At 32.1% G+C, this 72,089-nt stretch overlaps 1 protein-coding gene across 1 annotated transcript; it reads right to left on the reverse strand.

The window, feature by feature from the left end:
- Positions 1–6,310: 6,310 nt before the first annotated feature.
- Positions 6,311–37,386, reverse strand: LOC123656147. Its single transcript, XM_045591854.1, has 4 exons — positions 32,976–37,386; positions 6,998–7,371; positions 6,598–6,805; positions 6,311–6,477 (listed from the first exon to the last, which is right to left on the reverse strand). Exons 1-4 carry the CDS (start codon positions 37,384–37,386, stop codon positions 6,311–6,313), a joined length of 5,160 nt encoding a protein of 1,719 aa, XP_045447810.1.
- Positions 37,387–72,089: the final 34,703 nt, after the last annotated feature.

The raw sequence follows: 72,089 nt of genomic DNA on the forward strand, positions 1-72,089 counted from the left end.
AGAAGAAGAGATTTTCAAGTCAACTGTATGGTTTATTATGTTTTGCCTCATAAATTTTATATTATATTAGTTTCTGTGTTTTATTTGTACTTTATTCAGACTGTTTGGTTACGGCAGCAAAGAATATAGTTACCCCCTCTCGTCCCGTGGGTGTCGCAAAAGGCGATTACGGGATAACACAGTTCCACTACCACCTTGGAACTTAAAAAGCCGACCGATGGCCGGATAACCATCCAACTGCTGGCTATATACATACCAAAGACGGGCAGCAGCGTTTTCGGTGCAACAAAGCCAGCCCCAGGTCACCAACACGCCTGCCCAGCGTGGTGACTATGAGCAAAACACATGAGTTCGCGCCTTTTTTGGTGCGAACTTGTGGAGGCCTATACGTTCAGCAGTGGACTGCGATGTGTATGTGAGTCAGTGTCTGTATTTTTTTTTATGTATCACATCATCATTTAAATAATCAAATCGCATGTTATAAAAGTTTGAATTTGCAACATTTATATTTTATAATCAAAGTTTTTGTTTTTATCTTTTTTTCTTCTTCTTTAAAACCTTCAGGATATTTAAAATGTTCAATATGGAATGATTATTCAATTAGTGAACTGCAGTTGGTCTTTAAAAACAAAAACAAAAAAAAAAATGCTAAAAATGACATGTTAATTACGTTTACTGCAGCCGATGGATCGAAAAAAAACCAAAATGACTTAAAAAATACTTTAATTAATTAAAATAAAATTACAATTAAGAGAGGTGAAACCTATTCGATGCGAGAATTAGGAATGACAATTTTTTTTATAAAAATTAATAATGAAATTAAATTTAAAATATGACGAAATCGCTGCGTCGGCGGCTCGTGGCTGGACGGACGTTGCGACATGGGCTGCATCGGTTTTCCGTTGTTTATTGAATATGGATATTAAATGCATGCTCGGCATTTTCATGGATGAGCTTAGGGTACTGTATGATAGATAGTACGGTTCCGTACTTAACACCTCCACCCGCAGAACAGCAACTATTTTGTCAGCTTCAGAGAAAATGTTGCTGGAAGTTCATCTCGTCTCTTGATGCCTTTATCCACATCTTCATATACTGGTGTCTTAGGCGTTTGCTGCTTCTCTTCATTTTCTGATTTTAAGGGCCAACATCTATATTTTCGGCTTACTAATACAACGATAACTACTGATACACATAAAATTAAGATATAAAATGGTATCGTTGTATGGTATAAAACAATTGATTGTGTCTTGTCAATCTGTATAGGGGTTTCTAGTAACAATTTATCTTGGATGCTGTGAAGATCATCTAGACTAATCATCTTGGAACCGGTATGGGTATAGGTAGTCGTTTGGTTAATTTGGTTGTATGGGATCCTTGATAGCTTCAGCGGCTGGCCTTTTATCTCATCATTTTCGTTGATAACGGTGAATTCTTTAGTTCGCAACAGGCAGTTCATGGGAATAGTGGCCAAATAGCTTCCTTGTAGTATATTGAATTCTTTTCTCTCACAGGCTAACTGTACTTTCTCCGGCTTAGGTAATGAAATAACATAGTGTTGATCATCCAGTTTATCTATTGCTACAGCAGACAACATAACCTTCGTGAAGTGGCAGGTTTCCTTAAGATTTTGGTTGGTAATAAGCTCTTGAATGCAGTCTGGTTCTGTACGAATTTGATGACTTATTTTTTGGTCACAGAGATATAATATCCTGCTATACTTCGGGCATTCAGCCTCTATGTACACGAATGCTTTTTCGTTTGTTGCTATATAAGGAAAGGGAGGAATAAGGGCTAGTTGTTTTTCATTTGGAACGATGGATAGTTTGTACAAGTTATACCTGTCTATGTATATTATAGGAAAGTAAACTATAACTATTGTTCTATCATGATAGTATGAACCTGGTTTGATTAAGTCATAATATTCCCGTAATTCTAAATCAGGAATTTGCTCCTTACTGTATATAGTTATTAACTTATCTAGCATCGTTTTTAATACTCCTATATCTATCATAGAATGATGAGTGCTGGAGGCACGAATAAAAGCCATTATATTTTCTAATCTAATTATTTCTAGCACTAAATCCTCTACATTATTACTTATAATTCCTAATAATTGGGCAAACTGAGCAGACTGGACTAAACTGTTGTCTCTACGAGTATTTACTTCTATAAGAAATTCTAATGTGTTATTAATTTTTTCTTGATTTATAGTTAACTGATCTAAAATACCTTTATGTTGTAACATCCATTCTTTACTAAGACTAATATGACTATTGAATTCGGAAATAATTTTATTCTGGTTGTTTTGCAATATTTGAATAGCCTCATTATACTTTTGAGCATCAAGATAGTCTAAATTACCAGTAACACTTTTTATTAATGATCCAAGACTATCTACAAGACCTCTTTTAACTCTAATGGGTTCTAAAGATTTAACTTGACTTAGTACCTTGTTTAGCTTGTCTGTAAGATAATTAATCTGGTACTCGTAAAGAATGTAAGTTTCATTGTTCAGTCTGGTCTTAAAAGTGTTAAGTTGTGTCTGTACAGAATTTATCTTATCTTCAATATCAGTCAATTTTACATACTGTATAAAGGAGTGGTAATGTGATATTAGTCTGGTCGGTCCTAATTTGTAGGGCAAAAGTCCAGGTCCATCGGCTAAGCTCTCAAGTCTTATGGTTTGAGGATGCGTCACGTGTATTGTCAGCAGTAGCAGAATCCTGCAACAATCGGTTATTTTTAGGGGCGCGTTTTAGACGTGACTTAGCTACGGGGCCTCGCTTTTTTGACGTGTATATATGAATTGGTAAATCAGCTAAGACTGTGTCTTGTGTGTAGCGAGGTGCAGTTTTCTGACGAGAAGCAAAGGGATTTTTAATAAAAACTTGTTGTCCTGGAACATATTCTACTTCTGGTTCGCGAGATTTATTTCTATTTTCAATTAAGGCTGTTCTATTGCTCAGTGAGGACTCATTAATTATGTCATAAACCTGTTTCATTAGTTGTTTATGATTCTGAGCGTATTGTTGCAAAAGATGTTCGGTAAAATCTATGTCAACGGGATCTCTAGGATCGAAATGTCCGTTCAATAAATCAAAAGGTCTACACTTTGTAAAACTGTGAATAGTACTGTTGTATGCTATAATAGCGTATGGCATTAATCTAACTACTGGTTCATCTTTGTGTTGTAACTTAAGAATTCTTATGTGTTCTAATAGGGTCGAATGAAATCGTTCAATGTTACCGTTATCATTAGGGCTATGAGGTAAAGTTTTATGATGGATTATCTTATGGAGACGAATAAACTCTGAAAAAAGCTGATTAGTAAATTCCGTACCGTTATCGGTTATTATAGTGAAAGGTATTCCGTGGTGAGTACTGAAAAGTAATAATGCTTGTAAGATGCTAACAGCGGTTCCATCTCGTAAATGATACGCTTGACCGTATTTAGTAAAGACATCAATGAAGGTGACATATTTTTCGTTTTGAACTGTAAAGAGGTCCATGTGGATAATTTCAAATGGCTTGGTAGCAGGGGGTACTATATTAAATTGAGGTTTAATGGGATTTCTGTCGTATTTACTTTGACCACAAATAGTACATTCATTAATGTATTTAGTGATCTGCTCTCTCATTTTCGGCCAATAATATTTCCTAGACAGAGCGAGGTAACATTCGTTAATACCACGGTGGTTCGTTTTACCGTTATGATAATTCTGAATGATGTCTTGTTGTTGAAGATAATCTTTAACATTTTCGAGCTCAGTTTTACTTAATACGAGGTTAAGAGAGGAGCTTTTAAACTTTTCTTGTAAAATTGGTATTATCGAATACATTTCTAAGGGAGGATCTATCAATATAGCTGTTTTAACTTTCGGGTTAACGTATTCATTAATAGAATTGATAACATCGTTTTCTAAACTAGATTTCGACAACTGAATAGCTATCCGCGTATGGTTTTCAAATGGCTTAGTTATAATCGGTCGTCGTTTTACATCACTAACTACAGTAAAGTAAATTTGTCTGTGAAACTTGTTAAGGGGAACGTCAGTGATCGGGACTTCTAATATAGGTTGTTCATTACTAGTGTGTACGGTGTCAGTTGAAGAGTTTCTATGTTGAGATGGGGGTGTTTCTGATGGGTTATTAATCATTGACTCAAGCTCTCTAATACTATCCATTACCGATTTAATTTCGTCAGTTTCACTGATGTGAATTTGAACACGAGATAGAGCGTCTGCGTTGGTATTAAATTTACCTTTCTTATATATGACCGTAAAGTCGTATTCGCTCAGTCGAAGTCGCCATCTTGTTAGTCGTGAGTTAGGTTCTTTTAGATTCATCATCCACTGTAATGGTCTGTGATCAGTAACTATTTTAAATGTTCGGCCAAATAAATAAGGTCTAAAGTATTTCGTTGCCCATACTATTGCTAATAATTCTTTCTCTATTGTACTATAGTTGAGTTCGCTATCATTTAATGTACGAGACGCGTAACAAACAGGCTTGTCAGAACCTATGGGTCCCTGAGATAATACAGCTCCGATGGCTACATTTGAAGCGTCTGTGGTGAGATTGAACTCTTTGTTAAAGTCTGGATACTGAAGGATGGGGTCGTTAATTAAAAGAGTCTTACACTTATTAAAAGCTTCTATAAATTCTTGACTGTGGACTACCTTACTACCTTTTTTTAAACATAACGTGAGGGGCTTAGTAATACAGGCAAAGTCAGGGATGAATTTTCTGTAATAACCAAGAAGACCTAAGAATTGTTTTATTTCCTTGGGTGTACTAGGTATAGGGTATTTTTCAATAGCTAAGATTTTGTCAGGATTAGGTTTAACACCTTCTCCGCTAATAATATGACCAAGATAGGCGGTCTCAAGTTTTAAAAACTCGGACTTGTCCATCTGTATTTTAAAGTTGGATTCTTTAAGACGTTGAAAAACTTTTTCTAGGTTTTCCATATGTTCCTGAAGGGATGTACTGTAAACTATTATATCGTCCAAATAAACTAGACATATGTTATTTTGAAGACCTTTAAGGACATTGTCCATGACTCTTTGAAATGTAGATGGTGAATTTTTTAAACCCATTGGCATTCGAAGAAACTCGAAATGGCCATGTTCCACATTAAATGCGGTTTTAGAAATATCCTGAGGGTCCATTTCGACCTGATAGAATCCACTAGCAAGATCAAGGGTTGTAAAATATTGACACTTGCCTAACTTGTCAAGGACATCGCTAATATTCGGTATAGGATACTTGTCGTCTATTGTTTTTTCATTAAGTTTTCGAAAATCGACTACAAGACGCCATTTCTGTTTACCGGATGCATCTATTTTTTTAGGGACTACCCATATGGGTGAACTCCATGCAGAGTCTGATGGTCTAATTATACCTTGTTGTAACATTTTTGAGATTTGGTCTCTAACCTCTTGTCGGTGAATAAAAGGATATCGATAGCTTTTAGTATATACAGGAACTTCGTCCTTCGTTCGTATGCGATGTTTAATTTTGTTAGTAAAAGTTAATGGCTCCCCATCTATATAAAACACATCTGCATAACGAGCACAAAGTGTTAACAAGTTAGCCTTTTCTTCTTCATTAAGATGATCGGTACGTAATCGCGACAATACTTCATTTACTCGGTTTGATTTTCCTAATGGTTTGCTATTAAAATTGAATATCTCAGCGTAAGCGGGTTGATCTAATGAAAATATGATGTCGTTAGGTGAAGGATTTTCTATTTCTACAAATCCGCGACTACCGGTAACAGTTGTAAGACATTCGTGAATAATGCAATTACATAGAACTTGTTCGTTAATAAAAACTTCGCCATCCGGGGCGTTAATGGGTATTTTTACTAATTTTGAACTTCTACCTGGGATAATATCTTCGTATAAATTAACGTTACGGGAATTGTAAACCTTAATAAAGTTTGTTGCATTTCGTGTAATTAATTTGAAATCTTTTAAATCTATTTTAGCTTGCCACTCAGATAATAAATCTAACCCTATTAAACCATCGAAATAATCATGAAAACGATAAACGAATAACTTTATATTATTATCTTCATTGAATTCGTTAAAACAGGGCAGTGTTACGGAATAATCATTTCTACTAATACCATGTACGTTTGTAACTTCGAAGGGGTCATAATTTAAAGGATAATTAGGATAAAAATTTTGTACGGCCTCGGGGCTAATAAACGATTGGTTAGCACCTGTATCTATCAAGAACTTTAAAGGTGGCTGTGAGATTTCAATATAGGGCAACTGTCGTTGAGTCTGTAAATTAACGTCTATCCTTGCTCTTTTGATTTTTTGTCTACTTGAAAATCCTGAGGTTGGGATTCACCGCTAGGGCCTGGCTGAGATTCTAACTCATTTACTATTTCATTGTCATAACTATCGTTACAGTAAGTCGGGTTGGCAGCATAATCATAGGGGTTGAAGTAGTCATTCGGGTCTGTATAATAGTCATAGTCCGGATAGTCAGTATAGTATGAACAGTCGGGTGAATAAAATTCATTTAGATTGACCTCGCGTGTTTTAAAATAATTAGTTGGTGGTGGGTTCCCAGATTTACGCCAATCATGACCTGATATCATAGGCTTAGGAGTATAATGTTGAACTCCACTCATTGGTTTCGCATTAAAATTTTGTGGTGGATTTAATCGGGGTGGTAAGCGAAACACATTACTTTGGGGGTTGTAATTCGGTGGTGGTGCGCGAAACATTTGTTGGGTTCGACTAGGGAAACGATTTTGTTGACTATTGAACTTAAAAGCTTGGGGCTGTGCGATAGGAGAGTTAAATCTAAAACCTTGGGGTTCCGGCTGGTAATAACGCGGTCCTACTGGAACGGGCCAGTTAGGTACGGGTCGCATAGCGCTGGGCGTATTTAATACTATGTTATGTGACGTAGCTTTAGACGTATTCTGAGTATTATGCTTAGGAAGATCATTACGCTGCTGTAAATAAATTACATTTAGTTCTTCTTGAACGAATTCTAAAGCCTTTTCAATAGTTTCCGGGCGCATGCAACGGATACGTGAACCTAGGGGTTCTTTTAAACCTCGTACGAAGGCCTGCATTGTAACCTTTTTATAAAGTGTCCGCTTAGCTTCAATTGTCGTCTGTAAGCTCTCATGTAACGTTACGTATGTCATTATAGTGCTGAACAAGGTTTGACATTGATCATAAAATTCCTGAGGGGATTTATTACCCTGCGTAGCTAAAGAGAGGTCATTGTACAAAGCCGTTTCATCTCTTTGATCCGAAAAATTATTAATTAATGCTGATCTTATACCAGTCCAAGTGTCAGGGATGCCGTTGGAATTAATAGTTGACGCGGCGGACCCTGTTATTTTATTTAGTATACCGTTTAAGAGACATAAATTACTTAATTCACTACCTGGCTCGGCACTCGCATATTGCAAAACTATTTGATCACATATATTTATGAACCTAGTTAATATATTCGGGTTACCATCGAACTCTGGCACCAGGCGTAAGGCCTTAAAAATAACGTCGGGATCGTATGACATGTTTGAATTATATGAAATATTTAAATTAAAATCTAATTTACTGTCTATATTTCTATAACTATCTACTATATAACGGCGAGCCTGACGGGATGCAGGTTCCCGGGGACAAGGCTTTTCGTGATGAAAAATCTTGAGGATAAAATGACTTAGGATAGAAGGAAGCAACACGAGAAAGATTCAAGTGTACTTACATATGTTTCATCTCTGGCTCTTTTTCGTGAATCGATGCTTGGATTCTCCACTCAGCTTGGCAGCTCCGTAGATTCTGGATACTCGTAGCGTGACTTGACAGCCTCCCGGGCGACTCGCGAACGCGAATATCGATATGAGAAAATTCTAATGCTCGCGAACCGGCCCGCGAGTATCCTACCGACTGCGCCAATTACGTTTACTGCAGCCGATGGATCGAAAAAAAACCAAAATGACTTAAAAAATACTTTAATTAATTAAAATAAAATTACAATTAAGAGAGGTGAAACCTATTCGATGCGAGAATTAGGAATGACAATTTTTTTTATAAAAATTAATAATGAAATTAAATTTAAAATATGACGAAATCGCTGCGTCGGCGGCTCGTGGCTGGACGGACGTTGCGACATGGGCTGCATCGGTTTTCCGTTGTTTATTGAATATGGATATTAAATGCATGCTCGGCATTTTCATGGATGAGCTTAGGGTACTGTATGATAGATAGTACGGTTCCGTACTTAACATGTTAAAGTAACAGATTATGTCATCACAAGTAATTGTTTACATATTCGAAATTCACGTTAACGAGATACAAAGCGAAAAATATGGCAGGAATATTAATTATTTACCTCAAAATTAAAAAAAAATTGTGACGAAAAAAAGAAGAATTCCTCCTTTTTTTTCAAGTTTTACCACACGTAGGGAAAATGGTAATTTTTATTGTCAAACGTTCTTTTTACCGTTCGTGTATTCCAGGAATTTTCGCTTTTAATATTTTTTATGAATAAACGCTAAATAAATTAAAGCATATTTTTACGACAGTTAAGTAACCAAGCATTTGTTAATAACAGTAGCTACAGACGATTATAAGAATTACAGTTGAATACTGTCGGAATACAAGAAATAATTTAAAACAAAATAACAAACATCACAATGATCCAATTTAAAATTTTGAAACCATAATGTTAATATATCTTTAAACCGGGCTACACCGCTGAATTTTCAAGTGCAAAATTTGCTTAAGAGAATGGCGCTCAAAGAAAACATTGTGTGAAAACCTTCATGCTTGAAAAAATTTTATGTCGGGTATTGACCAATACACACCAGTGTATATTGGTCAATACCCGACAGTGGGAAAAATGAGGTGAAAATAATAACTTTAATTTCTTAACTAACTTCAAAAAAGGAAGATGTTACTCAATTCGACCGTATATTTTTTTTTATATGTATGTTCAGAGATAACTCCGTCGTTTATGAACCAATTTTAAAATTTCTTTTTTTTTTTTTTTTTTTTTGTCAGGACAAAGATCTGATTACAAATTTTAGAGTAATCTTTGATAATACGTATTAATTTGACTATTTTTTCGTCTACCTACGTTGTATTAATTGTTAATTTAATCAAAAGCCGATGTTTATCATGTGGTCATTTAAATTTTATCGAGATCTGATTACAACTTTTAGAGTAATCTTTGATAATGCATATTTACTTGACTATTTTTTCGTCTACCTACGTTATATTACTTGTCGATATAATTGAAGTCGGTTGTTCTTCGTTTGCCTGAAAACACAATTATATCACGAACGTTCAACATTTATACATAACAGTAAATTTTATAATGTCTTTGGGATGTACCTACCTGTACCTTCAAGCTGAAGCGTGATAAAAATGTTGTGTAATTTACTTTATTTTTAATAAATAAAATAAAAAAAGAAACATAACAACAAAACATATTTAGCGTCATCGTGTGAAGTGTTTTTTTTTATACGAGAATTTTTAAATACGTTAAAAAAATTTTAGAAAATATGCAACATTGTAATGGTAGCTTAATTTTTAAATTATTATTTTTTCATAGTACAGTACCTACAGTACTACTTGTTGTGTAAATAAATATAAAATACGAAATATATACTACAAATTTCACACACCCATAATTACATTTTTTCGTTCATTTTATTAGTATGCGAAAAATAAGAAACGCTCAACGTACATTTTTAAGTTTGAAAGCCCTTTAAAAAAGTTATCTAGTCTAATTCCTTCGAATTGCTATTTCATTAAGAAATATTATCAAAATTTTAAATTATCTTCTATATTAAGTAAATGAAAAAAATGATTATAGACTATCTATTATTGCCAATTTATTGAAGAGACGACCAATTGACTACCTCTATTAAAACAATTTTTCTGATTCAGTAGTTCAAGTAATCACCTAAAACACCGGCGCTTTACGGGTTCGAATTCCGCTCGGAATGGATATTTGTATTTGTACAAATATTCCTTTCCGGTTTGGATGTCTGTCCTTGTGGGTCACCTCATCATACCTCGGAGAACACGTTAAGCGATCGGTCCCAGTTGTTATCACAAATACCTGGTAGCGATCAGTACTCATAATAGGGAACATATCTGCCAACCCGCAAGAAGCACAGTCTAGTCGATTAAGCTCGTGGAGGAAGAGGCCTATCCCCAGCAGTGGGATAATACAGACTAAATTCATTAAAACAAATACCAGAATATAAGTTCAATTTATTATTTCAACGTATTTTTGTGTAGTTTGTTTTGAATTATTAATTATATATTTTTTGAAATGAATACTATAGACTGAAATTTTTATTATTTTTCAAAGATTGAAGATCATTTTTAATAAAAAGAATACACCGCTTGAACTAAACCCAAAATAATATTAAATAGAAATCTTTTCAAAACACATCCTATACATATAATAAAGCAAAACAGAAGCAACGTGCGTCGCAGTAATTTGTCATCCGTTTTACCGACAGCTGGCGATCTCGTAGCTAAATACCTTCAAACTAGATTTATGTAGATTTGCTAGATTTGGCTAGTCTTGCGTCAGTTTAATTGTTTGCATATTTTACTCAGAATATCAGAAGTACATTAGATTATATAACCTAGATATATCTTTAGAATATCATTTTAAAACAAATAATTTGAGTTAAACTATCTTTTCGAACAAATTAAACTTGTCTTGAATTGTTCGCGAACAAACTAGTTCGTTCGTTCCCAGGGATGAACTGGACAAACTAGTTCTCTTATTCGACGCTCCTTATTCTTCAGATTATTCTTTAGACAGAAGACCCAACTTCAACGCGCCTCTATATCACTCTTACTGTCACGTAAGGAGATTAAGTTTGAGCGTAGCTCTACCATACACATGGTATTATCATGGTAATATTTTTTTGTTTTAGTTTACGCTTCAGCCTGTAATATCCCACTACTGGGCATATAGACCCCTAGCCCCATGTAGGAGAAGGATCAGAGCTTAATCCACCACGCTGCTTCAATGCGGGTTGGCGGATATATTCCCTACTATGAGTAACGATCGCTATCAGGTGTACATGATAACAACCGAGACCGACGGCTTAACGTGCTCTCCGAGGCACTTTGGAGAAACCCACAAGGACTGCACAAACACTCAGACCACGGCAAACACCTGTATGGCCAATACAAATGTTTGACATGTGCGGGGATCGAACCCGCAACCGCCAGCGCAACAGGTACAACCCATGACTGTAACAGTTGCGCCAACGCGGCGTTGTTTTAGTTTAGTGATGTCATAATTCAAAGTCACGAAGAAGATGGTGCAAGACGAAGCAGATATTTATATATTTGTAAAGATAATTGTTCCGAATTTATGCCCTCTTATTTATTTATTCCATATATTTTTACGAATACTACGGAAAATTACGACAAAAAAGGTAAATGTTTTTTAGAAAAAGATAAGATCAGAGTTTAATTTTAAACACAAACGCATGTACTTCTGTGACCTTATATATGGAAGCCATTACAATTTTGTGATTGTTGTAATATTCTCTGACATTAACAAATCATTTGTCAAAATACGTTGATCCATTTAGATAACTTATACACAAATACGTACATTCTATTCACGCTCACAAAGTCTCTTTGATTTTGTAGTGTTTCATAACGAAAAGCCAAAAGACTTATACAAAAGCATAACTAATCAGCCATACAAACAGAAATAAGACAGTTTCCATTAGAGAAAGGCTCTGAATCAACAAACAAAGCGTTTTGCATTATAGCGTCGGATTTGAATCACGATTAAGTCTGAAAACCAATTACTGTTAGAAATTCTGGAACATTCTATGATTATACTAAAGTAGTGTGATAATTGGCGACCGATATTGGAATAGATGAACAGTAAATCTAGCGAATACTAAGCATGCAATACTGTTTTCTTTACTATGAATAAAAAGTTAACTCCATATGTCCTATAAATGACCTGCCATTGAACGATGACCTCATTGGCAACAAATAATCAGAAAGATAAAGAGCTGGAGAAATGGATAATGCCACTTTGACTTTGTAAATAAGTATCTAATCCAATAATATAAAAGATAATTTTGTCGCAAGAACACTTACACTTTAAAAGTTAACAAAGGCTTAATTTAAAATTAGGGCAAAATATTACTAAAATGTAGGAATGCTGAACGTAATTTCAAACTTACTAAATTATCCGCATTACCTCCTAATCTGTGGATCGATGGGAGTGTGACGCGGAATATTAAGCGGGGTTTAGATGGCGTCAGATTATATGAGCCCAAAACTTTGAGAAAGGAACAACTTTGATTAAGATGTGATCGTCGTTATTATAATTATGCTCCACACTTTGTCTCCAGATTGTTCTAAATTGACATTGAAATAAATCTTTTAGATTTAAATTATTTGTATGTTCTGTCTGGAAGTATTTTGTCCAATTATGTTTGTGAAATTCAAAATGATGTAATTTGAAAACATAATCAATTATCATTTAAGTTACAAGCTCCATTTTAATATAATGTACTTCATGCTATTTGAGTCCATATCCTGGATAGAATGCCTCTTCCAGACATTTTTTTGTACGATGTATTTATTTCTGATACTCATACTTAATCAACTGTCTGTGGCTTATATTTTTATAACTGCATATTTTTTTCAAAATACTTGTAGCAATTACCAGACTAGTTTTGCTGTCACTCACCTGTGTCAAATTATGTGAAGCTCATTAGAATTATGAACCATACAGTATGAAATCAATATGTCATCTCTTTGACAACCAATATTGTGACCGAATGTGGTCTAATGTTAAAGCAAAACCAACTTCTCTAAATGAGAGTTTAATTTTCTATCAATAATTAATGATCATAATGTATACTTGATACAAAATATTCAGAGTATACCTACTACAGAAATCTGTATACATATATAAACATATTAAGAGTGTAGAACTTGTTCAAGTGTACAATACACTTAAATCAAACAATGAAAATACTTAATGAATTGTTGTTAGAAATTAATTTACACGAAGCGAAAATTTGAATTGTAAATTATATTTGTGTAACTTACAAATCACTGTAAAGTTTACTTATTCGCAAATTATAACAACGCTATATGGCTTGAAGATCGATATAACTATCTGTGTATACATATATGAGTAGTTAGCGATATTTTCTTAAAGAAAGCGTTACGACGTGATAATTAAAAAATATATTTGATCAGACATCACCGCATTTGATAGATACGTATTCATATGAATGCCTCTATAAAAATTGTCATTTTTTAAAAATAAAGTTTAATAATAAATTTTACATAGTTGTTTTATTAACAAAGATTCTTCTTTGTAACACTATAGGTATACTCTACTATTTATGTGCACGCGACGCCGCGTTGACGCAACGGTCACAACCATGGATTATGTATACCTGTTGCGCTGGCGGTTGCTGGTTCGATCCCCGCACATGACTAACATTTGTATTGGCCATACAGGTGTTTGCCGTGGTCTGGGTGCTTGTGCAGTGCTTGTGGGTCTCCCCACTGTGCCTCGGAGAGCACGTTAAGCCGTCGGTCCCGGTTGTTATCATGTACACCTGATAGCAGTCGTTACTCATAGTAGGGAATATATCCGCCAACCTGCATTCGAGCAGCGTGATAGATTAAGCTCTGATCCTTCTCCTACATGGGAAAAGAGGCCTATGCCCAGTAGTGGGATATTACAGGCTGAAGCGTACATTTATGTATTACTGTATATTAATTTACCAAAATTATTATTCTCTACTAAGTAGTAGAGAAGTACTCAGTAATACTAAGTAGTAGAGAATAATAATTTATACGAAAAATATATTATACGATTTAGTAAAAATTTCTGTAAGGTGGAAATAAAAAGTACTGAATTATCGAGTACCTTTGATTTGTCTGTAATTGAGGTTAAATGACCCTTTACCCTTCTAAAAATCTTAAGACGTTTGAAATGGTAAAGGTTCAGCAATGCTAGAAACGTTTACCTTTATAACCTCCTTGGTGAAAATTCGGGGTAAAACAAAAAATCATAAATAACATAAGAACCGTATGTTAATGCAAGGGATTCAAGAATTGGGGTATTTAGGGCTAGCAAAGAACAAATGAAATTAATTACGATTCAGCCTGTTATATCTCACTGCGGTGCATAGACCTCTTTTTCCGTGTAGGACAAAGGTCGCTAGTCAATAGTAGTAAAGGACGGAGCTTAATCCACGCTGCTCCACTGTGGGTTATAGGATATGTTTTCTACTATGAGAACGATAACTATTAGATATTTATGAAAATAATAAATTTTTATACGTGAATTGCTATTTTACCTTTAAAAATCGGATTAACGTCGAACGTGCTACACAAGATGTCGTAGCGTATAATGTAAAACTTTTAAAAGATTAAAATTTATGTTTTATTAACACATGGTCAAATCAAATGTTAAACTTCTAATTTCATATTACATTCTTCCTTCGGACATTTAAGTTTCCAGAACTTATCCCTGAAAAGGTTTACCGCGGAAAGGGTTGGTCGACATACTTAATGCCCTTGTCGTGGTGGAGCTAACCGTATGGATTAAACTTTACCGAGAGTGAACTTATTTAACTTAACATTATGGTGTTAAGTAAACAGAATAATTTCTAGTAACCGTTGGACAAAAAAACATATTATACAGAGAATTAACTGTCAAAGTTCTTAAAATTCAGATTAAAATTATGCTTTGTTTGTAATATATTTGTAGTGTACAATAAAGCATAAAATTATAAACAAATAACAAAGATGAAAAAAGCCATATTTGATTAGAAGTAAAATAAATAAATAAAAAATACAGACGACTTGAAAACATCATATTTTTTTAAGTCGGTTTAAATAAGTCTTGTTTGAATCTATGCTGACTCTAAACTTGTGCATATTAAACACACATTCCTATTTTCAACTGACTTTAAAGAATGAAGTGAAGTCAATTCGACTACTTTTAATTTAATAATGTGTGTTACTTCATAACTTTTTACTGAGAAGACCGATTTTGATGACTTTCCTTTAAGTCGTAAGTAGCTTGCCATGTTGTTTTATCAACTGCCTACGTCATATTAATTGCCGATGTACCTAATTGAAGTTGTTTTTTTTTTCGTTTATAACCAAACACAACTATTAAACTTACTGTTATCTTTGATTACTGCGATTAATAGTATTATGTTCAATTTTAAATATGATATTTTTTATTATTATTTAAATTAACAACTTGAAACTTAACACAATTAGACTCAAAGCTTAGAGATTAGTAGAATTGAACTCGCAAAGTTCATTAACCACCCACGCATCCCAATTCGAAACTTAATAGGCTTTTCATGAAGCTAGCAATTACCTTATAATAACATGTTAAATATATAAAGTAATTAAAATTAAGAATTAATAAGAATTAGGAATTAATAATATTATATAATTACACTTACCATTAAAAAAAATCAATACGTAATTTTTTTCGAACGTTTTAATTTTCTAACGACACGTCATCATCCTATGGTGATCGATATCTCGATCAATACGATGAGCTATTTAGAAACAAACAGACTCCAACATTGGAAGTTCCTAGCAAAATTTATTTTATAAATTTAGTCGGTTTTGTGAAGAAGAAAAAAAAAACAGTGCGATTGTAGAATTGAGTTTAATAATTAAAACAGAAAGTAAGTACTAAGTAACTTCAAGAAGAAAAATGCACACACGGTTGATATAATACTTAAAGAAAAAAAAGCAAATCGAGCAGATATACTGAAATAAATGAGTATTTCCTGAGATTAAGAAAATTAAATTGTGACGTAAGAAAAAGAAATAAGAACGTCACCGAAAAATGATTTAGCAGAGAAGCTGTTTTTTACCTCAGTTGAATTAAATCGGAGATTGGGTTGATAAATCGTAACTTCTTATTTAGCCTTGCGTGGTGGTGTCTTATCTGTCACTCCGGATATAACTTTTTGAGATGTACTTTTAATTTTTAATGAAATAAACGTTGTTTTTATTATGAATTGCAACAAATTAATATTACAAAAAAAAAAAAAACAGATGCTAAAGTGATCTGAAGTAGAACTCACACTACTAAAAATATATGTTTTGATTACACGATTAAAACTGTAGGTAATATTTATTTGGATTCTGGCTTTATCGTATTAATCACAATTTCGAATGTTTTACTTTACGTAATCCGAATTTATCGCTACGAGCAAACAAGTAAAGTGTCGCGCAACAAAATATATTAATTTAGGAAACGAGCTTAGTACTTACAATATGTGCTTAGCTAATTAGTTGTTTATATTTACTTAATTAGGAATATAAATATTTATGTATAATCTTTTTATGCATTCAAATATGTATAACTTTCAGCGTATTTAAAATATCACACTTGAAAAGTGTCAGCTTCTAAATGTAATGTATGTATAAATATACAAATTATTTGTATTAATGATTTTAAAAATGCGTTAGCATCAAAACTTAATAAATGTATAAAAGACACATTCATATCTTCGAAGAAATTAATAAATATTTTTTGTCTAGCCAATCCTTTAATTAGAACAGATGTCCCATTTAGCCATTGGTAATCTATAAGTTGTTTTCATACAACGATTCACAACAATTTTTGACCTATAACGTCAGGATATGATAAAAACAACAGTTGCGCTAGCGGTCGTGAGTATATGTTGAGTGTAATACGTTCATAGCATATTATATATCCTTACAAATGTTTGTCGTAATCTAGGTGGTTGTGCTAGTATTTTGTATTTATTTATTTATTTATTTTGTTCTCCCTTCCACTCGTTCCAGAACCCCTGATTAAAGATTTGCTAGTGAGTTTACTTACTTATATATTTGTCATTCTATTCTTTTTCGAATTTCGAACTAAATTTAAAACTTTATATATATTTAATTAACACAAACCCTACTGCTAATCCTGTAGCGAACGTATTTTTCTTTAAATCTCAAATGAATATCAGAAAATGTACAATTTATTCCCAGTCCCAGTTATCTCTATCTAGATAGGTACGCTTTGCGGTTATCAGCTCTGCTTTCGTTTCATTATACGGAAACATTCCGTTTCATCAAAGCCTTTCGATGCAACACAAGAACTGTTTTAAAAATAACTTAAATCCATTTGAGCGATGAAAACATTGCAGTGGTTGGTTGTTTTTCTTTGAAATATACTCCACGACGTCGTTTACTTTTCTGCTATTGATACAAATTTTAAATATTTGAATCCAACTGAAATTTAAATATTTTCAGTTTTAATTATAATTAAGCTCTCTTCAGTCGTTTCTCGTAATATAATTTTAACTAGTAAACTAATAATAAGAGAAATGCAATTTAACCGACTAATTTTCCTATTACTGATAGTCGATAAGACAAAGGGGTTGTTTTATTACCGGAAAAAATTATTTCATCATTTATTTTATGTGACGATTTGCTCAAAGAAATTTTATGACATATTATAAAAACACAATCGTATTCAATAATTTTACAACATAGTTGACATTTAGAAGACCAAAACAACAGACGACATAGTAACAATTTCTACAATCGCCTCGTCCCGGTTGTTACTGTCACTAACACAAACAATTAAGTTTAAGTAGGAAATTATACTAAGACAATTGATTACGGACTAAATGTACTACGCAAACTTTAATTTATTAAATTCATAATAAAAAAATAAGAATTGAAAGAACGTCTTTGGTTCCATAATTATAATGGCTTCTTTTATACTATTTTATTATGATAAATCTGATGGTAATATTGTCAATCATTTTAATTCATGACCCTGCTAGAAGTAAAGATTTGCGTTTCTTTAGTGATATTTACTCATACTAAAAGGACGCCGTTGCTCAGTGAAAATTAGTTGTTTCAAGTTTTCAGTTTGATGAAAAAAATATAATTCCAAAAAAAAATTTAAGATTTTTGTAAAATCAGACAAAAGTAAAAAGAAACATCGTAACCCTGTTTTAAATTTGACCGATAAAACTTCTGAGGCCTTGAATAAAATAATAACCTTCTCAAACTCAAACGAAATATTTACTTAACAACGAAAAAGAAAGTCACTTTCTTGAAATTTGTATTCCGTTTACCCCTTTTAGCATTTCCCTTCCTTTGCCGCAATTTACTTTAACGACACCGCTGCAAAGTAAATCTGAGGAGACCATTCTTTTTTGTCGTCGTCTATGGCGTGATGCGGCAAGAAATTATTTCAGCAACAACAAATTTCCGAGAACCTTATGTCGTTAATTTAAAGTTCAAATTGCAATAACTACTTGTGATTCATAGTAAAAGTTTTAAATATCAGTAATGAACCCTAAAATTTTTCTAATGGGCAAGAGAACCCTTAGTGCCATTTAATTAAGACAAAACAGGGTCTTGAGGTAAAATTTCTAAGATGTATGATACCAGCTTATATAACTTATTATACAAAAAAGTGTAGGGTGTACTATCTTGTCACTTTTCTGATGGCACTCTAAGATTAATTTGCCTGAGCCGCTTCTGTGGTGCAATCTGCTTTTAATTTTTAAAACTAAAATTTCTTCAGGCGTACATTACAATAAGTTTCTTGTATAAGTAATTTATAAAACTATAATAATAGAGAAAACCATTTAGAATTGTAGACACCATCGAATGAGAATGTAATTACATATATTGCAAATGTAGAAATTATGTTAATCTTAAAGAGTTTTATTTTTCTCTTCTTAGCCTTAATGAATATGACAAAAAAAAACAAGCCTCTCCTTTGTTTTTTTACACGTATAATCTTATTTAAGGTTTTTTCTTTGTTTTTTTTTTTTAAGCTTCGACGAAAAATACCTCCCTGTTATAAGTTTAACGTGCTTAAAGGACCTGCTATGCGGCTTGTTTCCGTAAACTGATTTTGAGATTTAAAAGTACTATCGATATGAGTGTTTTTTTTTTTTATTTGCTTCGTCTATATAAATTAAAAAGTCTATTAAAGTTAATAAAGAAAATAAAACATTTTAGCACAGATATTATATTGCACGATGCGTCGTTTCTTGGAGTCTATAACGACAACAACATATAAAAAGTTTTTTTTTTTTTGTTATTTGCGATAAAACAAAATAGAAAAGTTGCTAATAGTTTGAATATTTCAATCGTCTTTTACTAAATGCACATGGATGCTTACACGGTACAGTACCAAAATAACATTTGTTACAATTTTCGTCTATCAGCTGTCTGTCGATCTGTCTATTTGTCCCGGCTAATCTCTGAAACGGCTGAACCGATTTTGACGCGACTTTCACTGGCAGATAGGTGATGTAATAAAGCTACTCTTATTTTAGTATTTTTTATTTTGTTTTATAACTCTGCGAACTGTACAATAACTTTTTTGCTCAATTCCACGCGGATGAAGTCGCGGTCACGGCTAGATTAAATTATATTTAATCAAACTTTAAACGAATCATTTTCCATCTAGGTTCAAACTCAAAAAACTAAAACACAAAAAATTATAAAATTCCTTGGAATTCACTATATCATATTTAATGATATCATCTTATTTTTACATTGTGCATAAATTTAATGACGTAAGCTCGTTACTATAGATAAAGTATCACTTTATCTGACATAGTTGTGTAAAAAAAGACTATTCTAAAGAAAATTGCTTTTTCATTTTTTATAAGTACGTCTGAGGAGTGAAATGCCCTAAGGTGACAGCACTCACTCACACCTGCGATGTGGCTTCATTGAAGTCTAAGACTGAATAGGCATCTAAGCAAACGTGGTCCATATTAAAGAGCATATGTAGGTCCTATAGAATGATTGAAGCAAAAAACTTACTAACATTGGTTATTCTCATTCATTACAAGAGTTATAGTTACATTCGTGTAGGGTATATAAAGGTGGTTACAATTTTTTGATTATGATTAATTGCAACGCAAAAGTGGTCAAAACAACGTTCTTCAGATACTATATTTGGTCAATAATATTTTATAACCTAAGCAAAGGTTGGTTTTCTTGCTAATAATTATTTAAATTTCTAACAGTCTTATATTTTAATCAAATAAAATTATATCAGACTTGTTTATCAGTCGTATATAATGAATTCTACTATTTTTACATCCTAAAGGATGTCAAGTCTCTTTTATATTATAATGCTGTAGAAGTGCGGTATCGATATGTTTAATATTCTATGAACCAAAATTTTACGAGTACCTTTAGTAAGGTGTATGTAAGGTGTAGTATGTGTTTTTAGATCGATTTTATTAATTATCTGTTTTACTTCTGATTATTCGATTCACACATATTGACGTTGCTCGATATTCAACTCGATTGACACATCGAGAACATATAAGTCTACATATATATATATATATATATATATATTTAAGCTACCGACGTTAGCTCTAACATGAAATAAAGATAGATAGTTATGATGTGAGCAATATTGTTTTTATTACAAGCCAGATTTTTCTCAAGTGTCCGTAACCTTTAACTTCTTTTCGGACTTTATTAATTACCTGTTTTACTTCTGATTACTCGATTCGCACATATTGACGTTGCTCGATATTCAACTCGATTGACACATCGAGAACATATAAGTGTACAGATATATATATATATTTAAGCTACCGACGTTAGCTCTAACATGAAATAAATATACATAGTTATGATGTGAGCAATATTGTTTTTATTACAAGCCAGATTTTTCTCAAGTGTCCGCAACCTTTAACTTCTTTGTGGACTTTCAAGCATACTCAAATTCAAACAGCACATAAATAGCACAGGACGATATAAATAAAACATAATATACACCACCAGCAGTTTAGGTGATATTAAGTTTGTGTAAGTAAATAAATATAATTAAAAAAAAGAATTAATAGTTAAACAAACGAGTAAGACTAATTCTCATTGACCTTTATTTAGGACTAGCAAATTTACACAATAAATATACCCCACAATTAGTATAAGGTACTATGTAGTCCATTAAAACATTTAAATAAGTGAAACTGTGGATAGGAGGAACATTTACTTAAACGACCACGTACTCCTTACGACCGTTTGTTTTCATTTTAGCTGTAAATCCTATGATTTTCCCAAATTGACACTAATTGTTGTTTATCTTTCAGCAGTTCGAGAATTGTTATTTTATTGCTTAAAAGAACAGCTGTTCTAGGAATATAAAGATAATGCTTTTTAATGTCTATTTATTTATCTATAGCGGTATTAACTTGAACACTCGCATGACTTAACATACTCCGAGACTAAATAGATGGTAACTTACTCCATAACCATTTAACTATTTTTCTATGTATAAAAGAACCGTTTTCTTACTATACTTTTTATACGACCTTGACGGCAAACAAGAGTACGACTCCTCTAATGGTAATCAGCTATCGTAGCCATTAATCGCCTGCAACACCAGAAGCATCTCAAGCGTGTTATCTTACTCACAGGAACACAACGCTACTTGAAAGCAGAATTATTTAGCTGTGACCTTTTATATGGTTGGGGTACTTCAGCAAATAGGCGGCTCCAGATTTTAAAAAGGATATTTTTTTATAACCTATGTCAATAATATATATCAAAATTGTATAACTTTTATTCAGCTAAAGGATAGACATAGACTATTAGAGTTCTATTCAGTTATAAATGCTAATTAAACTCAATTTAGTTATCTGTGGAGACATACAAGAACATTTAGACATTTAACTCGAATGTCTTTGGACACATACGTGTACACAGACATTAAACTCGTATTAATCAATTGTCTAGTGATGATTTTGATAGATGACTTGGTGATATTTGGCGACGCGTTGGTGCAGCGGTCACAGCACTGACTGTTGCGTCAGTGGTCGCGGGCTTGATCCCCGCACATGACAAACATTTGTATTGGCCGTATAGGTGTTTATCGTGGTTGGAGCGTTTAGGCTTATGTGTTATGGGCTTCCAAACCTCCGACACAGGAGAAAATCCTAGTGGGAGCCGTTAAATGTGAAGCGTTTATTATTTATTATTATTTTATTTCTAATTTCTATTCAATTTAGGTCGCTTGTAAGTAAAATAGTTATTTGTTTACTATTTTTATGTTTTGCAAATATTTTTTTTCTATTCCTTTAATAGGAATAAGAAAACACATATCTAACACACTAATCTAAACAGATATCTTAAAATAATAACAATTTTCCGGAGGCTTCGTTTGATTCATATTACTCGTCTTTTCATGAAGAGGCATCTGATTGTTATCAATTAATTATTTCAATACGTATACTAGCAGTCACATCTGAATTTATTTGATAACTCAAGAAATTGACCTATAATTTCAAATTAGTTTACATAGCATAAACTATATTCCCAGTCAAAGTTGCTTCTGCTTAATTGTATATAGATACCGCGTTAAGATTCAGTTTAGAGAAAAACAAACACTTGAAAGCTTTTTTACGCTAAAAACAAATGCTTTATTTATTTGAATCGAATATTATTTACATCGCAATATTTGATACAAACAATTGCTTGTTAAAAATAAACTTACGCTTTGACTGTCACATTCACAGTTGAAAACTCGTTGAACTGTTAATTGGTAATATTATCAACACAAATGGATAAAAAATAACTATCATCGAATAACAAGTAACATATTATTACGATACAAATATTTATAGTTCTTGAAACTTAATTTATTTATTATCATTATTATCAACGTTAGTATCTTTTGAGTCTCATTTTTTAATGACACTAAAAGTATTTAGATTAAGAAACGGTCGATTGCTACCAGTTGTATTTGTAATAATATTTTAAATTTTAAGAATCATAATTATACTCGTACAAATTATAAATTATAGCCGAACTAAAAGGTAAACCACATCGTAATGACACTGTATTTTTTTCTACTTTGTATTGAATATATTTAAAAATTCAGTACTCAAATCACGACACTATAACCTATGACGTAATAAAAAATAAAATTTGACCTAAGTAAGACCTTAAGAACAACAAAATATTCATTGTGAGACATCGAACGTCCCTCATAATGGATCTTATTACGCTGACCATTCTTAGATCGGCTTGTAAAGAAAGATTCTCTGTTTTTAAAGGAGTATAAAAATAAAGTCATAACTCTGAAAGTAAATCAAACTAACAAGTAAAAACCAAAATCAAGTAATCTACAATATTATATTGAGACGAAATGCGTCTGCAAATGCTATGAGCTTATATGTTCATGATCGAGTTTAAAAAATTCTATTATAATACTGCAATCGTAATTGTAATAAGACCCTAAAAATAGTCTATGTCAAGTGATGTAGATATTCCTCGTTATCTTCGTAAGAAAAAACATTTTCGTACCGAAACGATGTGTCAATGGATTCTGACTTCGAACACTTAACTGTTAAAAATAGTCGTCGGTTTATTGTTACAAAAATGTAACATTATTTTATATCAACCCATTCACTTCTTTTTTTTTTTTCTACTGGGTGGTTCGGGGAAAGTAATTTTCCAGTGGAAAGTATGTCCCGAGACTCGTTCAAGCTCTTTGTTACTAACAATAGCGGTTGATTCAGTACAAAACACTCTTTCGATTCTGTGGGCAAGCAACCTTAAATGACATGAGGTATTTTGTTTTCACGCGTGTATACTGACATTCATAACTTTGAATAGATGAATATTAAAACAAAAATGGTACCGATCTTAGCAATGAAACTCTGTTGTAATATGATAACTTAGAGCAGAAAAAAAACAAAAAAAAAATAATGAAGAGATACTTTAGTCATCATTATTTGAGGTAAATTCGTATCATATCCGTGACAGCCTTAAACAGATCACCATTTGACAAAGATTTCTGCTTTCCACAAATAAAATAATTGGAGCTTATTTTAATAATTAATTCAAAATTATATAAAAAAAATACGAGTGTGCTTTAGACGACTGAATTACAACTTCTGCACAATAGGCCTGTACTGTGTCTTAGATAGATATACGAAACTTAACTGGCATAATAATAATAATTTTAAAATATCAGTATAAAACATCGAATATAAAATACTGGTGGATACATTTTGGAATTTTCTGAACTCAATTAGCGAATGCTAATCATTATAAAGAAAACTCCAAAAAGACAATCATTAATTTCTGTGGAAAATATCTGAATTTTCGCCCAATTTACTTTAGATTTTATTAACTGGAAGTTAGTACAAACTTTGGTCGCACAAAAACTCCATTAAAACGTCACGAAGAAAATCACGCAACATTTCTCTCACTAGTTGTTTTATTTAAAAATTGATTTTTCATTTTATTTTCTTTATTAGTATCTGTGTTATTATTATACTTATACATATGATTACACTGGGACCTAGTTATTTTATAGTGATAATATATGAGCATAAGGACATTAGTTAGGTATGAATTCTTACAGCTCAATTTTAAACTATGTCGTGAATATCGAAAAAAAAAAAAATCAGTAAATGTAAGTCAGGGAAGATGAAAGGATTACGGGATTTTTTTGCGGTATCACGGACGTTGTAATTTATGGCAACTGATTTCTACGATAACCAGCACAATGATTTATAGCCTATATTATTTATGTGTAATGTAGATTTGCTACGAAGAAAGAATAAAAATCGTTAAAAAATCAACACGGTTAGAGATTATTGATTGTTCAAAAAAAAACATCTTTGTATTATCTTTAAGTAAGGATTAAACTGCCTCTAACCTATAATTGTATATAAAGTATTTATTCGTTTGGAGTATTGGCTGCCAGTAGTGTCAAAGCAGGATAAATGATTTGGCCAATGCAACAACAACAAACAAAATGCGTGTTTTTTTTTTTTTTAAATAAACAAAGGTACAAAATTAACATTCACTAATTCTAATCCACAAGTGAAAAATAATGATAGAATAGAGAAAAATTTAATGTTGTAGAAAATAAAAAGAAACAAAATACTGTATTTGAATGACGAAGGTATAAGTGTTCTTTTTAAGTAACAACACGATCTTTAAAGTTGAGTAAAAATATATATTTTCAAATATGGTTCTAAGCCATCCATTATTTCTCTTACCTAATGCGCTTAGTACTTAAAATCTAAAGCTCGACGCTTCGACAAGTGACAAATCGATCGGATACACCACACGCTTAGCGAATTTACAGTTTATAGAAGAACAAACCTAATATAACATATATTTTGTCATCAATTAAATATAATAATTTGGCTAGCCTGTAACCTCCTACTGCAGAGCATATGCCTCATACGCCATGTAGGAGAAAGAAAACACAATAAAGAATAAAAATAATAGAAGGATAATATAATAAGGAAAATATATTAATTATAATTTTAATACTATTGGACGATACGGTAAAAGTAATTCTAATAAAAATGTTACAATATGCAATCATATATTGCAATAAAGACGAATAAGATGGATATTGTACAAAATATGTTTAGGTAGACAATGTAAGGTTAATATTTATTGTTGATAGGAATTATAGATAAAATTTAGTCAAGCCTCAAACCAATTTTCTCTCCATTTGTCAATGCCAATATCTTACTTTTTAATATTAAACTAAAAAACCTTAAGTATATATATATACATAATATAATAATTAAAAAATATTATTAAAAGGAGTCCCTTTAGGCAAGGTTCCGAAGATACTGGCAGCGTTTCCCCTTTGAATAGCTAGACTAATTCTTTGTCCGAAGTAGCTGCCAGCTCTTCGGTCTCCTGTGACGTCGAATAACCTTTTCGTTATTTCCTTAAAAAGTGTTATAGCACTAGGACCCCACGGACCAAGGGTCTCGACACCGAATGGGACAAAATCATATTCGGAGCCTAGACCCCTGTATTTGTCTGCTTTTGTTTTTTCCGCCGCTTCACAAGCCGTAGCAGCTCTGTTGTTGGTTCCATGTAGATGGGAAGGGGCCAGCGTGTCTGAACAGGTTGCATCCCATACCAGCACCCGGCCCATCTTCCATGGAATCAAACTCATACCGTCCGGTCTCTTGCCATCGTCTCTTGCAATACCAGTCGGCTCAAGTAGACTTGGCACGTTGACGGTGGCAAGGGACCGGCGTATGATATCGTTAAGTGCGGCATGTCTCGAGAAGCGGCCTGCACTTTTTAGGCATGACAGACCGTGATGTCCTAGCTTATCGACATTACTGCCACAGGGACATTTATGAGGAGCGCAGACCGGAACCCCAAGCCGTAGACAGGTTGCGATTCGGAGCGTGTCAGGCTCAAGAAATGTTCCTGTATTTGTCGAAGGGTACGCGTGAAGCCAGTAGCCGGCCTCATGCGTACCCACGGCCAAAAGCCTAGCACGCGCCGAGCCTGTACTACAGCTTAAAAGATTTTCATAAGTCAATTTGCAGTTTACAAGTTTTAGTAGACAATTACGTTATTATTATGTATCGTAACTACAAAATTCGCAAAAATTTTGATATTTTACGAAAACAAGTGTAAGCGAACTAGTATCATGTACCTTAGTATAAAAAAATATTTAGTTATATTAGAATTAAAAATGTACTAGCAATACTTTCAAAAACAAAGGGAGAGACAGAGAGTAATATTTTTAGATTTTTTTACACTGAAACTTGTTTCAAGTGTTTTGACTGCGAACATCATTAAAATTCATTATATCATGTCTCGCTTAAATCCCTGGCTTAAAAAGTTTGATGTTCGTGAACAAACATTCACTGTACGTTCTTGCCCATAACCCTTACATACTTAAAGAAAGATAGATTTATACATTATATGATGAAAAGGTAATCTGATGTTGTAGGGTGGTCTCAATGACAACCTATGAATATTTCTATAAGAAGCGGAATAACTGATTAAACTTATCTTATCTTAAAATCAATGGGTTGCCTTTCGTCAACAGGACTTGGCTGGGTTGGGAAATTCAATGGTTACATTGATGTCATATGTCTATAATGGTGGTTCAGCACCCAAAAGAAGTAGCTTGTTTCCCATCTGAACAACTATAGAGACCTGGCATACGATTATGTCTTGGTTGCGAGTCTGGCACAGTTTTATGAAATACAAGCGTAGTTGACGTAAACTACTATTGAGTAAGAAAATATTTACAACTCATTTTATTATTAAATGGTATTCGTTTAGTTAAATATTATAACTAAATGACGTCATACATATGTATATATTGTTATTTACTCTACAACAAATTTAGTTTGTATTCCTTTGTATATTACAGAAGTACTCGACAATATCTAACAACTAAATTCGAGACTCGATTGCGGAATTCAATTTGTCTCGAGGCTTTGTCTCATTTCCACGTAGAGTCTTATAAACTAAGTTGTTATTTTAGCTCTATAAGTTAGTTTATTATTTGTACACTGTATTGTAATTACAAATATAGTTTTTACTTACATTGTAATTTTCTATATTATATTGTACTTTTAGGGACCAGATGTGGAATCGAAATAAAAAATACAATAACAATTACTTACAAGCTTTTATACTTTTATCGAAAGTCTAAACAAAATGTGTTACAAAAATAAAAGAGTGCTAACGTTTAAATAATTTTAAGGAATACTACAAAATTACAAAAATAGGCAGGTTAACTCTCCAAATGGACAAGCATTTCCCTTATACTACACGAAACACGTTCAAAGTTCACGAAATTCGTCTCGAACTGAAGCGCGCACAGCGCACGCGCTTCACCCCTTCTACGATGACCTTTCCTCACTATTCTTCTAACAGTACATTAAATTTATATATAAATAAAGCATCATTAATTCTAGAGTGTAGTATAGTGTGTATATCGACGTTATTATTAAATTATATTATAAGAGTTCTTATACTAACTGGTTTTACATACATTTAGGTATACATATTATCCATACGAATATTTATATTTGAATAATCATTTATTTGAAGAACCTAATCTAATAACCAATTAGTATGATTGAAAAAAAATCGTTTTGTATTAGAAATACGTACAACTTACTAAAAAGTTTCATATTATGAAATACCAAATTGATTTGCGGAGGAGTCATAAAAATACCAAAGAATCCACCCAATATAAAAACTCTACGTACCTAGGTAATACGTACTTTGAGGGCGTTTAGCAGCTTTATAAATTTCTAGCGACTTCCAGACCATAAATAGAATTATATACAGTTAATGCAGTTTGTAAAATTCTTGTATTAGGTAGGTGGTTTATCTATCAAAGATTATAATAGGAAATATATAAATGTTACTTATAAGAGCAAAGTAATCTTATGGTCTAAGACCCGAACCTAAGTCGAATTTCACCGAGCTTATAATAGAATAAAACATACTTTATAATAAATTTAGTATTTTAGATAATACTTATATTAAAAATTAGTTGCTTATATAAATCCTGGACTGACTATTTTTATTTATTTAAAAAAAATATTGAAAATTGCAATATCGAGATAATAAGATATGAAAATTTACCATATATAATCTAGGATTATAAAAATTGACAAGACCTATGTGTGATATCCGTGTTTACAAAGATTAAGAATGTGTGTGTGTCAACAACACATTACTGGAGTTTACAACTTTAGAACGATTTTTTAAGGTATCATTCATGATGAATGACACCTTAAGAATGATTACCGTTATATTTAAAAAAATATTTATTAAAACCGAATATAAAATCATTATATCAAAAATTTCGATCTAACGGGTACATCGTTCCATAGTGTAATTGGCTAGAGCAACGACACAGTGAATGGTTGATCTTTGATATGATATTAAAAATGTTTTGAATTCCTTCATGTATGGGTAATACAATAATAATATATAAACAGTTTGTATATTATTTTCAAAAGAGTAACTGCGGAGTTTCTTGCCGATTCTTCTCTGCAGAATCTACATTCCGAATCGGTGGTAGCTTCACTTTTACAAAAATAATAATTTATTTTTAAAGTTTTGATTTGTAAAATGACGATTCGAAAGTGCTCTAAGAACCTATTTGAATAAAGCTATTTTTGATTTTGATTTTGATTTAATAAAAATACATTTATTTCTTATTCTACGTTGCGGTCACTCCGTGGCATGTCGTGTCGTAAAGACATATATAATGAAGTAAACTCCAACAATAATTCAGGTTATTTTTTACTGATACAGAATATAAGACAAATCAACAAAGTACAGGATTCAAGAGGATAGACACAAGACATATGGTCGGCTGTCAACTGTCAGTGGGACAGATGACAAATTGTTCTGCGACGCTGCCTGCACTGTCCGACGTTTTGTTCTACAACGCTAAATACAATAATATATAAAATATTTTTTTATTTGTGTAAATAAAATCGTGGCTAAGATCTAGACTAGGAAAAACCGAATTAGAAAAACCGAATTATGGGGTTTTTGGGTGTGGAGGGTGTAGGGGAATCTATACAAGGTAACACTGTCACACCTCAAAACCCCATGGTTAAAGTATCCATGGTTAAAGTTTTGAGGTTAGAAGAAGAATTTAAAGCTATTATAATACCTTTGAGCTCGTACTGTTTGCATTGTGTGACAAATCGACACTTTTAAACAAAATAACGCGTCAGACTTAATATTCTAATAAAATTAGTAACATTGCGTGCTAGAATATAGGTTTAGAAATTCGAAAAATACCCAAAACCGAATCGGAGCACCCCACTGTCCACGTGGTTTTGGTCTGTCCTACCCCTAGAGTGTTTTTTTTTTGTGCTGCGAAGGCGCGGAGGGAGGGCAGCCCTCGCCCGCCGTGCGAAAGCGCGCGAACGAATGCGTAGAGGAGCGGCTGAGGCTGGTCGGTCGACCAGCCTCCGCTGCGGAACGGAGCATGAGTGAGCGTGCTTTCGCACGCAAGGGCGGAAGGGCTGCACTTCCCGCAGCGCCGGAGCCAAGCGTTCCTCTAACTTTAAAGGTGGTAGATTAATTTGAAAAAACGCGTGTGAAATGTGAAAATAACGTGTGAAAGCTACGAAATTCTTCTTCTAACCTCAAAACTTTAACCATGGATATCTCCATAACCATGGGGTTCTGAGGTGTGACAGTGGTACCAGGGGTAGTGTTCCCCCCCTCCCCCCCCCACGGTCCCGAAATTCGGTTTTTCCTAATCTAAAGCTTTACCAAAATCGATTTACGACTTTTTTACTAATTCTTCTTAATATTATGTCTGGTTTGAATCAATTTGAGCAAACAGTAATTTGTCTATATACCAAGACAACGTTATAACACGAAAATTTGAATATACTTTGGATTAACTTAAGAAAAATATTTAACTTCTTTTAACATTTTCATACGCTCTGCGACAATGATCTAGTCCAATTAAATTACATCAAAATAAACAATATTAAATTACTCTAATATGTTATAGTTTATGTTAAGCTTTCACCAGCTTGAGAGTGTATGTAGTTTGTAATTAAGTTAAAAGAAATCAAGAAGGAACTCAGAAGTTATTTTTTCAAAACTGTCACTCAATTAATAAAAGTACCTGGGTGACCGAGCTCCGCTCGGTATTTTTAGTAAATCATGAAGGATTAGTAGTAGAAGAGAGAGTTAAAATGATTCGTTGCCGGTTTGGATGAAGTCTTTTTTAACCGACTTCAAAAAAGGAGGAGGTTACTCAATCCGGCCGGAGGAAACTCAATATATATATATATTGCTCTTCTTGATTGCTCTTTCGTCATAGTATATATATATATGTATATATATATATACATCTATACATATATAAAAGCGAAAGGTCACTCATCATGAAATCTTCAAATAATATGTCTTTAGAAATCAACTCCCTTTTCGGGTTAAAACGGGGGAGGGTAGGTTGACTCACTCATCACAAAATCTCCGAAACTATAACACCCACAAACTTGCAATTTGGCAAGTAGGTTCCTTATGGGGCGTAGATATCCGCTAAGATCTGATTTTACGAAAATCAACCCCTAAGGGGAAAAAACGGGGAATGGAAATTTGTATGAAAGTCTTATGTTTTTGAAGTAAGAGACTTGAAATTTAAAACGTATGATCTATAGATGGTGAGAAGGTGCCCAAATAATGCATCGAATCTCGAAATATAAAAGGGAAAGGTCACTAACTCACTCATCACGAGAACTCAAAAATTAATGAAATGACGATTCGGGAGTGCTCTTGGAGCCTATTTGAATAAAGCTGTTTTTGATTAACCGTTAAGGGGGTTTAATTGGGGTTGATAGTTTGTATGAAACATATACAGCAGCTATAAGTTCGCCTGATAGATTATTTATACTCCAGCCTGAAAATAAAACTAAAAATGTGGTGTATAGAGAGGTTTTATAAAAATAACTATTAGATTATACCAAATTGTGCCTTTTAAAAAGTTACTCAATGTGATAAACATTTCAAGTGACTGAAATAAAAAAATAATTTGCGTTAAGCATCCTAATAGTAATGCATATCTTCATAACCACGCGGACGTAGTCACGGGCGACAGTTAGTGTATTATAAAACAACGTCCCCCAAAAGTGTTTGTGATCGATTCCCTCAAAATCTACTGAACGGATTTTCATGCGGTTTCGCCAATGGAGTAATGGAGAGCTTCACGAGGAAGGTTTACGGAACGGCTTAGCCGATTTTGATGAGAGTTTTACTGGAAGTTTGCCGGGACAACTTTGTGACAAACTGGATTCAACGCGGGCGAAGCCGCGGGCACAGCTAGTATATACATATATGTATATATATTTTTAAATGTATGTTCGGGGATAACTTCGTCGTTTATGAAAAGATTTTGATAATTCTTTTTTTGTTGGAAAGGAGATATCCCTGGTGTGGTACCATGATAAGAAAACCGGGATCTGATGATGGGATACCAGAGAAATCGAGGGAAACTCTCTAAAATCCGCATAACTTTTTGCTAGGTGTACCAATTTTGATGATTTTTAACTTAATCGAAAGCCGATATTTATCATGTGGTCATATTTCATCGAGATCTGATTACAACTTTTGGAGTAATCTTTGATAATGCGTATTTCTTGACTATTTTTTCATTGTATTACTTGTTGATGTAATTGAAGTCGATTTATTTTCGTGTGCCTGCAAACATAATTACTAATAATGAATTAACACAAAATAAAAATAAAAAATAACGATAAATAAAAAATTGATATAAAATACAAAATTACAAGATTGAGAGTAATTGCTTCTCAAAACTGATAGGCGCCCCAACAAATCGTGTTTTTTTTGAAAATCATATTTAAATACGAATTATATATTTATAAATATGAATAATATTTTTTTTAGCGACAATAATAAAAAATATAAATAAAAATAAAAAATCAAAAATAAAAAAATAATTAAAAAATAATAATGATAAAATATGAATAATATTTTTCGATTTTACCGACATAATAATAAAAAATAAGAACAGCCTATTTAAATAAAAAATAACGAGTGCAATTAGAAAAAGAAAAAGAAAAAATAATTGATCAGGGACATGGGGATTTGAACCATGATCTTCTCGGTTGATCCCGACCGACCAATTTCCCACCGAGCTATTGCAACTAAATTAACGAATGCGAAATTTACCTTCGCATTCTAACGATATTTTTTCACTCCCTAAAAACAGGGATAAAACGACATTTTCTGAAAATAAATCCTAGCTAGATAGATTTATCTCCCCCGAAACCTCCTATATACTAAATTTTAAGAAAATCGTTAGAGCCGTTTCCGAGATCCAGATTCTATATATATATATACTAGCGACCCGCCCCGGCTTCGCACGGGTGCAATGCTGATGCTAAATACACTACAGAAATACAATATATCTATGGAATATACACTACGTTTTTTACTTTTTGATTTTTAACCTATTTATTTTATTTTTACAACAATCAATATATTACAGAATGTCTTTATATACAACGTTCACAGCTTTCTTGTCATTAGACAATACAAACATGTTTTCTCTAGAGGTTACTCTTGAAAGAGCGACATACAGTTGGCCATGTGAAAAACAGTCAACGCTCAAATCTAAGCCTGCAACATTGAAGGTTTGACCCTGCGATTTATTAATTGTCAATGCAAAAGCTGTCTTTACCGGAAACTGTAAACGTTTAAATTGGAAGGGTAAATCCGATGGTATCAGAGGGATTCGGGGAATCAATACATCTTCTCCGGTACCACATCCTGTGAGTATTGTGCACTCTATTATGAAAGTTTTCAGTGATTTTACCAGCAAACGCGTGCCATTGCAAAGTTTAGGTGGATTCAGGTTTCTTAATAAAATAACAGGACAACCTACTTTTAACACCATTTTGTGAGGAGAGAGACCAGACGGGTTCAAAGAGTTTAGAAATTCTGTAGGAAAATGAACAGCTTCTTCCAAATCGAGAACAGTATCGACAGAGTAGTATATTTTCGTCGGCGCATCAATCTTTGAAAGAATCAAGTTATTTACCTTATCTACTTGTTCGTTAGTTGGTGACAGAATCGCCCTTTCTTTAAACCAAGTTATTGTCTTATAATTTATGTTATCAATGTCAGGATAGACATTGTTGACTAACTCTTGGATGTTGTCTATCAAAACACAAAGGTTTTCTAGGTTAATCCTTCCCTCAATTTGTGTTAACTCCCCATTTCCGACTTTTAGCAGCATCTCTGGAAATAGCCTGTTTTCACGTGAAGATGACGAAACCCGCATATTAGTTTTAAGCTCTAATTTATTGACATGTGGCCAAAGGTAGGATCTTTTTAGGGAAGCATTTATTTCGTCAGCACGTGTTCCTCGAGTCACAACTGGTAGAATTTGACGGAAATCTCCTGAGAACAGAATTGTACATCCTCCCATAGGCGAAATTTTGTTGCGCAAATCGCGCATTGTCCTATCCAATGCTTCTATAGACGTCTTGTTTGACATGGTAGCTTCGTCCCAGACTATTAATGAGCAGTCACGCATCAATTTTCCTGTATTGCTCTGTTTAGAAACACTACAGACGCTGTTATTATCATCGGTGGCGATTTTCAGCGGGAGCTTGAATGTAGAGTGTGCGGTTCGGCCTCCTTCCAAAAGCGTAGCGGCAATGCCGGATGACGCAACAGCTAACGCAATTTTTCCGGTAGATCTCACTTTTTTTAAAAGCAGGTTGATTAAAAATGTTTTTCCTGTACCTCCTGGAGCATCAAGGAAAAACAATTTCCCTTCATTGTTATCAATTGTTGCTAGTAATGCAGTGAATACTTTTTTCTGGTCGATGTTTAATCGTGGCTCATCTTGAGCTATATTTTGTAAAAGTCTCGTTTGATCGTATGATGTTTCTCTTCTGTATTCGGCACTGTTAGTTAAGTCTGAGTTAGTAGTATTAGCTGGCATCGGCAGCCCAAAATCCTTGATCGATTTACCCGAAAGTAATTGCACTACTTTGTTCAATTCAAATAATGCTTCGTCAAATATGTTTTGATCATATTGTGGATCATCTGAGTTTAACTCTCGCCGTCGCCGAATCAGAATATCACTGGCCATATTTTCTTGAAATTTATTCCATAGAGTAACAGAATCAGTTACTTGACAAAACGCTACTATGATGGCAAATAAATATCTTAATGATGTAGCTGAACTACATACAGCTGCTTCTGATAATGTGTTTTCCCAGTGAGAATCGTCTTCCAAGAGCCCCATAGCTTTGCATGTTGCTTGATAAGTATTGTAAACAACACCTTGTACAGTTCTTAGGTGTGCAAAGGATGTCGGGCCTTTTACAATATGCAGTAACATTCTCAGATAAAAGCATTCGCTGTTGTTGGGATGAATCACGTAGACTCTGCCAAGAGCATCCGTTTTTTTTACTTCCGGAAAACCATCAACCGCAGTACCTTGTTTTCGCCGTTGAAAAGTTTTAGAACTCTGGTTCCATGTATAGTAACTTGGAACTCTGTCATATGTCAGAGTTTTCGCGAAATCATCTTGAGCACATAATTTGAAGAATGCTGTCAATGTTGTATCCTGCGGGTTATTAACAACTTCTTGTATATTGTTCTCAGTGAAATATACTCTTTGTCCATTTTCTAAATGAACTGCAAGGTGGACAACTGTGGGAGCCCGGTCGTGCACTTCGAATGATAAAATCCTCCATACAGCTTCAGAGCTGCAGATGTAACGTCCAGACTGATACTTTTCCACTTCATTTGGTGATTGTATGCTGAAAGTGGCTTGATCACTGCCTTTATTAATGTACTTAGTAACATATTGTATTGACTTTATTGAATTGCACAACTCTACGTTGATGTGGGCATCAAAAATTTTCAAAAGGAGTGGATTATAGGGAACGATCCATCGGTTATCAATATCATGGTTTCGGACGGTGGCATTTTGCCCGCCCTGTTCTGGCGATCGTCGACGATATTTGGGATATCCGTCATCGCTAGTAATTGTTTGAGTTTGGAACGACTTCGGAAATTTTTTGTTGCATCGAGAATCTCGCATACATGGAGAATTCGGGTTTAAAGTCCCGCAAGGGCCGTGTACCATATGTTTCTTTACGATTTCGTACAGGTTAGGATCTTCATCTTTATCCGGTAATTCAGCTGAAATAACCCTGTCAATTTGGTTTGGTCTAATTTTGTTTACTAACCACACCAGCAGGTGTACATGTGGCAAGCCACGTTTCTGCCATTCTATTGTGTACATATGACAGCGCGGTGGACCGAATATATGAGACTTGTTAATGAGGTGCAGGAGTTTCTGTACTTTTAAATGGAAGACTCTGTTAACTATATCGTATCTGTCTTGTGGCGTTAAATTGGTGTTAATATTTTCTTTGATTTCCGACCAATTTGGGTTACATGTTGCAGTTATAAATAAATCAGGTTTGCCGTAATTTCTGACGTAAGTCATGGCGTCTTGCGATTTTTCGTGTAAATATCGAGGTCCACCTGTGAATGATGAAGGTAGTATAACCAACTGCCCAATGCCGTTTTGGTGTTCATTCGCCTGTAAAGCATCCTGAAGATGAACGTAATTTTCGGCTCTCAATTTAGTTTGATTATTACGGATGTAGGCCAATCTCTCAGATTCAATTTTCGCATATTGATCTACCAAGTATTGGTTTGTTAACATTCCATACCTAAGCAAAGTGTTGAAATTGTTACGTCTTGTCATTATACGGTAGCAATAGTAGTTCATACATGACACTGTTTTACGCAGAGGTATACCACTGATTGGGTCAACTTGAGAAACATTAATGGCATAACCATCTTCTCCACGACATAGCATCAAAGGATATTGTAAGCTGTCATAAGATCTGTGTAACTCTGAAATTTTTTGCAAATTATCATCACGACTATGCAATACAATATCTCTTTTGTCAAATTGCTGTCCAGCTATCACCACTGCTACTTCACTCGTGGAAGGCGCATTGTATCGTCCTCTGTGTTCTCCAACAGGAACTTTATTTGCATGGATTACAACATTAAAGTCAGGAGTATTTGCTGGAACACTTTCAATCGCAGTTTTGAAAGACTGTATATAGCAATTATGAGAATGTAACATATCTTGGAGAGATCTAATCAAATCTCTATCAATTGGCTGTGCAACACTTGAACACCGCGTAGATGCTTGTGTATCTGGATCTGCAATAAAATATATTTGCAGAAATTTGTGATCATCGGGTCGAAGTGGTAGCAAGCTCCCAGCTAAGTGGTACACTTGCCCTTGAATTTTAAATGTAGGCATGAACCCACGCTCAACGACTTGCTTACTCTTAAAAGAGGTCATTTGAAATGCGTTATTATAACGGCGTATATTGCGCATGAATTGTTTGGATTTCTGATGATCACCCGTAAGAAGAGAGTGAAGTGGTTCAGGCGGAGGGAGAATTTCTTCTAATTTGACTTTTCCTTGTAAGCAACACATGCCTTTCGATTCGTCCTTGAATTTTAATGCCAAGCAATGTTCACACACTACTGACATAGTACCTATTGATACTATACGATCGTCCTTGTAAGAAATCGAAGGATCGTAATTCATGGCAGAATTTTCTTTATTTACCCATGAATTACTAACTCGTGCTGATGATTCTCTGGCTCTCTGTATTCGATGTCTATCCCTATCTCGGCTGCGGCGAACCTCACGCTCTACTGAAGATTCTCTCTCCCTCTCAGCTCTATATCTATCCCGAGCCTGACTACGGCGAACCTCACGCTCTACTGAAGATTCTCTCTCTATCTCAGCTCTATATCTATCCCGAGCCTGACTGAGACGAACCTCACGCTCTACTGAAGATTCTCTCTCTCTCTCAACTCTATTTCTATCCCGAGCCTGACTGAGGCGAGCCTCACGTTCCGTTGACGATTCTTCATCTCTTACTGAACGTACTCTTCTGGCATTCACTGTACTACAACCTATGTTCGAACGACGACGTCTTCCAGACATTATAATTTCTGTAGAAAATTTACTCAGTTTTATATGTACCTATGCACAAATTGCCATATTATTAGTATGTGCCGCAGTAAAAAATATCTAAATACTTACCATTTAGAAACAAAAGATAATTAACGATCATAAAAAACAAAAGATACCTATTCTATTCAGTTTTTTTTATATTGTTTTCTAATGTTTACGCGAATTTTACTCATTTAATAAAACACTTTTTTCGGATTTTATCGCGGTTTATTGTTAACTTTTGATTCCCGACGTTTCGGATACTTTACAGCAACCATGGTCACGGGAGGACTCAGTCCTCCCGTGACCATGGTTGCTATAATAAACCGCGATAAAATCCGAAAAAAGTGTTTTATTAAATCAGTTTTTTTTAACTAAAATACCTCAACTTAAACTACGATTTTAATTTAATTAAAAATACTTTGCTATTCGTTCAACTAAAAACAAAAGATAATCAACAATCATCAACAACAAAAGATACCTATTCTATTAAGTTCTTTTTCTGAACTTACATACCTCAACTTAAATTACGATTTTTGAAAATAATTTCCCTAATATTAAATTGATCTAACTTTAAATTTTAACCAAGATCTTAATAGAAAATTCCAATACAAAAATTATAGTTAATCTTATCTAACCGTATGTACTTATACTAATTATTACTATAAGTCATCATTACAGCCTATACAGTCCACTGCTGGACATAGGCCTCCACAAGTTTACGCCAAAAATAACGTGAACTCATGTGTTTTGCCCATAGTCACCACGCTGGGCAGGCGGGTTGGTGACCGCAGTACTGGCTTTGTCGCACTGAAGACGCTGCTGCCCGTCTTCAGCCTGTGTATTTCAAAGCCAGCAGTTGGATGGTTATCCCGCCATCGGTCGGCTTCTTAAGTTCCAAGGTGGTCGTGGAACCTTGTTATCCCTTAGTCGCCTCTTACGACACCCACGGGAAGAAAGGGGGTGGCTAAATTCTTTAGTGCCGTAGCCACCCAGCATACTATTACTATAAGTGCGATTACTATAAGTGCGATTTAAAAATTAACCTTACAATAAAATGTAATTTATATTTTAAAACTACTATCATACAATTACTTATCGTAACCTACTTATAATTACTGATACGTTGTTGCGCTGAAAAGCACTGTTTTATTAAGTATAGTTATTTTCCTCGCTAGAGAGCTCCGATAATAAACGCATCCGATCGCTGCTAAATTCAAAATGCTATAGGGAAAATCGCGGCCTCCGACGCGCTATTTATAGGCACGTTGCCGCCACCGCCCGCCGGCCGGTACCGCCGCAAACGCTACGTCCCGAAATTTTTAAATCTGTGATATCTTCGAAAATATTCATTTAAATCATATGCTGTAAAGGGCCATATAGATCTATATTCAATCAACAATGTATTTAAGGTATTTAATTGGATAAGGATTAATGCTGTATTGGGTAAAATCGCTTCGAAAATTAGCCATTATTTGTCATAAAAAGTAAATGACAAAAAAATGTTATTGTGGGATATCCATAAGAGATAGGTATATACCATCGCGGAGTTTTCTGTAGATCTTTTCAATGTGTACAATACTTAGTACATTATTTTGATAAATCTCGTAGGGTTCAGCCTGCGTTTGCAATTTAAGCGAAAAAAATAATAATTATTTACGACATAACATTAGAAAACTCAAAAATAACAGTATTTCTTCACTATTTAATGGATTTTATTATACATATAAATTTTCCTCTTGAATCAATCTATCTATTAAAAAGAACCGCATCAAAATCCGTTGCGTAGTTTTAAAGATTTAAGCGTACATACATGTGCAGGGACAGAAAAAGTGACTTTGTTTTATACTATGTAGTGATATATATATATATATATATATATATATATATATATATATATATATATATATATATATATATATATACAAGAATTGCTCGTTTAATAGTATAAGATAAGTAATGCAGTTGTAAGTAATGCACAAAGCGACATTCAGTTTTCATCTAACTAAAGGTACTTCTTTTTACGAAGTATCAAATTAAATTGTTCGCCTGTACGTTGTTGACTTCTGTCGCCTATCGCGTTGAAAGTTTTAAAAAATAAAATAAACATCAATAATATATACAAACTAGACTTGCTCCGCGGTTTCACCCACGAAAACAAATTTGATGATTATAAGGTTATGATTAACCTTAAAAGATAGATACGCTGTCGGGAACACGGCTGGGCCTGCCCAGCGTGGTGACTACGGGCAAAAGACATGAGTTCACGTTATTTTTGGCGTAAACTTGTGAAGGCCCATGTCCAGCAGTGGACTGTATAGGCTGTAATGATGATGATGCTGTCGGGAGTCTTTTTAACCGTCTTCCAAAAAAGGAGGAGGTTCCCATTCGATTTTATTTTTTTATGTATGTTACTTCAGAACTTTTGACTGGTTGGACCGATATCGATGAAAAAATTTTAATCAAAAGGTGGCGTGTGTTAATTGGTCCCTATTTAATTTATTTGAGATATAACTACTACTTCTTGAGTTATATCTAATAATGCGTTTTTACTTGACTATTTTTTCGTCGACCTATGTTGTATTACACCGCATAACTTTGTACTGGGTGTACTGATTTTGATGGTTTTTAATTTAATCAAAAGCTGATGTTTATCATGTCTCATTCATTTATCATCTCATTTAAATTTCATTGATATCTGATTACAACTTTTGGAGTAATCTTTGATAATGCGTATTTACTTTTTTTTTCGTTTGCGATTCGAATCGATTAAAACTCAATTATTTTAGAACTTTTAATTGCTATCAACTCCGTCGTACATATTAAATAGATATAACCGTTTAAGCAGCGCATATAACGGAAGCTCTCAAATAAGAATATTTTTTTCTGTTTTCGTAACTTTTCACATATGCGTCTGAAAAAAGTGACTTTTTAATGTAAATCGTAAAGCCGTGTAATAGGGTACTCAGTAACGAGAAAAAAAATGATAGATCTTGTTATTTACGTTGGCTTAGATTACATTCTTTACCAATTTATGAATTACGTACATGTGATGAGTTAGGATAATTATTATTTGCATCAAGCACCTAATAATTGTGTTTGCTGGCAAACAAAACAAAACCAACTTCAATTACATCGACAAGTAAGACAACGTAGGTAGACGAAAAAATAGTCAAGTAAATACGCATTATCAAAGATTTCTCCAAAAGTGATAATCAAGTCTCAATGAAATTTAAATGTGACCACATGATAAACATCGGCTTTCGATGAAATTAAAAATTATCATAATCGTTACACCCAGTAAAAAGTTACGCGGATTTTCGAGGGTTTCCCTCGATTTATCTGGGATCCCGTCATCAGATCCTGGTTTTCTTATCATGGTACCACACTTAGAATATCTCCTTTCCAACAAAAAAAGAATTATCAAAATAGGTTTGCAAACGACAAAGTTATCCCCGACCATAAATTTTAAAAAAATACGGTCGAATTGAATAACCTCCTCCTTTTTTTTGAAGTCGGTTAAAAATATTTCTTTGTATCCACATATAATATATAGACTATAAGAAAACAGCAATTTCTCAGAAATATACTTGGTCGCATTAGTAATGGTAAGAATACCTTCATCATTACAATATCATTACAGCTTAAGCAGTCCACTGCTGGACATAGGCCTCCACAAGTTTACGCCAAAAATAACGTGAACTCATGTGCTTTGCCTATAGTCACCACGCTGGGCAGGCGGGTTGGTGACCTCAGGGTTGGCTTTGTCGCACCGAAGACGCTACGAATATCTACACTTAAATAAAATACATTAATAAAAAATTTACGATTATCCTGAAAGAAAATATCACAAAAAACGCTATCTGAAAAAAGAATAACTGTGATGTCTCGCAGTTGATTGCTTGTCTACAATTTCAACCATTGTTTTATTAAATTTGCTCCCTACAACAGTATTATGCTAATCTTCATTTTGTGGCTTAAGGGATAATGATACTACCCACTTTAGAGGGTGTGAAAAAATATGTAACAAGAACAGAACAGAACGGAAGAGAACAGAACAGAATAAAATAGATTAGAATAAAATAGAATAGAACAGAACAGAACAGAAACGAACAAAATAGAATAGAATAGAACAGAACAGAACAGAATAGAACAAAACAGAATAGAATAGAACAGAACAACAGATCAGAATAGAACAGAATAGAACAGAATAGAATGGAATGGAATAGAATAGAACAGAACAGAATAGAACAGAATAGAACAGAATAGAACAGAATAGAACAGAATAGAACAGAATAGAACAGAATAGAACAGAATAGAACAGAATAGAACAGAATAGAATAGAATAGAACAGAATAGAACAGAATAGAACAGAATAGAACAGAATAGAACAGAATAGAACAGAACAGAACAGAATAAAATATATCAGAATTAAATAGAACAGGATAGAACAGAATAGAACAGAATAGAACAGAATAGAACAGAATAGAACAGAATAGAACAGAATAGAACAGAACAGAACACAATAAAATAGATCAGAATTAAATAGAACAGGATAGAACAGAACAGAACAGAATAAAATAGATCAGAATTAAATAGAATAGATTAGAACAGAACAGAACAGAACAGAAAAGAACAGAATAGAATAGAACAGAATAGAATATAACAGAATAGAATAGAACAGAACAGAATAGAATAGCGCAGAACAGAACAGATCAGAATAGAATAGAATAGAACAGAATAGAATAGAACAGAACAGAACAAAAAAGAACAGAACAGAACAGAATAGAACAAAACAGAACAGAACAGAATAGGAACAAATATAGATATTCCTAGAGTAAGCAACTCAATGCTTGTGTAATAGCCGATTGATATAGCTATATTTTTTTTCAATAAACATACATATAAATTATAATAATAGATAACAAATTAAATCGATTTCTTAAATAAAAGTAACTCCTTATTACATCAGTTATCTGCCTGTAAATGTCCCGTCGAAATCGACCAAGCCATCTCAGAGATTAGCCGAAACAAACAGACAAACAAAAATTGTAAAAAAAATGTTGTTTTGGTTATATGTACCGTTGCCAATATTACTGCTCCGTACCCAAAGGGTTCGCTGTCTGTCCGCCTGTCCGTCCTTTTCTGACGGTCTGTCTGTTACCAGGCTGTGTGTCTTAAGCACGGCGATAGCTAGACAGATGAAATTTTCACAAGTTATGTGTTTCTGTTGCCGCTATAACAACAAATACTAAAAACAAATAAAATAAATATTTAAGGAAAGATAAATATTTTTTTACCCTTTTTTCTCGATGTCAATAATGGCACCAAGTAGGCACTTGAAATATTTACAATATACTCAGTTGTATTTTTACTTTAATAATATAATTAAAGAAAAATAATTAAAGAAAAATAAAATGAATATTTAACCATACAAAAAGCTAATTTTTGCTTATTATTGCTCGATATCAATAAATGGTACTGTTGTTTACCTAATCAATGGTTCGGAACCCTTCGTGCTCGAGTCCGACTTGCACTTGGCCGATTCTTTGATATCTGTCCTGATCCGTCTGTCTGTCACCAGGCTACAGCTACAGATGGACAGACGGACAGATAGCGAAGCCTTAGTAATAGGGTCCCATTTTTACTCTTTGGGTACGGAATCCTAAAAAGAGAAATTAATTGGTTAAGTAGTTCTAAATTTTATATTTGACTAGCCCGTTAGCGCAGTTTGTAGTGACCCTACTTTCTGCACCGAAGGTCGTGGTTTCAATTCCCACTTCAAGTATTGGTGTAATATATATATTAATTTTAAAAAATTCAATACACCTGACCAGTTTCCAGTTAATATATTTATATAATAACAATAATTGTTTATAAAATTCACGTGAAAACATTTTATTGCTATAAATAATAACTAAGTCATATTATTTAATTAAAGGATTTTTATATTAATTAATATTGTTTAAAGTAAATTAAGAAAAAAAAAATACAATCAGAACACTATTACGTTTTCATTGTATATTACTCAATGTATCACCGTATAATCCTTTGACTTTGAACGCATTTATTATTAGATTTGTATTAATATTAATAATTCAATTTATGAAAAAGTATACTTTAACTATCTATATAAATATCTAATTTCAAAGCGATTATAAAGAAGGATCTGAATCTTATAGATAATATCTAGTTACTAAATTTATGTATACTCGTATCTTCCTTATGTTAATAAGTATGGCATCTCTTCTCTTATTACCCGACTGCCAAGGAAGGGTTATGTTTTTCGCGCGTATCTTGTATGTATGTATGTATATTTGTATGTAATATTCTTTACTACCTCATATTTCCAGAACCACTGAACGGATTTACATAATTGAGGTATCGTTAGGTTCGTCTTATCTGCCCAAGTGTTCTTAGATAGGTGACATTAAAAAAAAATCAAACATGGCGGCTGCGCGAAGCCATTGTAGTTAATGAAAAAAAATTTTTTTTCTCGAATACTACAATATGGGTATCAAATTGAAGGGCACAATACAAGGATTTTAAAAAGGTATATCATGATTATTATTACCGTAATACTAATAAAGAAATACAATATTAAAGTTTAAAAAATGTGGACTTTGCTCTTTCCCACGCCTATGCCATGCCAAACTCGCCTTCTAGGCGACGATCAACTTCGGGGTGTAGCCTTTCTAATAAAATACAATGGTTAAAAAAAACATACAATTAAAATTACAAATAAAAATTAATAAATGTCACACCAATTTACAATTACATTAATAAAATCAATAACAAATACATAATACCAAATACAAACAAATAATTTTAATAATAATTTGATTATATTAAAACTAATAGTTGTTGACTTAAGCAGTCACCTATTTGCTAAAGGTCAGGCTTACGTTGCTTTGAGCAGAGTGAGGTCTTCTCCGGGCTTGCTATCAGTTCTCTTGACCCTAAAAAATTACTTAATCAACCACATGATGTAAACTGTTTTAATGAATTGAACCGATTACGTAAATTGTCTGACTAAAAAGACATAAATAAAATAATAATTAAATAAAAAAACAAAAAACCCGCCTGCGTGAAGAACAACGAATAGAAAATCAACTGAAAAAGCTGGAACAAGATAAAAATTCAATATGCACACAAAGTCAGCGAAATAAATAGAAACAATATCAAACATTTTGTGCTGTACATTTAAAATATATTAAAATGGTAGTCCTTCGAAACTTTATGCAACGTCGTAGATAATATGCAGTCGGAGGCATGAAATTGAAGGATAAGTCAAATCATTCTCTCTTTGTGCATGTCTCCGACAGCATGTTATGTACGACGTTGCATAAAGTTTCGAAGCACTACCGTATTAATATATTTTAAATGTACAGCACAAAATGTTTGATATTGTTTCTATTTATTTCGCTGACTTTGTGTGCATATTGAATTTTTATCTTGTTCCAGCTTTTTCAGTTGATTTTCTATTAGTTGTTCTTCACGCAGGCGGGTTTTTTGTTTTTTTATTTAATTATTATTTTATTATACATTTGTTCCTATCGCGAAAAGATTTTGTTGCATTGTCAATCGTATTATGTATTATGTACAGCATCGCCTTGCCTCTTATCGTTTTCATCGTTCAGGCCATGTAAGTGACAAAACAGGACACGACTCTATGTTAGTACAGTTTACAGTTTTTATGATTTGTACTGTATTGTTATAATGTATTCTGTGTTAAACTTCGAACCTTCTCCTGCATAAAGAATGAAGTGTAAGGCCACAGCCAAGCAGTGGGATGTTTCAGGTTGAATCAATCCATCATAAAAAAATCTGTTTGCTCGCAAACGAAAAAAAACCGAATTCAATTACATCGAAAAGTAATACAAGATAAGTAAACGACAAAATAGTTAAGTAATACGCGTTATTAAAGATAACTCAAAAAATGCTAATCGGATATCGTTCAAATTTAAATGAGACTACATGACAAGCATTATTTATCGAATAAAGTAAGAATCATCAAAATTGGTAAACGCATTAAAAAGGTATGCGGTTTAATACAACGTAGTTCGACGAGAAAATAGTCAAGTAAATACGTATTATTAGATATAACTCGAAAAGTACCTTTCAGATCTCAATTTTTAAATGGGACCAAATGACACGCAACACCTTTCGACTATTTTTTTTTATTTGAAATCGGTCCAAGCAGTCAAAAGTTCTGAAGTAACATACATAAAAAAAAAGAATTGAGAACCTCCTCCTATTTTGGAAGAAAATTATTGTACAAACATATACATTAAAATAACTTTAATATAAATCAAACTTTATATAAGTTGTCTAATATAATATATATTCGTAGTGAATAAATCACTCAACCGAATATAGAAATGCGAAGCGTTCAAGAAAACTATCACGATTCGCGACAGCAAAGCAACCCGCAGAAGCCCAGCTGTAAACCAAATAAGCTCCTATTTTATTCCAAACAAACCTCGCACCGGCTTTGTTTTGGTAAATTCGGCTACAAATCTCCGTAAAATCTTACCTAAGCTTTTAAATATTTATTTTTATAAAAATAACTCACAAAATATTGAAATATGAATTATTAACTTTAGTACTCGTTGATTAACACATTAATAAATAATTGAAATTGAAAAACGTAATTAAGTTAAATTATTAAAGCTAATTTTATTTTTATTAAGATTTCAAAAATTTATTATTTTTAAATTTAATGATTTAAGAAATTTGAGAAAAACAAATTAAATACTCTTTGTCTATTAAATATTTATTTACAATTATTACCCAGTAAAAATAAGTACAAGCGTGTTTTTATATTTTTTTATACAACTAGGTCATCAAAGCGTACGTATTATGAATCGTAGACTTAACTTTTTAATTCGTCTTCAAGTTACAAAGTCTTTTAAAATATGGATAGTGTAATTTGATAAAACTGATATATTTGTGATATAATTATATTGATATATTAAAAAGTACTTATCTAGCCAATATCAATTGTGGTAAATAACTACTTTTTCTGTACTTATTCTTTTTATATATTTATTTAATTATACTTTATTGTTCACCATATATATTGTATTATATTTTAATGTATTTTATATATTCTATATTGTATTTTAAACATTAAACATAAGACAGTTACAGAATGTGAAGTACAATTGGCGAACCTATGGTTATCTTTTACCGCAGTCCACTGCTGGACATAGGACCAAGTTCGGACCAGACATTATTGATAATAATAATTTTTGAGTGTTCATTTTGACCACTAAATTAAATCTCATGGCTAATAAAATCATTTAGTTTTCGCTTTGAATTTAATTTAATTTAAATACTATAGTATAAGTTTTTAATTTCCGTCAATCTCTATTATATTCAGCGTCAATCTCACGTGACAGACGTGACAGTGTCCAGGCAAATCTCACTAAATCTCACCTAAAGGAGGAGTCTAAATGAATCGAAAAATAGCTTACGTAATTAATTCTAAGCTGTCATTTCGTATACAGCTTCATTTTAGTTTTGTAACGCATTTAATTCTTAACTTTATGTTTATAATATAGAACAACTGAATTATTAAATCGCTACATAGATTGTGGAGGAAAAACTCGCGCGATACTTTGGAGCTGTCAATAGAAAACCTATTATATAAAATACTGAGACATGTGTATCCATTATCCATAATAAAGCAGATCAAGCACCAATAGTTCCCTCTAAAAGATTAATTGGCTCTCGCAAACAAAAGAGTGTACGTCTGTGCTTTTAATAAAACTATAACAGAACCAATTCTGCATATTAAAGTTTTTTTTTTTTTAATATTCAATTTCAACGTCTTTGTTTTTACAGTTCAAAATTACAGATATGGTAACTCTAAATGGTTAACTTAACATGTGGTACTTAGAACTCGAAATGTACAGAAATCTTTTAAGGTTTGGTGAAACTAAAGTTAGCAAATGAACTTTATTTAACAGTCTAAAAAAATGTTGTGAATGAAGTCGCGGTACACAGACTAGTATATAATATAAATTAATAAGTAGAAGTAAAAATTAATAAAAATATTATTAAAATCTTGTTTAATAAATATAAAATTCCAAGAAAATACCGACGTTTAAAATAGATTCTTAATCTTTTTCCGGAACGTTTATGTAGACGTTTTTATCGAAAATCATGACGGCATTAAGACTGACCTCCGTAAGCTATTTAATAAGGGAAGGCGGGCGACATGCCAAATTAATCCCGAGATAAAGTAATATCACCGCCTTCGAAACCTCACGCTACAAAGTATATAGTAAATTAAGATAAGACAATTTAATGAGATTCCAGTTTCGTATTTGATATCTTATAAAAATGATATACGAACGAACGATACATATTTTACGAGTAAGATGACTTTATTGTAATATAAAATATGAGAAATTTTAAAATATGAAGATATGATTTGATTTTGTCTGTAACCAACCAAAACAACGATGTACTCAACATTGGTTTTTTAGTTAAGGCTATATAAACATACACAGAATTTAACAAGTAGGCTTTACTCTATTTTTTTGAGTTACAAAGAAGAGTTAAAAAAGATAAACAAATAGATATATGAGATAATTATACCTACAATAAAAATAATAATGTAGAAAAAATAATAATAGTAGAAGTATTGAAGATAGCAATCCCTCTAAAATTTTAAAAACTATATTTAGATTTCGAAGTTATAATAGTAACATTGTATATATTTTAATCGAAAAGTATTATTCACATGTCAAGCTGGCCGGTGTCCTGTGACGTTCAAGATAGAGAAAAGCGGGAAATAGCTCATTTAAAATACAGTAGACCATTTCTAAGCACGGAAGTGCACTGTAAAGAGTTCCTTTCACGCTTTTTACACCCGCTGGAATCTACAGTGACTGGTATTGTTGGTAGTTTTATTAGATTCTTATTCTTAACTTGAAGATTTGTAGCTTATGAAGAGTTGAAGTCCGTTTTATTTAAACTTTATATCATAAAGTACTGTAACATTTTCATACAGAATTCTAAGAATCGTAAATATATATATATATATTTTTTAAATTTATTGTTTTAATTTATAAAAATTGTCTCTTTTGCTAAGTTGTTTTTTGTAAGAATAATAATAACTTAGTATTTTATGACATAGTAGCTGTACCCTGCGCGGGTTTCTGCGATTTTTTTTTTTGGTTTTTGGTTGTACCAACTCAGAAACCTTAGTGGGCTCATGCACAACACTTTAGTGAAAATCATGACACGATCAAATGCATAGTTTACGATTCTATTAAGATCGTGCAAATAAACATTTAGTTTTATATGTATAGAGTTTGAGATATCTATATTCTTAAGATGAGTACAGAATAAGCTCCTGAATTATTATAATGCACGTTACTAAAGATAAAAATATAAATGTTTTATTTTGGTTGGCACAAAATCTTTTACGAAAATTTTCTTAAAACGTGTTTCGTAAATAAATTCAAAATATTACAGTAACAAATTTTAAACTCCTAAAAGATAGAGTATTATTCGCGTTAGTACGCGTGTAGTCTGTGCATTTCCTTTATTTCTTCTAATGTATATTCAACATTTTGTCAAATCGTATCTCATCAGTGCTTCACAAATAAAGTAATTAAAAATAGAGAATCAAATATACGATATTTTTATCTTTGATTCATACAATACTAAATCTAACCTCCATCAAATTCACATAAATCAATGTATACTTGATTTCATCAAACGAAATTCAACATTCAACGCTCGTGAAAGCATGGAGTCGCATCGCTTTCATATGTAAATAGTTTGAAAGGCCAAAGTTGATGAAAGCATTCGATATACCGCTTATGTATGATAATAAATAAACCGTACATATACTACAAACTTAGTCTGATTTAATATAAAATAATAATTCGATTCGAATTAAAAATAAGACTGCAATGATTCGTAAAAACATTTATTACTATAATTGTGTTTGCAAGCAAACGAAAAAAAACCCACTTCAATTATACTGACAAATAATACCACGTAGGTAGACGAAAAAAATAGTCAAGTAAATACGCATTATCAAAGATTATTCCAAAAGTTGTAATCAGATCTCGATGAAATTTGTATGTGACCACATGATAAACATCGGCTTTCGATTAACTTAAAAATCATCAAAATCGGTACACCCAGTAAAAAGTTAAGCGGATTTTCGAGAGTTTCGCTCGATGTCTCTGGGATTAAATCATCAGATCCTGGTTATCTTATCATGGTACCACATCAGGGATATCTCGTTTCCAACAAAAAAAAGGAATTATCAAAATTGATTCATATACAACGAAGTTATCCCCGAACATACGGTCGAATTGAGTAACCTCCTCCTTTTTTTTGAAGTCGGTTAAAAATAGATAATTAATTATCGGTTTGTCGAAGATCGATATTTTAGTTGATAATTTATTATTTTCATAGTCCTTGTATCAAATTTTAACAGTTTTGAATAGTAATTCAATTTTAAGTAAAACATCGTTTACGTTCGGTTAAAATTAATGTTTAGTCGACTTTTTAAGTTTTTAATTGAACATTTGAAATCAATAGTATGAAGCTTATATATTTGTACATTAGTTTTGATAGCTTTGATCGTTTAAGTCATTTGCATATGAAAGCCCACATCAACCTGCCAATAGCTCTCGACGATGATGTACTCATGTGTCGTGTACTGTAAAAATATATATTTTTTTTTTGGAAGCTAACTCACAGAAATCATCGTCATCATATCATCATTATAATCATGTATCTTAATGTCTAACTAAATGCTCATCCCTATTGTTTTTTACCAATAAATTTCTTATGTAAACTAAACATGGATATGTGGAATTTTAGGAAACAACTTTCAGTTTGTTTATAATGATGGGTCTGAGGTTTCGCCTTTTTCTATGGAAATGTAAATAAAAAGAAAATTGTATGGTTTTATGAAACCACGATGCAAGTAAATTTTATTGAATAAAAACAGATATATTAATACACAGATCAAAACACACAAATACCGCGGAACACTTGCGACTTGCGACATGCGATAGATAAACGAAATTTTTTGATGCGATAAAATAAAAGTTTCACTTTAAAAAAAACAATCCCTATATATTTTAATGTTACATAAAGTACAGTAATACTTTACATCAATATATTATTAGAAAAGCGACAACTTTCAATACTATAATTATCAAAATGGTTGTTAGTTTAGTTGTTTACTGTTTAGCGTGGTTATATTAAGTGTACAAGCATATACAAAGGATGCGAAAACAGCGCTGAGTCCTTGTTAACTTTGTTTAGAAAGCTATGTAGTAATGCATTGTCTACTTTAATTATTCAGTTGAATTAACTGTATTCATGCTGAACTTTATTCAGTTCCTAAAAGTGATTTATTGTTGAATTTTAATAGGTGTTGTTAATGGAAATGTTCACAACACAACTATTTATGTAACATTCAAAGAAACTTGTAAACGAAAGGTAACCAAAATAATAATATATTTTATGTGTCTTGTGGATTCGCTCTTCATTTTCGACAATTTTCAGTTATGTTAAGTTGAACGAAAATAAGACAGAAATTATTTTTGACAGAAATTACTTAATTTTTCACACTCAATTCTATCTTTTATTTTATTTTCTTATTTTCTGAGCAATTTTCTTAAATTATCATTAAGTAGGAAACTTCTAAGACGTATTACGCAGCATTAAAAAAGAAATAAGCCGAGTCGGTCCATTTGTTCTCAAGTTTTGAGCTTAGTATATTTACAGCCATTATTTTTACATTCCATGAGAGTTTTATTTTAAGAGATTAGTAACTCTTGAAACTCTTGGTGCGCTACTCCAAATGAAATGTTCGGTCAAAAATATCAAATGCTCATAGAAGTTGAAATGAATTCTACAGAAGCGGATATTGCAATAGAGTAATATATACTTTAAACCCGTAAACCCTAAGACTTTTTAGTAGTTTTTAAATTCTATTTTTTTTAACGGACCGCGCTCAATTTCAAATTCATAGTACTGCATGAGTGTAATATACCTTCTTGTAATAACCTCATTTTAGGAAGCCGCTTCAAGCTTCGCAATTAATAATAGTAGATACACTTACATACTGAGAGCCAATAAAAATGAGACACTACCGCAAAAATAATGGTACTATGATAATATGAACTATAATTTACAAAATTACATGAAACTAAATACGAATTAATAGGATTCAAGTTTCTGTTTAATACAATTTTAACAGATAAATACAAAAAAATATAAGAATATCTTAATATGTATACAAATTAAATATTTTTAACGCATTATAGATGGTTCCTAAATTTATCGGAATATTATTGCAACTATCGCTTAAAAGTTCCCAATTTTCAACGCCTAAACTCAAACGCCCCTATCTTAACATTCTAGTAGTGTAATGTGTCTCGACACGCATAACACAAGCACACATAAGCTCAAGTTACAAATAACATCCGAATGGTCAAAACGAAAATTAACATATACACGAAAAAATATTGTAGCATTATACCTATTATTAACCTACACAATGACAAACCCGTAGACCGTGGACGGTTCGCACCACACGTCTTCACCGAACAATATATGTAGATCAACAAAACATTTACTATAAGTGCTCGCAGCTTGAAAAGAAATTCAACATTATAAATTTACAATTATTTAGTATTATGTGAATTGTTATAGATATAATATAGTTTATCCGTTCAAATAATATTTAGTACCAGATCCCGTGATTGCCGTAAGGCTTATCTAATACATCATCAGAGACTATCATCACAGACTGTTAACATCAGTCAAAATAGGACTTTTGGTTCCATTTCTTTACAGACTGTATTTTTTTTGCTGGCGAATAGAAACATCAGTGTTGAAATAAAAGCAGAAAAAACAATTTACTAAGTATAATATGTCATACATGACATACTACGCTAAATAACTATCTAAAACTTATCTGGGTTGTCTGGAAGAAATGGCTAACTAGCCGTAAGTCCGCCCATTGTAATTCACTGTCTGTAACAATATTTATGCTTTGTTTGTAATATATTTGTGGTGTAAAATAAAGTATAAGATATATAAAATAATAAAACTTTTCAGTCACCGGCAAAACGGGCCCTTGATGTACTAGAACGACATGTGTAATATCTATCACTACTTGCATTTAGAAGCGGAGATTAACTTCCGATAACTCCCGCTGACGTAGTTTAGACGTTGTGTACAAAAAAAAAATACTCCTTTCCAGATCCTCTCAGAACCCTAGAATAAGATTAACACCATGTTCTGTATTATTACTACAAAAATTACTTGTAATAATATATATAATACTAGCGGTCCCTACGATTTCGTCCACGTAGAATTTAAAAAAATATGATTCAGTACGCAGTTACAAAATAAATAAATTTTTAAAATAAAAGTAACTCCTTGATGATAATAATATCGGATTTGCTGGGTCATTAACATTTTTAAAAACGGCAGAACCGTCGACCACTGCTAGGTCTACGGTTCTGCTATCACTATCCATCGCTCGAAAGCAAAATGTAGAATAATAATTTAATTATAACAAAATTTTAATTATAATGTACCACAAAAATAGATTTCAATGGTAGATTTATAATTTATTTTTAAACTAGCGTCACTTAAAAAGAAGTAGCTAAATTAGTATGAAAATTAAACGTAATTCCTAAAATTTTAACTTTTAACAAGAGCTTCACAAATTATTTTAAAATTTCAAGATATAAGGCAGAAAATGGATAGAGTTTCCACTACTAAACATAAGCTATCTTTCGCTAGCTAATACCAAAAGGAATCTGCCCCTTTTATCGATCCAAACACTCGACATTTCCACCAATATACATTACATGAAGATATTATCATACTGCGTTCCTATTGGTCGAGGGAGTATACGCATTAGGATCGTTACAATATTAAATTAAATTATTAGACGAATAAATCAAAGTACAAATGCATAAAATTGACTTCTAAAAATAAATTATATTTTAACGTTAAAACTAAACAGGCACTTACTTCAAGAAGTTACAAAACAGATAATCAATTCACTAAGATATCGTTCATTAATTACAAACATTAAACATTTAATCTTAAGCTAATAAATTACAAACATAATTTTATAATTTCAATCAAAGCTTGTAATATTGAAATCCGATTAGCGTCCGCGGCGACATATTGATATTATAAGAACAGTGCTTATTGATAATAAAAAAATGGCGGTATTAAATTTCCAGGATAAACTAGTATTCAATAAAAGTAGAAAGACACTGTCGGCTTAAATGTATGAGTGAAATAAAGTCGTGATGACGCGCCATATCTGTTCAAACTTTGCAAATTTTATAGCACTTGAAATATGTTAGAGGTTGCAACTGCAGCGATAAGCGTTCAGATATTTTACTACGATTGTAAATTGATTTTATGTATTCATCAAATATGTTTTTTGCAATTTAGTTTTAGTAGTTAAATAAATATCTTGACGGAATTTTTTTTTATTTGGAAGTAACATTTTAGATTATATATTCAACTAGCTGTACCATGCGCGCGTTGGTAAGCTTTTTTTTGTTATTGTTTTTTTTTTTATCGTACCAAATCAGAAACATTTGTGGGCTCATGCACAACACTTAACTGAAGATCATGACATGATCAAATGTTAATAGTTTACGATTCTATAAAGGAAATAAAGAGAAACATTCATTTTAATATATATAGATGACAATCATTGATAAATAAAAATGTGAATTTGAAATGCGTATTAAATACTATAATAATTTTTGTTCAGAAAACGATTTAGTCTTTTTAATTACTAGATAAGTCTGTTGGGTTACATCCACGTTTATAGTTTTTAATCCACTCATACGAGTTGTATCTGTCTTTAACCAATTTCAGCAAACAGTATTTAAAAGTATATACTAATATTAAAAATGAAACTGAAAATCAGGGGAATATGACATTTAAACAAATAAATTTCAGTTCTTTTACTAATTCTACTCAGTTTTTATTATACCAGATATGTTTAGATTTTTCAACGTATTTTTAGATATTGTACGTATCAAAGTGATGACAAGCGCGTGTCAAAAATATTTTCAACGTCCTCAAAGCAAGAAGACAGTATTAAAAATATGAAGTGAAATCATTTCAGATTTCACCGGGACGAGTATGATTAATGGGCGCATCGATGAAGGTCCCGCGGACTGGCTTAGTGGAGTGATGTATTGCTTCCGAATAATGAAACGCTAAATTTTTCAAGCTTTTTTCAATCTTGACATCACGGTTTAAAAACCAATTTATTTTCATAACGATACTTGTTTTTTATATTTTTACAAACGTCTGAAAATATTGGAGAATTTTAATAATTATAATTTTTAAAATTTATTCAATTTTATTATTTAAAATCTATTAAAATCTTATTTAAATGAGATATTGTTCTCTATATTTTCACAATCACAGTTTTATACCTTGAACTTAAAATTGGCATTTATATACAATAAGTAGTTATTTTCTTATACTTCATACACTTTAATATTATTATTGTGTGTTGTATTTATTACTGTGCTTACTATTTTATTACTGCAATTAATTTAAATATCCAAAAATAGTAACTTTTATTTGATTATTTATTTTACATTTTCTTAAGTAGTGATTCAGTAGTATACACATTAAATACATCTTAGATTTTCTTTAAAAAGACATCCAAAATAAGTATATTTTTTTATTATTTTAAATTGCAACAGCACAACGCAAGAAGAAAACGACAGTTTGATATAAATATAATCTAAGATTTTAAACAAGGATTTCAAAAGTTTGATTCAACAAAGGAACTTACATACACTGTAAACGAGTTAGCATCCACTGCCCAGTTCCATTACACTGCAGTTCTGCGCTACTTTGTTGAACTTGTAAAAGGTTTCAAGCAATAATTGCTTGTTAGACTTTACCTAGAATTTCAAATCCAACTCCAAACAGCTCATATTGCTTTGTTTGTACGATAAATAAATAAAATTTAAGTTTTTTAATACTAGTAGTAGTAGTTTTTGATTATTTGTTCGAATTATGTATCGTCAATAGACATTGCTTGCTAATAAGACTTAAAAAAAGTTAAAACTACAGTATTATAAATTGTTAACATGACTAATATAATTATGACACACATATTGATATTTTAATATACTCTAAATATTGCATTCTACTTAGTGTATACCAATAAATATAATTATTTATTAAATTTTCCTTTTTGGCATTTTTTCGTTTTTGATTTGACATTTTTTATTGTTTACAAACCTGCAAATGATGAAAAATGCGTAATAGTGACACACAACTATCCCCTCTCTACCTGATGATGTAGTCACTCATAAAATGATTTTTTTTACGACACGTAATTTTGTTGAAGTCCAAAAGTCAAAGATTTTTAACGAAATCCAATATCGTTTGATTTCAGAAGGTTCGCTTGCGAAATCTCATTTGTTCACAGGCTTTGTGCCGTCAAATGCGGTTCGTCTTAGAAATTTCACTTCATAAATTTCATATTCGATGATGTAATAGGTCGGCTCTACGTGGACGAATATTTCAGCAAATTTTCTCCTTTTAGTTTTTAATAGTAATGATTTTTTTTACATAGTATTTATTAGATACATATACTGTCATTAACATAAAACAAATAGTAATAATGAATCTCTTAACAAAATCGTATTCCATTTAATAATTGAATATAAATTACCATTCCTATTTTTTATATCTGGATATTTTTCGGTCTCTATTTCCATTGGTCAATTTTATTGATGTCCAAGCAGCAAGCTATATTTTTAAATTTGTTTTACATCCACAAGTTTATTACGATAGCGCACTGTACTCAAAACTATGAGTATGAAGACATAATACTTCAGTTATCATTTTATTTCTAGAAATACATCTCTAGTTAACACAATAAATTTGCTTAGTTTAATATTAGCGCAAAACCAAGTTTATAAGTTTGTGGGTTCAATTTCAACATTAAACTAACAATGTAAACAATGTATACAAACTGAAGTGTTTGTTCGTTTTGACACATTATCAATAATATTAAAAGTCCTTTGAAGTAGACAACTTTTTTGAGACCGTTAGGGCTAATAGAATGTAAGAAATAGTTCAATAACACTTCTGGCGTTAATAGGTAAAAAAATTATTCTTGCCTGGCATTTTCTTATAGTAATAGGATCTCACATTTTACAAGTATGAAAATACTTTCTTAGCGATATGATATTAAAAAATGTTTAGAATTTCTAATGTGTGGGTAACACAAAAATAAGTCGTACAAATTAAAAATAGCATGGTGTCGTCTCCTGTCAAAGATTTTCATTCTAATATGAAACTTTGAATAGTTACGGGTTTCTGTAAAGAACTCACTATAGACGGCGCCACGGTTCGCTTAAACCGAATATATAAATCATCATATCAAAAATTTCGATCTAGCGGGTACATCGTTCCATAGCTTAATTGGCTAGAGCGCCGACACGGTCAGTCGGAGACGCAGGTTCGAACCCTGCTGGAGCGGTTAATTTTTGATATGATATTAAAAAATCTTTAGAATTCCTAATGTGTGGGTAACACAAAAGTAAGTCGTACAGACTTAAAATATATTCGTTAGCTTAGTTGAAGAGCTTGTATTTTTTATTCCTATCGTCGTACTTCTAGCTTTGCGGTAAACCTTTACTTGCGGTTATTTTATTTTTATATCGGATTCTGAAAATAATACTCATACATTACTTGTAATATTTGTGAATAACACACAAAATTCCAGAAAATATTCTAGAAATACTTTTTAATTAAAATATGAATAAGAAAATAAATTTCTAAGATGGATATGCCGAAATACAGCAAGACAATGATATATGATGTGTATAATTTTTATATATCCTGTGTTAATATCAGATATTTCACTTTCTTATAGAAAACTAAGAAAATGAAAAATCAAACACATAGTTTCAATAAAATAAAATAATTGTATCCTTTATTGCCTATAAATTACTACACTATAATTGGAATTTGAAAAAATATAAGGCAACCAACCGTGCAATCTTATTATTGAAAAATCTGGCAAGCTCAAAACTATGGTTTCATGGTTCATTAGTAATACATATTTAGTGCAACACATTTAGAGAGCTAACTCGCAATTTCATGATACTTTTTCAGCAAAGGACAGCAAAAAGTTTTACATTTTAAACAGTGATGGTGCCAGGTTCTCTTTTCATTTATGTCCGATGTCAAAGTGAATCTTTAATTGCTTGTCGTGTCTATTCACACTGACGTGTGCAAACCCTCACCCGTAGTTGACCGTTACCCAGAAGTGCCGGTGTTAGTCGTCTATAAAATACTGTCTAGGGATATTTTTTAAAATGGAATGTAATAAATCTTTCAATTTTTTTTTAAATAGCTATAAACTAGTATTTCTTTTTAGAGAGATTATTAAGGTTGTCCGTGGCATTATTTGTACGCGTTTAATGTTTAGACTTTATGCTATATTTATCTATGGCATCGCAAATAAAATGATATTCGTTTAATGATTCTTTCTTTAGAAAATCTATTCTTTTAAACTCTAATTTAATATGAAACTTACTTTCCCACAAAATATCAAATACATTTCACTGTATATTAACATTAACCAATCTTTATTAACTTCGTTCACCCTTTCCACAAAGGACATAAGGTCCACGATTTGCCACAACTCTTTGTGGGTTTTGTTAATTTTTTATAATCCTCGTAGGATTATCCCGTGGCTGGTTCCAGGCATCAACGGTTCTCTACTATCGCAACTTATTATGTGCTACGCTCTTGTCTCCGGCCAAGCAACTGAATGGCAAACTTATCCATTCAACTGTTACCAGAGAGGTTCTAATCTCTTATCTGAGAAAAAGCAAAGAGTCGAGAAGTTTCGAGAAACGCTTTACTAAAGTGTTTAGTGTAACCCTACGTTGTGTAGACGCCCTTAGCCATGTTTACATTTACACTACGGTACAGCGTTTAAGAGCTGTTCTCACCTCAAGCATCGAGAGCCTGGAAGGTTTATTGACATTGGGTATTTTTAGATCTTTTTTTTTATTACGAAAGATAAAATAAACTACAAAATTCTTACCCCATAACTTTACAAAGTATACTTTTTATTTTTGAATATAAATAATGAACAATTTAAAATAAATGGAAGTCATAATCATAACAATGAAAAGAAGTCTACTTTTTACCTCTTAAAGTTGTCCGCGTTTCGACTTAGAAAAGTATATTCAGTAAACATAAGGATACTTGGTAAAACGTCAGAAAAATACAGGAAAGAATTCCAATATGCAAATATATTGGAACGTGACAAAACAAACCATGCTGAAATATAAAAATTTTACCTCTAAGAAAACTAATATATACAAGTATGTAACTAGGTCGTGTCAGTAGCAAAAATTGTTCTCTAAAATACTTTTCTTGTTAGTTTTGTTACGGCTAGTTTCTGCTCGTGACTTCGTCAGCTTTCTGACTTGAATTTGCTTGTCTACGAAAATTGAATATTAAAATTATACTAACTCGGTATTTTTTTTTAATTTAATTGCATAAAATATAAAATAAATTACGTTTATACCCAAGAACGTGATAAAAAAAGGATTTTTTTAATCGATATTCACTTTTTGATACATACATTAATAGAAATAATTATTTCATTAATTAAAAGTTTAAAAACATATAAAATACAGTCATAATAATTAAAAAATGTTACTATTAAATTAAATTATTGAAAATATATAAAAGATCGAGTACAGAAAATGTAGTTATCTGGTACAAAATACTAACTAACTCAGTTTTAAAAAATTTCACTATCCATATTTCAAAAGGTAGAGATAGTCAGGAAATAGAATATACTAAATTCTAAAGTAAATAAATTCGATACAACAAAAGAGTCTGATAGTATAAACAAGACTTTTAACGCTACATTTCCAAGACCGTACTTATTGTTTGCGCTTTCTTCAGACATTTAAGCACTGTGCTCCGGTGTAGTACAAATGGGTGTACCTATGGGCATTGTTGCCGTAAAACCGATACCATTTTAACTACAAATTTGGTATCCGACATTGGCTAACTGTCACTATCAAACATTTTAAAATATATTTGAATGAAAAAAAAATAAGCAAATAAATAACCGCATCACACTCAGTAGAACATGTACAGAAGAAAATTACTGCGGGCAGCAGTATTTTGTTATGTGTATGGAGGTCCGGAAACACAATATACAAAACATACACGAACATAAACGCCTAAACCACCCACAAAACTCTGTATAGGTGGTAAATATGTTTGGCCTGTGACTGTTGTACCAACACATCCTCAAAATAAAAAATAAAAAATTATTATGTCACAAAATTTATAGAGAGATTCGCTCTTTTATCGACTTTATTACATAGATGATGAGATTTCATTAATATTGAGTTTAGATTGACTGGTACACATTTTTTCCTTATTGATTCGCAACTAGAAGTTGTAAGATAATAATTCATATGTACGATTTTATTTTTGTGTTACCCACACATTAGGAATTCTAAACATTTTTGAATATCATATCAAAAATGTTTAGAATAATAATTCATAACGAATAAGTTTGCATATAAATTTGTCAAATACAATAATAACCTTTGCAATTATTGAAATATTTTATTTTCATTATATTAGTTTATTTTTCTTACATGTGTGAGAAAAGCCAGATAAACCAAACATATCAATAATTGCTGTGAGATTAACCCTGATTGAAATAAAAAATTTACACGGTACAACCAAATTTTATTTGAACCTCTATTTTCATCAACAGTTTAAATTTCCGGCAGAGAAAATTAATTTTGCGAAAATCTTATATGACAGCGACATTTTAATCAGAATTTCTTTAAAACGTTTTTCGCTTTTTTCTACATTTCCGGATTTGATTATGAACGCTCAGGTAGGATTTATTTATTACGTTTCAGCCTGTAACATCCCACTGCTGGGTATAGGCTTCTTTATACATGTAAGAGAAGGATCGAAGCTTAATCCACCACGATGCTCCAGTGCGGGTTGGCAGATATAAGTTACATTTTCAGCAATATTACTCGATAATATAAGAGGATGGTACAATCTACAAATAGGTATATATTACTAGCTGACCCGTTTCCCGGTAAACGCTATTAAAAATTAGGGGTTGGTGGTAGAAGAGTGAAAATTTAGGATTGTGTGTATTTTTCAATGCAAAACCACAATAAAATAAAATATAAAATTTTAACAAAAAATATAAAATATATTTAGGGGGCTCACCCTTGTTATTTAGGGATATAAAAAAAGTAGATGTTGGCCGATTCTCAGACCTACCCAATATCCATACAAAATTTCATAAAAATCGGTCCGGCTGTTTCGGAGATGTTTGGCAACAAACACCGCGACGCGAGAATTTTATGTATCAGATTTATAATATAACAAAGTGATACAGTTTTTAAGTCACAACTCAGATGGTCAATTGAATCATCAGACTGTACAAAAAGAATTTATTTATAAAATATCTGTTGGTCGCCTTTTGTTCAATATATAAAACCAACACTTCTGCTCGCGTGCCAGATGCGAATGCCAAATTGTAAGAGCCTCTTCATTAGTCGAAATTTCATAATTTTTGTCTTCTGTTTAATTATTGAAATGCAATAAAAGCTCTCTTGATAAAAAAAATATGAAAGGGATAACCTGGATTTTAAATTTATACCTTCAAACAACGTAAAATGTATTATTACTTAAATCATTCAACTGACTACGATCACAAATTACTTGTGTGCTTATGTGTATATGTGCATGTGTTTGTGTGTGTATGTACGTGTATGTGTGTGTGTTTGTGTGTACGTGTTTGAGAATAACAAAACTGAGCCGTAGTACTCGCGAATTTAGTAGTGAAAAATTTTGTATCGAATATGAGAGATATATTTTTTCACCTAAGTATTTATGTAAATTCTAAGTTCTCTAGTTTCAAGTAAGGTCACTGAACTCTTCTAAAATAATAATAAGTCATTTTTCAGTTATTAGTATCCACTCATTTTAAAAACATATACATAGGTATAAACTTTTAATTAAGAAAATATAAAAATGTTACAAACAAATAAAAAAATGTATTTTATTGGTAACAAATGAAGTTACAAATCAAAATTTTACAATTAAGGAGGTATAAAGGAATGCATTTACAATTAAAGTGCACCTGTTATCTGAACTCATCATCATAGTCTGAAAAGTAAAAAAAAATCTTAATAAAATATATATTTGGTATGAACGCATTCAGCCTGTATCATCTCACTGTTGTTTTGTCAGCCTCTAATCCGGTCCTATCAAAAAAATACGTTCTTAGCTGCCATCCACTAACTACTTCTATGCCAAATTTTATCTTTATACGTCCAGAAGTTTTTGTGATGTTAGATAACTGTATCTCAGAATAGCAGAGTACTATTATTGTTATTAATTATTAAAATTAAAAAATTATTAGACTTAATTAACACTGCTTTAAACAAAATATACTCTAGTTACCTTACATTTATATTCGTAAAACTATATTCAAGTTTCGATTGTCTGAGGACTTAAATACGATTTTAAGGCGCTCGCTTCATTAAGCACAACAGAAACTTCATTTCTCTTTGAAACTCCTCGAAAAGTAGGTAAAGCCGGTCGTTTACCCAGTCAATAGTCTATTACGTCGTCATTCAACAGAAATCAAGAAGAACATTATAATCGGATTGTATTTTAGAACATCGCGGAAAATATAGTTAAAAAAAGTGCGTGCGTACAAAGTACACATGTCAGAAGTGACACTTCTATTGCAAACAAATTTTTAAGTCTCGTTTATATTTATACAAATCTAAAGCTTTAGATTTCCAATCCAGCGCCATCTAGTTTGTTTGCAATGTAATATTATCGATATTAATATAACAACTTTTGTAGTTTCTATAGTACACGCTAGGTGGCTCTGTTGTTCGACAAAAACGTTGCACATCTTCGTGACGTTAATATTATTATTATTGCATTTCATCCGTAAAAAAAATTGCCCTCATGCGCCTAAAGAAGTTGCACATCAAAAATATATTTCAAATCAGTAATTTTTACAAATATATAATGTATATAATTTTAAAATAATTATACCTTTTATAGATCATGCAGATGTGTGTCCAGCTATATGTGTTCGTTTTATGAATTTTTTGCTACCTATCCTATCCGCGTCCCTCCCCATGAGCTCTGGCTACCTCACTCACCACAAGTACACAACACCGAGTAGTATTATTTTGCTACGTCTTCTGGAGGTACTTCCCAAGTCTATTCAATTCTATTTCAAGCATAATATTTCCCACTGTGCCCTTCCTCATTCTCAACTCGACAGTATTTTTTTACTACATAAACTATTTGGTGTACCGATTTTATATAATTTTTTTTTTTTAACGAAAGCTAGTCCTTGTAATGTGGTCCCATTTAAATTGATCCAGATCTGACGAGTACTTTATGAATTATCTCCAATAATGTATAATTACTTGACTATTTTTTTGTCTCCCTCATGTCGTATTATTTATAGATGTAATTTAAAAAGGTATTTTTTTATATAAACCATGTGTATCTGCTGTTAGTACTGGTAACAATGTTATGAAATTTTTTCACCAATGGCGATGGTTTTAAAAAGTTATCCGAATCACCGAGCGTGAGTATAAAGATAACATAACAATATTGTCCCCAAAGGATCAGAGGACAGGAGGAAGATGTCTGCAGGGATATTGTTTTTATTAAAAGAATATCTAAAAACTGCAAATTTAGCCTTTTCTTACGGTATTTTTAGACCATATCGTAATATTTTAAGTCCTAAGATACTGCTAACTAATAACCGTAGCAAATGGTGGATAATTTTTAGAAATATGTTATTTTACAGTTTATCGGTTACAAAGATACATATCTTGATCTTTTTTTTCCTTTTTAGAAATCCTTTTGGATCAGATTAATAAGTACTTTTTGAAAGATATTAAATAAAAAATTTTTGGTGTATCCTTTAAACATTATATTTTAAACGTCTAATTATTTACCAACGTACCATTATCGATATACTTTCGATTAAAAAAAATGTATAAAAAACAACCATAAGCTTTCAAATGAAATTTCACTTTGACCAGTCTTGAATGTTCTCAATAAGACTGATCCTGACTTTGCATCTGTACTGTACTGGAACAGTCTGTAAATGTTCCTCTAGCTAAGGCATCTATCATTTAAGAGAAGGATTGAAACTTGTTACTACACTTCGCTGCTTCCACACAAATTGGTGAATGTACTCTAAATTTATCCTTAGTCAGCTAGATTACCTCTAGGTGTTTCTCCATTAACGAGTACGAGACAAAATTCATACGACAAACTTAGTAATTATAAGCAACGCTAGTCTATATTTGAATCCATGATGTTGTAGTTAAGGTTTAAGCACTCTCTCTCGGTTTATATTCGTTAAAAATAAAATAAAATTTAATATTATATGTACCACCAATTATTAGGTCATAAACTATTATCTATACGGGAGAGAACGAAAGTAATCAACATAGCCCACATAATTAGAAAGTGGTGTCGAGTGTGACCGCGTGTTGGCAAATGCAGTGTGTGACGTCCCCCGGTCCGCTGAATCAATGATCTACGTAAGATTGCAGCTGGAGGTGTGATGAGGATTGCGAAAAATCGGGATATCTCGCACAAGCTTGGAGCAGCCTGTGTTCAGCAGTGGACTGCAATAGCCTTAGCCGAAGCTGAAAAAAAAATCATATTATAGAACAAACGTATAAAGTTAGTAAAAGAACCAGTGATGTCTAACATATACGGTCAATTAGTAGTAAAAAAAAACTATAGTAGGATCAATCTGTGACATAATGCTAACTTTGTACAACGTGTTAGATTGTTCGAAAAATACACACTTACTTCTGTAGTATTTTTAACCGACTTCAAAAAAGGAGAAAGAAATCTCATTATATAATCAAAGCAGATATCCTAAGTGTGGTACCATGGTCTGATGATGGGATCCTAGAGAAATCGAGTTAAGCCCTCGAAAATCCGCATCACTTTATAATGAGTGTACCGATTTTGATGATTTTAAATTTAATCGAAAGCCGATATTTATCATGTGGCCGCATTTAAACTCCATCTAGATTTGATTACAACTTTTGGAGTACTCTTTGATAACGCGTATTTACTTGACAATTGTTTTGTCTACCTACGTTGTATTACTTGTCGATGTAGTTGAAGTCGGTTTTTTTTCGTTTGCCAGCAAAAACAATTATACTATCAACATTATTAAACAAAGTAATTATGCTATTATAATCAAAGCAACAAATGTATCTTACAGTCTATAAATACATTACTTGATGCTGATTTAGCTAACAATACGGATCATTGTAAGCTAGTGCAGTATTATGGGCAGCAGTTCATTCTGTATTGACATCTTGAGCCATTTAACGATGACATCAATATTATCGACATGTTGGTACAATTTATCATCGATTTAACGTATCAAGTTTTAAAAGACTTTTTTGATATGCTAATTACAGTATCTATTTATCCTATATGACAATTATAAAATTTTCATATTTAAAGTCAAGAATGTCTTTATTCAAGTATGATTCAAAGACGTCTCTTAATCATTATTATACATATTATATAAAATAAGTAGCTGTGCCCGCGACTTCGTCCGCGTGGAATTTAAAAAAAAAGGATATAGTAGGATATAAAAATAAATAAAATATTTAAATTTTATATATATATATATAATGAATTTCTAAAATTAAAGTAGCCTAAGTTACTCCTTACTACCTCAGCTATCTGCCAGTAAAAGTCCTGCCAAAATCGGTCCAGCCGTTTCAGGGATTACCTGGAACAAACAGACAGACAGATGGACAGACAAAAATTGTAAAAAAAAATTATTTTGGTATACTTACCGTGGATACATCCGTATGCATTTAGTAAAAAGCGGTTATTTTAATATTACAAACAGATACTCCAATTTTATTTGTATAGATTGTATTTATTGTATATATTGTATTTATTGTATATATTGTATTTATTGTATATATTGTATTTTATTGTATATATTAATTTTTTTATTTATTTTATTTGTACCTATAGATTTAAAAAATAATTTTAGTTAAAAAAAATACTTCGATTTAAAAGAATTGTGCTGAAGCATTCGCTCCGTGCGCAGCAAAAGATAAATAGTATAATACTATATTAGTTAAACATTATGAATTCAGTCATATAAATTCAGAAAAAACTCCAGTATAAAAATTGGTCCTAAAATCCTATTTCTGAGGAAGATTGTACACATGTGTAATATTGCTTTATCTTAAAAACCTGTATGTAGAGCGTGTGTTTAATTAACTCTAGTTTTCACAGTGTGCCTTCGTGATAACTACAATTTAATACTAGTCACAAACAAACCTAACTAGAACTAGACAAAACCTGTTTAAACAAAATTATTTGGTAGATAATACAGTGCAAACTTATTATCTAGTTTACGATTATTACAGTAAAAATGAATAATTGGTACTTTAGATATTACAATTGTTTGACAAGCTTAATAAGTTATCTACGTTGGTTTTTTACTCCACAACGTTCGATATATACAAAACAGTATATTTTTTTCTTATTTTCAACTATCAAAATAACTATTTTCAAATTAATAACACTTATCTACTTCTATGAAGGCTTCTATATTCATTGTTAATATTAAACAACATCATATATATTAATACGCTAAGGTTAAGATGTTTGCTTCCATTTACATTTTATAGATAATTACTTGCTCTACCGGCATCCACAACTTAAAAAAAATTAACTATTTAAAAAGGAAGACTTGGTATGCTTTAAAAAGAAGGAAGGCTGTTTTTTCCTCAAATCAATGCGGGTGAAAATGCGGGGCCCAGCTAGTTATTAATATGATATGCGATTCGCGAAGAACTTCTTATGAATACTAACATAGTCTTCGTTAATCTTAATACTTTTTTTGATAAATTAACTAAAAATACATATTTACCCAGTTTAAAACAGTTAATAAGTTGGCAACATGAATTTGTAGCATTAAAAAGGTATAACGTAGGCAATTCCGTCAGCCTATGAATGGATAGTTGCTAAATCAGGAGCAACACAAGTGCCTTATTACTTCTATTCCTTGAGCCCTCTCCAATAGCTTCATATTTCATGCCTATTTCATTACTTTTATTTTACTTTTATTTTTATTACTTGAAATATTTTAATCGTATTAAGAATCACATTATTTAATTAGAATGATAGGACGTCGACGCTCACTCTTACGTATTTGATATTCCACAAACGTACCTGTATTTCTTTTTTTCCCTCGCACATGTAAAACATGAAACAATTTTCATCATGTACGCTATAATATGAGGCGCTTCAAAAGTTGAGTTTATAGGTTTCTCTTAGGTAAGAGCTTCACCACTTAGCGTCAGATGTACCATTTACTCTTGATATATTTTAGGTATAGGAATATACTGTAAACAAAAAAGGAATATAAATATTAAAATGTTTTTTTTTTTGTAATTGGTAAAAAAGTTTATGAATGGGAACTTTTCAAATCAGCGTGTATCAGAAGAAGAGCAGGTATGGGTGTTCTATCGTGTAAATTTAATCTTATTCACATCTTTCGAGTGAATTTACTGATATTTATCACTATTAAAATATAAACATGAAACTTAAAAAAATTCCCTTGCTACGTCTACTTACGTTATTACTACGTACGTTGTGCATTGATGTTATTAATGTGGTAGCAGTTCCAAATGTAGACTTACTGCTTAGTTAAAAAAATCTAGAGATAACAATAATCAATTAGACAATAATAGAAACTTGAAGAGAAAATCTTATTTGTGTTTATTCTCATACAACAAAAAACCGACTTCAATTTATCCAATTTTAATTCATCGACTACCTATCAAACCACGGTCACATTTAAAATAAATTATGAAAAAACATATACCCCAGAATCTATTTTTGGTGTTATTTTGTACAAGGTATTTATTGTGCCGAAATACCGGGAACTCAAACTATTTGATAAACATAATTTTGTTAGATTCGATTTAGATCCAATCCTTCTCCCCCGACTTCTGGCACTGCGTTAGCGCAACGGTCACAGCCATGGATTGTATCTGTTGCGCTGGCGGTTGCGGGTTCGATCCCCGCAAATGTGTGTCCCATACAGGTGTTTGCCGTGGTCTGGGTATTTATGCAGTCCTTGTGGGTCTCCCCACCGTGCCTCGGAGAGTACGATATTACAGGCTGGAGCAGGCTTCTCCTACACGAAAGGAAATGCCCATTCCCAGTCATTTGATGTTATTCACTGAATCATTAGTCCATACAATTCAATCATAAATAAACGGAAAAATTAACATTACATAAGATAGAAATACAAATAGTAAACTTTGAAATGTATTTTTCACAAAACACGCGAACGAAATTAGAAAAGTTCGAAAGATACGGTAACTTGTGGTAACTTCCTTCAGTTCGCATGAAAGTAACAAACTTTCCTAAAATTTTGTTCAAACGTTTGGTAAACATTAGAAATTCAGTGTGCTCACAACATTAAAACATAGACATTGTAAACATTTTCGAATATCATATCAAAAATTGACCGCTCCAGCGGGGTTCGAACCCGTGTTTCCGACGCGGGTTCTTCAAAAATGGTTATTCAAAAATGTTTAGAATTCCTAATGTGTGGATAACACAAAAATAAAATCGTACATATTATAGAAATTGTATAAATAACAAAAATACTAAAGCAAATACATAAGTAGGTAACTTTCGAAGCGTGTACCGTCCGATTGATGAATCGGTCTCTTAAAATGAATTGAAATTCTCAAACTATACTAGGAAGTAATTGGAAAAGTACGAATTGGTTTCAGTTAGTAAACTAATAGTTTTGTACTATATAAATCGAGAAGACTAATATAGGCCAAGATAATACCGCTTTTTGAGTTTTAAAGTTCTTCTCATACTCGGCCGATAATCTTTGAAGAACTTCTAAACACAGTCAACAACAGTCTAAAAATGACCAAGTACAAACAATGTGATATCCTATGATCATATTCTATTTTACTATAATTATGAAAAATCCATTATTCAAACTTTCTGTAGAACTAATTAAAAATAAATGAACAACCAAATCTAGTTAAGCTCAAATCAGTTAGATAGATTTAGCATTGACTTATTATAGCTCCTTATATTAAATACTTATAATATTAATTTTATAATGATTCAGTATGTACTGAAAGAGACATCCATGGCGAAATGCTCAAGAAGAAGCTACAAGACGGTATACTTATTTTGAAGCGAATGGTAGTAACTCAACTAAGAAGAGAAAATTATTTAAATTACTCAAAAAGAATTGCGAGCATTTACTGATTTTTTAAAAGTGAAAGACAGCAAGGGTTTTACTCTGAACGTATTAACAAAAACGTTTTACAGAGTATATCGAAACATACTGCATCAAAAACGCCGTTGTCAGCTTAATAAAAAACATAAAATCAGATTTTAAATTTAGAACAAAACTTTTTGAATTTGGAATTAAACACGTCGATGGAGTTAGCCGAGTTTAAGAGGGAACAATCCGACTGACTACGAACTTCTCACAACTTTTCAGCTTATTCGAAAACTGCGCGTCTCGAGGCTAACTTCACTTGTATCTCGGTTGGGAGCGCGCTCTGTCGTGAGATTTATTGATAAACAATCCCTAATATTATAAGGGCTTACGTACAAACGCTAATATGATACCACGATAATAGGGATAGGGATGATACGGTCGAAATTACAATCTGAACAATTTTTTTAAGACCATTAAAATTATAGTTCTTTAAAAATTTAAAGAATAATAAAATATTTTACCAACGATCACTAACTGAGGTATACATACATACATACAAACATACATACATACATAAATACATACATTGAGACTACAACAATTATGAGATGTTCATTGTCCTTGAAAGCATAAATTGAAGTGCTTTCTTGGATCACTCTCGGTAAACGATTCCAAAGTGTTGCAGCACGTATTGTGAAGAAATTCAGTAGGAAGTTGGTATTATGTCTAGGGACTTTGAGCATCAAAGTGATGCAAGACCTCCTTGAACGTGTTAGGGTAGGGCGAAGATGGAAATGGGACCGTAGGTAGGAAGGGAGAATTTTGGTCATGGAGTATGTTATGTATTATAGAAAAGAAAGGACATGCATATCACGGCAAACTTGGAATGGGTGCCACTTAAGTTGAGTACGAAATTGGGAGATGTGATCGTATTTACGTAAACCAAAGATAAAGCGTATAACAAGATTTTGTAGACGCTCTAATTTATTAAGTAACTCTTGTGTCACATCTAAAAATCACACATCTGCATAGTCGATTATGGGTAAAAGAAGCAATTAGCGCCAAATTTAATTAATTAGAGTAAATATCTTCTAGTAAAACACTAGGTTTTCGAAACAAACAAATGTTCCATTAATGTTTAAAATATAAAAAAGTAGTTTCATGTCACTGAAGCCGTACGCCTTACTTCCACTAGAGGGACTCTTTTCAGCGAAAAACGGAACGCAGTGAGCCGTAGCTAGGATATGCTCAAATGACACATTGACGACTAAACTCGCTAACCTAGTATATGTTTGAGATTAGTACTGGAGAAATTAAAAAAAAAATGTAGTAATCCAAGTTATATTTTAATACATGTTTACTCTTGTGTTTAAGATTATTTTTGTTTAATTATTTAAAAAATTAAACTCTGATCCTTTTCCTATATGGGGAAAGAGGCCTATGCCCAGTAGTGGGATATTACAGGCTGACGCGAAAAAATTAAAAAAAATTAAATCTTTTTTTATGATCGTGTTTATGCAGTGAGTTACTCATCCTTTTGTCCTGTTTGGTTGTTTTATCTCCACCATGCTTTAACGAACACGCAAAAGCATTGTACCCAGCTGTCATTTACACCTAGGTAAAACTACCCGCAATCCATCAGTGAAGAAGCCAGGCAGATTAGGCTTAAACCCTTCAACTAAATGTAAAATTGTGCTTTTTTGAGGGTCATTGACACACTCTCCTTGACTTCAATTAATTTAAATACAATTATCAATATAGGTTTGAAAGTTTGTCGGTTTAGACGGCGATATTATACTTTAATATGCCATCCCGCTCTGACTTAAGCGGTCGTTAACTTTTTGCATTCGTTATCTCTTTCCCACTTATTTCAAAATTCGGAGCCTTTTTATCTTTTTATTTACTTTATGAATACCGGTGCGATACGCTGTGACAAGGTTTTTGTTTTTAGATCGATCGTATCAATGCCTTTTGTTCTAATAACTTTGTATAATTCAAAGATAATGCATATTTTACTGTTAAACTCATTTAAACAGTATATATATATATGAAGAATCGTAAAATAGATTATTTAAAATTCGAATTTATATTAAAATGAAAATAATGGCACATATGACAAGAATACACTTTATTGTACACCAAAACAGAAATAATACTTATCAGATTGATTTTAACAGTGTATCATAAGGTACAAAGGGCGGTCTTATCGCTGAAAAGCGATCTCTTCCAGGTAATCTAGGGGCATAGGAGATGGTATTGTGTCGGTGTAGGTGTACAAATCGTGACATAAACGTGTGAATATTTACGTAACCACATATACATATAAGTACATACAAAGATACATACATACATACATACAGACATACATACATATATATATATATATATATATATATATATATATATATATATATATATATATATATATATATTATATATATAATTTTATACTCTCTAGAGTAGTATGAGAAAGAGTTTTAAGTGTTGACGTTAAAAATTATCTGAGTGATGTTTTGAGTTAAAGAGGTATGTCAGGATGGAAAAGTACATAATAAAGTAAAGATAGGATGGGAGTATTTCTGCAAAAGCGGATGCCACTTGAGTCTTTTTCGAAAGTCAGACATGGTAATCTACATACATTAGTACATATATAGGAATATATTCCTTTATAACGTTATAATGTTATAAGCGTTGCTATTATAAAATAATTAAAGGCATTTTCTGTTTTACTTTTAATTATTTTAATTAAAAGTATGTAATTATTTTTTAGAAACGCCGTTTTTTAATACTTGTAAAGGTAAGGTACTCGTATAAGAAGAAAATTCACATACTCTTTCTTGTAAAAATAAAGTTGTTTTGAGGTTGCGCGGTTACGTTGTTAGAGAGTATGATTTTTATATCATCATCACATCCAAAACACAATTTTTGCACGAATAAAAAACATGCTCATAAATTAATAAAATTAATTTCGAAACACTTTTAAATCGTCATTCTGATTTATATAACTTACAGATTTAATTGCATTTTAGTCAAAGATTTAAAAAGTATTGTCAACATTTACCTAAAGCTTATATGAGGCTAGCGTTTACCAATATACATGTTGTAATTACGTGGCTTAGTGCTAAACAGGGCTTGATAGGAGGGAACTATTACGAGCAATTTAACAGCTTATGTACGTCATTAAATATAATTATTGGGTAACAAAACTAATTACAATTAGATACAAACTAATGATGTAAATTATATTTCTCGTCACGTCTAATCCATCGTCTATATATGACCTACACGAGTCCTT

Source organism: Melitaea cinxia, chromosome 9 (assembly GCF_905220565.1).
Source record: "Melitaea cinxia chromosome 9, ilMelCinx1.1, whole genome shotgun sequence".
Classification (NCBI taxonomy): domain Eukaryota; kingdom Metazoa; phylum Arthropoda; class Insecta; order Lepidoptera; family Nymphalidae; genus Melitaea; species Melitaea cinxia.

Excerpts from the sequence above, each read along its gene's own strand:
- LOC123656147 (XM_045591854.1), bottom strand. The coding sequence starts at position 37,386 with ATGTCTGGAAGACGTCGTCGTTCGAACATAGGTTGTAGTACAGTGAAT. Across the intron at positions 7,372-32,975 it reads CTTAGATTTGAGCGTTGACT|GGTCCGCCGCGTCAACTATT; the intron begins GTTTTTCACATG and ends ATAAAATAACAG. Across the intron at positions 6,478-6,597 it reads GATATCAGGTCATGATTGGC|ACCCGAATGACTACTTCAAC; the intron begins GTAAATCTGGGA and ends ACTATTATACAG.